At 36.9% G+C, this 72,089-nt stretch overlaps 1 pseudogene; it reads left to right on the forward strand.

Annotated features, from left to right (window-relative positions):
• Positions 1 to 19,226: 19,226 nt before the first annotated feature.
• On the forward strand, positions 19,227 to 48,869 carry LOC121677020 (annotated as a pseudogene).
• The last annotated feature ends 23,220 nt before the right edge of the window (positions 48,870 to 72,089 follow it).

Raw genomic sequence — 72,089 nt, forward strand, 5'->3', positions numbered from 1 at the left:
GACTAAGGCCATATATAGCCAATATTGCAATAAATTTATGGGGCCGTGACATGCTACAGCAATGGAATACCCAGATTAACATTCCTGTAGTTCCAGGAACTCATAATTCGGGAAAGGATATGATGAGGTATTATGGGAAAAGGTCCCCAGCCATTCAGGCTGTACAAGAACATATAGCAAATAGCAAACCTATAGAGGTAGTAACAGCCCTACCTTTAAAATGGTTAACTGAGAAACCAATATGGATCAAATAGTGGCCGCTAGCTGAGGATAAATTAAAGACTTTGGAACAGCTGGTACAAGAGCAACTAGATGCTCACCATATTGAAGAATCAACCAGCCCTTGGAATTCTCCTGTGTTTGTTGTAAAATAGAAATCTGGTAAATGGAGAATGGTGACAGATCTAAGAGCTGTCAACAAGGTAATTCAACCTATGGGCCCACTACAATCTGGAATTCCTTTGCCTTCTCTATTACCAAAAGGATGGCCTCTTAAAGTTATTGATTTGAAAGATTGTTTTTTCACTATACCTTTACAAGAAAAGGATAGAGAAAAAATTGTCTTCACAGTGCCTACTTATAATAATTCTCAGCCTACTGGGAGATATCAATGGACTATCCTCCCACATGGGGATGCTCAATAGTCCCACATTGTGCCACTATTTTGTAAGTAAGCCATTGGAAATAATTCATAAGCAATTTCCCAAGTCTATAATTTATCTTTACATGGATAACATTTTGTTATCTGATTCAAATAAAGATACTTTAGAAAGGATGTTTGAAGAAGTAAAGAAAGTCTTGCCTAAATGGGGATTACAAATTGTCCCTGAAAAAATCCAAAGAGGAAATTCTATTAATTACCTAAGTTACAGAATAGGGTTAGAGAAAATTAAAAAGCAAAAGGCACAAATTAGGAGAGACCTATTACAGACTCTTAATGACTTCCAAAGATTGTTAGGAGACTTTTCCAGTCTATGACCAGCTTTTAGGATAACACCTGATCTAATAGTTCATTTAAACAAAACCTTAGATGGTGATAAAGATTCAAATAGTCCCAGAAAACTGACAGCTGAAGCAGAAAAGGAACTGACAATGATTGAGGAAAAATTACAGGAGGCACATGTGTATAGGGTAAACACAAATCTTAGGTGCATCCTAGTCATATTGCCTTCCAGAATTTCTCCTACAGGGATTTTAATGCAGAGGGAAGATATTATTTTTGAGTGGATATTTATACCTAATAAACCAAGTAAAAAATTAAAAACTTATATGGAAAAAGTCTCTGAATTAATTATAAAAGGTAAGCTGAGACTTTGTCAACTAGCAGGTATAGATCCAGCAGAAATTATAGTGCCTTTTACTACTGAGGAAATAAAAAAGTTATGGGAAGACAATGGACCATGGCAAAGAGCTTGTGCTAATTTTTTGGGAGAAATGAATAGCAACCATCCCAAAAGTGATAGACTTAACCTCATAAAGAGAACTTCTTGAATTCTTCCTAGAATTGTACGTGATGCTCCAATAACTGGAGCTGTACGTTTTATACTGATGCAAGTAAATCAGGGAAAGCAGGTTGTAAATCGGAAGAATTGAGTAAGGTGGAACAAAGCCCTTATAATTCTATCCAGAAGGCAATATGCCATTCTTATGGTGCTAAGGGACTTTAAAGAACCTCTTAATATAGTTACAGATTCACAATATGCAGAGTTATCTTGCATATTGAAACTGCTGTATTTATTCCAGATGACACAAAGTTGACTTCATTGTTTATCCAGGTACAAGACATAATTGGGAATAGGCTTTGTCCAATGTTGTACATAACACACATCCAGTCCCATATGGGTCTGCCTGGTCCTCTAGCACAAGGTAACTCTGAAATTGACAAATTATTGATTGGAAGCGTGTTGCAGGCCTCAGAATTTCATAAAAAAAAATCACATCAATAGTAAAGGCTTAAAGAAAGAGGTTTCCATTACATGGCAACAAGTTAAGTGCATTATAAAGAGATGTCCTACTTCTTCTTTCTATAATCAAACACTGTTGCCTGCGGGGAGTAACCCAAAGGGTACTCAAAAGAATGAAATCTGGCAGATGGATGTGTTTCACTTCATGGAATTTGGTAAATTAAATTATGTATACCAAGCTGGGCGGTGGTGGCGCACGCCTTTAATCCCAGCACTCGGGAGGCAGAGGCAGGCGGATCTCTGTGAGTTCGAGACCAGCCTGGTCTACAAGAGCTAGTTCCAGGATAGGCTTCAAAGCTACAGAGAAACCCTGTCTCGAAAAACCAAAAAAAAAAAAAAAATATGTATGCCACACCATAGACACGTATTCAGGTTTTCAGTGGGCTACTGCCCTGGGCTCAGAAAAGGCTGATTCAGTAATCACACATTTATTGGAAGTTATGGCCATCATAGGTATACCTACACAAATAAGACAGACAATGGTCCAGCATATGTATCTAGGAAAATGAAATTTTTTTTGATTATTATAATATAAAACACATTACAGGTATAGCAAATAATCATACAGGTCAGGCAGTTATAGAAAGATCAAATCGTACTATAAAGGATATGCAGAACAAACAGAAGGGGATGGAAAATACCCCCAGAAATAGATTGCATAATGCTTTATTAACCTTGAATTTTCTTAATGCTAATGAGAAAAGAACAACAGTGGCAGATAGACATTGGATAATGGAAAAGTCTGCTGAACTAAATCAACCGATTTATTTCAAAGATGTGCTGACCTCTCAATGGAAGCCAGGAGATGTGTTACATTGGGGAAGGGGTTTTGCTCTTGTTTCCACAGGAGAAGAAAAAGTGTGGATACCATCCAAATTAATAAAGGTTCGATTTGAAGAGGAGAAACCTCTTGGAAAGGTGAAATGACAGCTCATCCACAATGATGCTATTCATACAGGTGGTAAGAAAAACATATAGAATGGGGGCAGGGTTCTGTTCTTATCTCCACAGGAAAACATTCATCTTTGAAAAATTCAAGGGACCCTGGATGTTTAAATACTGACAGATGGAAAAATAACTACCCAATAGGGACTATCAAGAAAACTGAGTAGGTTCCATAAGTAAAATATACTAAATCATATTTCTAAATTTATAGAGCTGGTTTTGGAGTTGGACTCTCGCTCAGTCCCTCTCTAATTCCAAGCCTGTTGTTGAGAGAAAAACCCAGAGTTTCTGGAGTTTCTGTCTTATGTCAAGAATCATGATATGGGACAGAAAGAAATATGAGTTTAGAAAACATCTTTGCTTTTCTTCATATCTCTCATACCTTTCATTGAATATATCTATCATGCCTTTCATTGAATATATGCATGTCTGTATATGTCTATATGATTAATTTTAAGTTTTTCACAATGAACAGTGAGTTTTTCCTGCAGTGACATTTGAAGTTTCCAGGAAGAAGACAGGGCCCTATACAAACAACTCCACCTGGTTGATATGACGTTATGATACTTATAGCACTAATACACGACCTGTTTTGGGTACCAGCTGCACAAGACGGTTCCAGCTTGGTTAGCTGAAATGAAGCACATCTTGTACAACATTCTGGCCAGACATGCACAAAATACTCAAAGACTACTTGCAATTTTAAAATACATTGATCTTGAAATTTAACCATCATTTTACTTTCACAGGATCCCCCAGAAAGAACGTCGCCCCCGTGACAGATGGAAGTAATTTTAGAGATCGACATCCCCTCTACCAGTAAAGTTTATCCTTGGGTTTAGGGACATTATTTAAGGGTTGATTATAATTAGTATACGGTTGAGGGGGGTTGGGGGAGGAATTTTATAAGCTCAGAGATCTTTTTGAAAAGAAAAAAAAGAGGGATAATTGGATGATGGGATAATAGATTTGTAATTGTGAGTTACTGTTTTTAGACAAATATATTTTTTTCGATTCTTGTATATTGATACAAAGTTAAATTATATTGACTATTGTATGCATGCATGTTTAAAACATTTTTATGTATTGATATATATATATAGTATTAATATCTGTATATTTACCATATTGCAGTGTACATTTCTACCTCTGATTAAGATACTTATATATTGTTTATGCATTGCTATATATTTACCATATTGCAATGTATATTTGTACATTGTTTATATTTGGAGGTTATATTGTTCTCATTTATTGCACAGTTGTTTATTGTCTTAGTCTTTAAGTTAGATAGGTATTGAGAATTATATAGATCAATAGTCATCTATGTCATTTATAATTAGACTAATCAGGTTCGTTAGATACATAGAGATTATACTCAGTATAGATAGATAATCTTCAACCTCCTCAAAGAGCTGTAGAAAATGGCCTTTAATTTAACTCAGAGTTCCGTGGTAGTGAGATCCTGGCAACACTGATATATTCCCGAGAGAATGTTGAGCATCAAAGACACTCCATGTGGAGCCTTTCTTCTTGGCAGAAATGGTCTTTGGGCAAAGAAATGCCCATACCTCAACCATGATAGATAGAGAGTATCCATAAATGGATAAAACAGGACTGTCATATTCTGCCAAGACAGGGTAAGATAGTTTTGAAAAGTTTCTTGCCTTTGAAAATGGTATGTCAGTTACGTTAGGCCTTAGCCAAAGCTGGTTGTGTGCTTCAATGCTGCAAACATGACGTTGGGTGATTTTCCAGGTAGCTAGTTGTCTCTGTGTTTTCTTGCATGTTTTGGAAGTCGTTTGAATGCACTTCCTAATTACTCAGGTGACATTATTTCCCTTCTCAGATCTTCAATGTGGTTGAAGACTATATAAATGTAGTTACTTTCCTCTCATGACTTGGCCAAGTTATTTATTATACAAGACTTAAGCTAGTTAGAATAGGGTATTTGTACTTATTGTATATAATTTCATAGTAGGTTTAGAACTCTCTTACTTAAACAAAAGGGGGAGGTGTTGCCGGAGCTCCTTCAGCTCCTTCAGCCAATAGCTGCTGAGATACCAGCCCATTGAGGCATAGTCTCTCCTTCTTTAAAAAAGCAGCAACTGCCCTCAGCTCTCTCTGGCTTCCTGCTCTGCTTCCTGCGACTAGGCTCCTTTCTTGATTGTGCAGAGCGCTGTTGTCTGGCATGGTGATCTGTAAGTTTTTCCCCTTTTAAATAAATAACCATTCAATTAATCATAATTCCAAACTGGTGTGGGATTGTTTATGATTTACCCCATCACTTTGATTTATAGAAGTTTTCAGTTTCAGAAGGTTCCATTTATTAACTGTTTCAGTATCTATGATACTGGGGTTATATTTAGAAAGTGGTCTCCTGTGCCAATGGGTTCAAGTGTACTTCCCACTTTTTCTTCTATGAGGTTCAGTGTGGTTGGTTTTATGTTGAGGTCTTTGATCTATTTGGACTTGAGTTTTGTGCATAGTGATAGATGTAGATTTAATTTCATTATTCTACATGTTGATTTCAAAGACCCTGATATTAATCCACATACCTACAACCCCTCATTTTTGACAAAGTAGGAAAAAATATAAAATGGAAAAAAGAAAGTATATTTAACAAATGGTGCTGGCATAACTAATTCTCTATCTCTATCTCTCTCTCTCTCTCTCTACCTCTATCATCTATATCTATATCACATCTCTATCTCTATCTCTATCTCTATCTCTATCTCTATCCCTATCCCTATCCCTATCCCTATCCCTATCCCTATCTCTATCTCTATCTCTATCTCTATCTCTATCTCTATCTCTATATCTATATCTATATCTATATCTATCTATATCATCTATATCTATATCTCTCTATCTCTATCTCTATCTCTATCTCTATCTATCTCTATCTCTATCTCTATCTCTATCTCTATCTCTATCTCTATCTCTATCTCATCTCTATCTCTATCTCTATCTCTATCCCTATCCCTATCCCTATCCCTATCCCTATCTCTATCTCTATCTCTGTCTCTATATCTATATGTATATCTATATGTATATGTATATGTATATCTATACCTCTACCTCTACCTCTACCTCTATCTCTATCTCTATATCATCTATATCTATATCTGTATCTATATCTATATCTATATCTATATCTATATCTATATCTATATCTATATCTATATCATCTTTATATCTATATCTATATCTATATCTATATCTATAGCTATATCATCTTTATATCTATATCTTTATCTATATCTTTATCTATATCTTTATCTATATACTTCAAGAAGCCTTGATGAATGAAAAGAGATAAGATTCTATATCCACATTATTTGTTGATTTTATTTAGATCACTTTTATATAAGAATATATTTTAGGAAGCATCTATTACATTAGGTTGTCATAAAACTCTTCAAATGTCCTTTACTTTTACCTTATTTTTCTATGTTTCATCCCTTACTTCTATCTTCCCTTCCCCTATTCTATCCTCCCATTCTAGTCCTACCCTTCACACCCATTCATCCATAACTACCTAATTTATTTTTCCTTCTTAGGAACATAGTATATTATCATAATTTTTCTGGGACTAAAAACGATGAATTTTTAATTCAGAATAACTCTATAAATCATATAGAATTTTTGTCTCTTTGTGAAAAAATGAATTGGCTTATTTCATCCTTGATAGTTAAAACAAGACCAAAGCACAATTGAACATAAGAATTTATTGCTGTACATGCACCTTCCTGGACCTGGAGGGAGTTGGGAGGACCTTGGACTCAACATAGTGTAGAGAACCCTGATGGCTCTTTGGCCTGGAGAGGGAGGGAGTGGGGTTATGGGTGGAGGGGAGGGGAGGGAAGGGGGAGGAGGAGGGGAGGAGATGGCAATTTTTAATAAAAAATAAATAAACTGAAAAAAAAGAATTTATTGCTGAAGACACAACATACTTCTTATATTGGACACAGGAACAGGAGAAATAGAGCTGGAACTTGCCTAGAAGCCTCCTCCTCACTTAGGATAGCTCTCAAAATACCAAATCCAGCTATTCAAATTTTAATGGGGAAAATGATCAAACGTCCTACTCAATTGTAAAGTCTGTGAATCACAGCAATGGTAAGCACGCTAAGCAATCCACAATAACACAATACTGGAATTTTTGCCTTGGGGGCTAACAAATAGCTATATACTAGGATTTGAGTCTGATTAAATAGGAGAAAATTCATCCCCTGTACTAAAATAACCAGCCAACTATGAGTGACTTAAAGAGACAGATCCTACAGAAGCTATTACTGACATTTTACTAAGCCAATATTATTTCTTACTGCATCATAAATACCCTTGACCCCACAGTTCAGTAAACAAGCTTTTATTTCTAACAGATGGTGGCTCTTACAGTGGTCTTTAACAGCTAAAATTCAGAGAATAAATGACAGTGGGATGCCTAGACCTTACTGATAAGGACAGGACAACTCCTACACCCAAAGTTTAGGGAATGTCACATAAGAGAAGGGAGACATATTCTAAGAACAAAAAGACCATGAAACGTGCTGCTAACAGGGGTTTTCTAGACATAATATGGAAGTGTGACCAATGAAGTCTCAACAATATGTTTACATAAACAAGGCCTGTGTTATGAAAACACTATGTGATATATCAATGTGAATTTTGTCCACCCACCCCTTAAGAATGAGCTAGAGGTAATCAATGGGGTTAGTATAGGAAAAATGTACATCTTACCAAGAAGAAATTAAAAGATTCAATGTAACATGTGTCAAAATTCCAACACTACTCTTCAAATTTGAAAGGACAATTTTTAATTACATATTGTGCTTATTGTGCTTCTACATACACAAAACAAACAAACAACCTCAGAATAGCTATAGCACTCCTGAAAATTAAAAAAAAAAAACTTCTAAAATCAATACCATCCCAAGTCACAAATTGTACTAGAGAGTTATAATAATAAAAACTGCATGGTATTATTACAATAACAGACATGTTGGTTAATGGAATTGAAGAACCAGACACACCTGATTTTTCATAAAGAAACTGGAAATATGCACTGGAAAAAAGACAGCATCTTTCAAATGTTGCAGGTGAAACTTGGTAATAATATTTTGATGGATGGATTATTAAGGTATTTCATCCTGTGGACATTTTAGAGTGTATTAGATACATCAAGATGCAATAAAAATTTCATTTTATATTTTTTCTAATACAGTGGAAAGGTACAGAAAACACAAAACTGCTTCTTCTAGCTAAATAGTGAAGTAAGCATATTTCAGACAGGAGTACACAAATATAATAATAACAGTATAATATAAAAAGCATATAATGCAATGGCATAGAAGCTTATTATCATTATTAAGCACTATATATGTGTGTGCATGTATGTGTGTGTGTGTGTGTATGTGGGTTTATATGTGCTATACTTTTATTTCATTGGTAGGATGACAGATTTCTTCCCATTAGCTTTACCAAAACCAAGCATGCAATGTGTTATGGTGCTGCATCATTATGGTTAGTACATCAGCAGCAAATGGGGATTCTTCAGCTTCTCTTTTGGACCCATGAGGCAATTATTGTTTGTGAAGCCCACTATTAACAGAAACATAATTATGCAACATATGACTATATTCCAACAGCAGTGTTTGGAGAGATATTAAAAGTGTCTTCTTAGTTTCTTCCAGATGAAAACAGTTTTTTTGAGAATTAGGTTAAAAGTTTTCTCTTACTCTTGAGTGTTCCAACTTATTCTTAACCTATATCTTCAACTACCCATAACTTTGCATTTTACTACATCACCACAAAAATTCACATTTAAAGATGAATCCTCAGGTGTGTCTGTTTTGTCATAAAAAGAAACAAAAAATGTTTAAGACACTTACAGAGGCTATCTAAGCCTGTTCCCATGTACTGGCCTGTGACTATAAACACTTGAAATAATTTCATTTGGAAACAGGTAATGCACTCCAGAGGACTTAAAATTATTTCTACCACAATGAACAAAATTATCCACTCTTTGATCTTACACAGTACTATACTGAATGGGAAATTTGTAGCAAAGAAACATAAACACTGTTGGTAATCTAAATAATAATGTTGTCAGTGCTTGCAAAAGATGTTTGTTATCTTCATTTTGTAATGAGGTCATTGCTACATTCAGGCTCACAAAGATGAATAGTATAATTTTAAAGCATTATCTTGAAGCTCTGTATCCTGGGATTACTCAATGAGAGTTCAGATAGCTCATAAATTCTGCTTCAGGAGGTTTAGAATGTAGAATTTCATAAAGAATAAGAATCTTGCTTCAATGTTATTGGTAACAAAAATGTTCTTAATTTATGGATAATATGAACATCCCTAAAATATTTATTGATTTGTTTATCTTCTGGAAGGAGATGAAAATTATTTATTGTCCCTGAGGGAGTTTAGAATGCCAAGTGTTTCGCAGTTTTGCATGGTCTTGGGTGAATTATGGGCATATTTACTCAAGAGGTTAAGGCAGGAAGCAAGTAAGAAAGGAAGTCATTCAGATGTGTTAAAGGTATTGACTTATTATAAGATGTACCTGGCATTGAGGGACACTTGAGCTAAAAGAGTAGAAAGTGTTGTAGCGGGCATGGTCGGCCAGCAATGGGAAATAACCAAACTAGCCTTATATGAAATACTCAGCTTTAATAAAAGGAGAAAATGGGAAAAACTTACAGAGCCAGAGTTCCAGCAAAGAGTAGGGAACCAAGAAGGCAAAACAAACAAAACACAGATCTTTTAAAGGTATTTTGTACCCCGAAGGGGTCACGCCCCTCAGACAAGGGATTGGTCAGCTTCCCCATCATCTCCCCCTTTTATCTAAATAAGACAGATTCAAAACCAAATACAACTACATACAATGGGAACAGATAATAAATATAAAATTACAAGCAGCAAAAAAAGAATCTTGCTTCAAAGCTTTGCAATACTAGTTTAAAAAATAGGTATAGAAGGAAATGTAGAGTGTGGCAAGAAGGAATCCTTCAAATTGACCTGATTTGGTTAGATGCTAAGACCATAGAAGAAAATAAAACTAATAGGAGTTGAACACATGAAAGATGTTAATGCATCTAAAGGTGCCATTCCAATAAGAATACCTTCTGAGCCATGTTTCATTCCTTTTTTTTTCAATCTCCCAATAATGTGTTCCTTTTGTTCAAACCTAAGAAAGAGATGGTTTTCAATGATCTTGGAAATTTCAACTACAAGGAATCACTTTTCTATAGCAAATGAAATGGAGAATTATTTCCTACTAACATTTTCTTTGTGCCTTAAAACTTTTAGATTCCAATGTCTGCTATTCCTATGTATTTGTAACTCAAAATATTTTTTCTTGTTTATGTATTTATATTCAGATCAAGAAAACTCAAAGCCACTGACTTTCTGCATTAAAGGTTTGCTAAGAAATTGTAGTAGTGCAACAAAATTAAGTGTGAATGTGTATATTCTAAAGTTCTAATATAATGAATGAAGTAACTCCTAATCCTTATATGAAATTAAATGGAATTACTTGGAGATGGGAAAGTGCATTTGTTAACGCACTCAAAATTGATAAAATAATGTACAGTTAAAGAACTGTCTTAAGCATATATTTAAATTAGTTCTCATTTAGAATTGTTTTTGTTACTAACTTGATTTCCAATTGCCTTGGAGATCAAAAGAGATACAGTTAATACAAAAGTTTATATACAGGATACTGTTGTGTAATGGCTTGTGTGTGTGTGTGTGTGTGTGTTTACTACTTTTTTATAAGTATCTCATATACAGTGAAACTGACAAAGAAAACAAAACATCACATGCAAAATAGAGTGCTTTCTATTTTGAACTAAATTTAATTATTTGTATTCCCATTCTTCATTTTACTTTAAAGACGTAATTTATTCTAATCTACAGGAGAAAAGATATTAAAGAGGAACATTCCTGTTAATAATCCTAATGAATCTACAATATCTGCACTCATCTTTATTTCCTGTGGCTATTTTACAATAACAGAAGGCATGTGCTTCTCTTAGGTTTAGATTACATCTCCTAATTAACTTTTTAAGATAGTTATATTGGTGAAAGTTTTCATCTTCTCTATAACTTTTAGCAATTAAGTGTTCTGCGATGAAGTCTATTAAAATTACATTCAATTGTCATTGCCAATTTCAAAAAGATGGAACTAGAAAATTCTGTGCTAGATTATGTTAATTTCAATTTTATTCTTTTTTTTCTAAGAGTATAAATGTTTGGAACCCCAAATATATTTCCATTAATTAATTTACTAACACTTTCATTTGTTTTTGAGTATATTTCTGTGTGCACAACAGCACACATATGGAGTCAGAAAACAAGTTTCAGGTGTCTTTTCTCTCCTTCCACAATGTAGGTTATACACTATAACTCAGATCATAGATTTTTTTGCAGCAATTTTTCTTACACAATAAGTCATCTTGCTATCCCAGATTTGTTTAAAAAATATGAGTCAAGCATTACAGACATACCCAATTTTTCATGTAATTAAGGTGAGATTTTTGCTAACTTGCTGAAAATTAGAATTTTGTTTTTCCAATTACATACTCGTCAATATTGAGAGTAACCTTCAGAGGATAACCATGTTGTATCATTGGAAGCAGTAATTTGAAAATTTAATCTTAATTCTAATAAATGCATGAAAAACTACAGCTAATTTAAAACAGAAATTTGTATTGATGTTTTTTCTATCTTCTGTCACTATGTTATCCCTCCTCTGATTTCTGTCATCCAAACACTATCAAGCATGGGCTCCCTATCCTGGCCTGGGTCTCAAATTAGACTAGTCATTGGTTGCTCAGTTTAAAGGTTCTTCAACTCCATTTCTCCAGCACAATTTGCAGGAAAGAAAGATTTTTGAATAAAAATAATAATAATAAGATTCCTAATGATATTCTGCTATACTAAAGATCAGTGCCTAGCCAAATTCTCATCAAAGAGACTCTGACAGCTGATGAGAGCAGATACACAGACACATAGCCAAACATTAGAAAACAGAGAGAGAGAGAGAGAGAGAGAGAGAGAGAGAGAGAGAGAGAGAGAGAGAGAGAGACAGAGACTAAATTGGAGAGCCTGGGGTATTCCCCAGAAGAGGGAGCCAAGACATGTTGGAGCCTGAGGGGTTGAAGACATCCTGACAATAGGGCCCTCAGAATCAAGTAAGCAAGGCTTATAGGAACTTGTAGAGTCTGAAGCAGCAATCACAGAGCCTGCATGGGTCTGTGCTAGGTCCGCTGCATACCCACTGCAGTTGTTTAGCTTGGAGTTTGGGGGACCTCCTAACAGTGGGAATGGGACTGTCTCTGACTCATTTGCCTACTATTGGGACCCTTGTATTCCTACTAGTTTTCCTCATTCTGCCTTGATGTCATAGTTTGTGACTAGTTTTCTTCTAACTTATTAAGCAGTTTTCAGTTTGATATTACTGGAGCCTGTTGTTTTCTGAAGGGGAACAGAGGAGACATAGATTTGAAGAGAGTAAAGGTGGGTCAAGGCTAAGAGGAGTGGAGGAAGAGGAAACTGTGTTTGGAATGTAATGTATGAAAGAATAATGAAAAAAAAGAAAGAAATCATTCCCCCCAAAAGAAGGTTGTAGCAGGTAATCCTTTAAAATTTTTCATTTAAATTCTGAATACTTCTTGAAATATTATAATGTGGTATTTTTAATTAAGTTCTTTAGTAGATAAACAATGAATGGAGGAAACAGACCAAAGCTACCACTTAAGCAAATATTTTCATGAGCACAATAAGCAGATTCCTGATCACTATTATATATTTCTCTGAACCATTTTCCTTTGGCAAAGAAGTTGGATTGTGAAATTCAACAGACTAGACACTTCTGCCCTCCAGTTGCATATTACTTTACAAAGAGAATTGAATTTCATTGAAGTTTAGGGAAAATAATATCTTATTCATGGTTCATGTCTATTTAAAAATTGCATAACCTAAATACATGAAAATTGCTGTTAACAATGTAGGTAAATGTCTTTCCTCCCTGTTTAATTATTTTGTCCTATTAGCTCCTTTATCATAAGTAAGAGAAAAATCAGGATACAAGATATACTTACTTCAATATTTTAGAGATATGCAACTCTTCCATTATATATGTCCAAATTTACTTTTAAGTGTCAGAGAGATAAAGTAACTATTAAGCTGAAGTGATAGTTCTTCATCTCCCAGACAGGTATAATTGTAAAAAGTATCATTGGAAGTTTGATGGTGACAGTTAATCATTAGAATCTTAGAGAAAGTATTTCTAATATGTGTAATCCATCAAATGGAGCTTCACCTTGAAGCAATGAATTGATGAATTTTCTTCATTTATTGGTTTTACTAAAGCCACATCTCTCTAAGAACAGTATTTGAGTTTAACTTGTAATTCTCATTTCTCACTTTTTCAAATTTCTATTTAAGTAAAATACAGTTCCAATTAACTATTGATAGGTTTCTAGCATTTTTTTCTGCTGTTGCCCCAATTTTACTCTTCTAAGATAATCGTCCTACTGTATCCTTCACTTTAGTCAGTACCTATGATGGTTCTAATGCTTCCCCAGTTTATTTAAACTTTAACCTTCCTTCTCACTGAGAACATTCCTCAATTCCTTTAAAATATTTTTTATTTTGGAAAATAGCCAACTATAAACTCAGCTTCTTAAAACATAAATCTTCTGGAAGCCTCTTATCACTTTTACTTTTATTTTTCACATCTATTTGTGTGTGCCTATTTTTGTGTTTGTTTGCATCCACAATGGTGAATATGTGGGTGCTTGTGGACACCAGGAGAAGAAAACTCATATCCTCTGGTACTCTGTTTTGTGCTGGTAAATGCTGCACCACAAATCTAGATGTTTTCAAAATATATTAAAATTATAGTCAGTATTGTTGATTATTTACTTTCTTTTGCTCCATGTCATATTATGCTTACCGCTAACACTGTGGTTCCTCTTTTTCTTCTACTATCTTCTATTTGGTGTTTTTCTTTCCTGTTGATAGTCATTTTGCATCTCTAGGTTCCATTTTTTGCTAATTTCTCTGATTTCCATGTACCAACTAAAATGGAAACAATAGAAGTTTGCTGAGTGTCTATGGCAAAATCTTGTTAAATGTTCAAAAACCCGTTTACAAAATTCATATAGTCTCAGCTCTCTTATATCTAGCTGCCATAATGAGCACCAACGAATGCTATTTAAAATAAAATGAAAATTTGTTCTGAAGACTATGTTTGGAAAGGTATAGATCTGGGAAGAGTTGGGGAAAGGAGATGAATATGACCCAAATTTAAAACTCTCAAATAAATAATAAAAAGATACAGACATATACAGAAAGATTATATATGCATACATATAGCATAATAATACTCAGATGGAATGATTATGAAAAATGATACTAAAATAATTTGCAAGGACAAGGTGAAGTCAAGTGTCAGAGTACATGAAATTTATTTCTTGGATTGAAATCAGTAACTTGTCTTTGCAATTGTAGTAAGGCAAAGTAGTGGGAATGTGTGAGACAGAAAGTACTATTTGGTTCTTGATACAGATGGGTTTCTCTTGCATGTTGTCTATTAGCTATTAATTGAATTTTAACATATTTCTGTACTTAATAGAATTCATGAGGTTGTGAGAGGAGTTAAAAATATTTAAGTACATATTGGATGTTTTTAATATTTTTATTTCGAATGATGTTTTAGTATGTAAAATGCATCATTTTGCAAAATACATAAGATTATTGTTATGATGATGATAATACTTTTTTTGAAATAGGGTTTCTCTGTGTAGCCCTGGACATCCTGGAACTCACACTATAGACCATGCTGGCCTCAAACTGAGAGATTTGCTTGTCTCCGTCTTCTGAGTACTGGGATTAAAGGTGTGTGCCACCACTGTCTAGCATAAAAATATCATTGTGTAAGAAATGAAACTATTTTTCATGGTAATTTGGGGAAAGTATGCAGATGAATATCATTGTTTTGAAAGGAAATTTTTCATCACTCTAATTAAAATTATCATACTACTTATTTCCATATTAACTTATCGAAAAAAAGAATGAAGATAATCAAAGGTAAATACAGAAAATTACTTAAAATTAGACGTAGTGGTCCATATATATTATCCCAGAATTCAGGGCATGAAGCAAGAAAATTATGTATTTGAGGTCCAGTGAAGCTACATAGTTAGGTTCAAGGTCAGTTCAGTGAGAAAAAAAATAAAGATAGAGACACTCAACAATACTACATACTAAAATTCCTAAAAGACTTATTGCAGTGTTCAAAATTTGCTTGTTTATTTGTTTGCTTGCATAACACCTTGAATATCAGGCTAAATCATTGGAAGTTTTAATAATATCAAAGATTAGCCGGGCGGTGGTGGCGCACGCCTTTAATCCCAGCACTCGGGAGGCAGAGGCAGGTGGGTCTCTGTGAGTTCGAGGCCAGCCTTGTCTACAAGAGCTAGTTCCAGGACAGGCTCTTAAAAAAAAAAAAAGCTGCAGAGAAACCCTGTCTCAAAAAACCAAAAAAAAAAAAAATAGTATCAAAGATTAAGCAATTCTAGGGATATTCTTTATCAGTAATACATCCAATTCTGACTTTGAAGTAATTTTTTTTTTGTATGGGTACTAATGAAACTAGGTGTAGAAACCAAAAATGTTTTTTCTTTTTCCTAATATTTATAACATATTATTTAGATGTTAAACCTCCATATTTTTCAGTTAAACATCAGATTTTGTGAATATTTTGAGACAATGTCTTTCTGTTGTATTTCTTTGGCTGGTTTTGATTACATAATTTAAAATGACTTCAACATTTTTGGAGTCTTACTGACTCAGACTTCTGTATGTTTGAATTAAAGACATAAACCAGCATGCATGACTCACTTCTTTTGTAGCTATATGAACTAAACTGTATAATTATAAACATTACTTATATAAAATTTTCACACAATTGGTACTGAAATGAGTTTTATATTTGAAAATAACTCTTCCTTGATCAGTAACTTTTCTATTTGGAAAGATGAAAAATGCCCATCCCTCTCCCAGTATCCTAATGTATTTATGGTATTTTCTCATAGACGAGTTTACATTCTCAGATTTCTGTTTATTGAAAGTATGACTCTTCCATTGCTGATTCTTATGAGTTCATAATATAATGCAGTAATTTTCTAGCACTTACTTTTTGTGTCCCTTCTGATTATTGAGTCAGATAGGAATGACGTAGTAGAAAGGAGATGTAAAAATGTAGAAGTATTTAACCACATAGAAAAGAAAAGAAACACTTGAAAGTTGGTGAGGTTGGTTATGAAAGTGCTTGTGAATAAAAAGTTGTGCTGGGATCCACAGCATTATATAGTGGGAGTAGCTCGACAAAATCTCTAGGATGACTCACAGGAATCATGCATTCCATTGGAGGAATCCCACCTTACAAGGATTTGGGGTTACCAGCCTTTTGAATAGTCACTGTCATTTCTGTAAAACCCTTATGAAGCAATAGTACTCCTTATGGGACTTGCTCACAAAAAAAGGAGTATATCAATCAATTATTGGACATAAATCTCTAATGTACTACTATACTAGATGACTTTTCATTTGACTATATAATCTTGAATATATATCGGGTGCCTTGAATTCTAGAAAAGGTCCCAAATAAAAAAAAAATGTCACTCAGGAGTCAGCGGGAACAAAGCTGCCACTTGGCCTGTGGCTTGAAATACTAGGCTCTGAATTTTACACTACCACAGCTTTTCCCTTGATCTTACTTTAAATGTTATCTCTAGAGCTAAGAGATTCCCTTTAGTCATCTGGCATTTGACAGAAATACCAATGTGAATCAAGTACCATCCATTTTTCTCCTGCAGCTTACGTTGGTAGTCATGTCTACCATAAACGCTGTGTTCCCATCAACTGCAAGAGTAGAAGTACTTAAAGGAAACACAACACTGCTGTGTTTTCTTCCCTTTTTTCTACATTTATAAATTACAAACTTCTATATTAACTAATTGCATAAGTGTACGGAACACATGTGCTCCATTTACCCCCTCTTAGAAATCATAGCCCTTTCCTCTAGTTACCCCTTTCAGATATTCCTCAGGAGCATCACAGCCATGTCCCCTCTGAGACATAAGTCACCTCACAGGAACCAACCTTTCCAAACTTATCTGTAATTTTGTCCCTAAAAAATGCATAGCTGAATCGTGGTATTGTCAGAGAATTGCTATTTGTGTCTATGTGGGTATATAAATTGGAAACCTTGTGGAATGAGAGAGAACAGAGAGAGAGAACAGAGAGAGAGAGAGAGAGAGAGAGAGAGAGAGAGAGAGAGAGAGAGAGAGAGAGAGAGAGATCGATCACTGGAAGAGAGAATATTGAAAGATAATTTTTTTCCAGTTTATTTATTTTTTATTAAAAATTGCCATTTCCTCCCCTCCTCCTCCCCCTTCCCTCCCCTCCCCTCCACCCATACCCCCACTCCCTCCCTCTCCAGGCCAAAGAGCCATCAGGGTTCTCTACACTATGTTGAGTCCAAGGTCCTCCCAACTCCCTCCAGGTCCAGGAAGGTGAGCAACCAAACTGACAAGGCTCACACAGAGCCCGTCCATGAAGAATAAAGAGACATGAGAAGGAGATGTGTATGAGCTGATTTGTTAACCTTTAGACATCATTTTGTTTGCTATAAGCATCCAGAATGAATCCTGATGGAACACTGTGACTGCCACTTGGAGACCTCTGATAAGGCTGAGTAAAGATATTACATTATTGAAGGGTATGTGATCATGAAGACAAATGAAAAAAGTTTGATACCATGCTATTAAATATTGTGTAAACCAAGAAAAAACACAAATGTATAAATGTGTTGTATCAATTATAATAAACACCAGATATTTTTGGCTTGAGAATTATTAGGTCATATAATTTTGGTGAATATTGTGTAAATACAATTGACATTTGTCACTTCTTTAGTAGAATAATTAAAACACTAGATATTTCAAAGTTCTTCTTTCATTGTAAAGCCAAAATTATCTCAGGGCCTGTACCTTGAGGCCACTAGGACAAAGAAAAGCCTGGCTCAAGTTTGAAGGACAGTCTCAAAGCTACCAAGTGAGGGTGAAATAGCAAAATCTAGATAGATGCCCCTACAGCCAGAGGGAGGGTTTGGCCGTCTCTCATTGGCTGGAGGTACCCCTGCATCACTTCAGCCCCTATGATGTCACTTAACCTATATAAGCATACCCTCACAGTAATAAACTGAATTCCTGCTTTGACTTGATTTCCTAATGCGTCTGAATGTTTTACTTTGTGGGGTTGCTTTTATAATGGGTGGAGTGTGCAATCACCTTGCCCTAAGGAATAAGGCTAAAGAGGCCTGTCAACTGGCATCTGAACAGGGGCATGCCTGGTCTCAGGGATAAGTGGTTGGTCAAGGTGAGTGGGACCCCATAATTGGTAACACAATTTTACACAAAAATAACCCAGTGCTTAAGGCTCTCAGATATATGCTACTCTCCTGAGACCTTGGATTGTAAAGAGCACAATGTGATCCAGACATGGGAGGATATAATTACCCTGTTTCCCCTGAGTACCCACTGGGAATCATTTGTCATGGGACACATGGAATTCTGTCCAGAAAAAAAAGCAAAACACTTTAATATACCCCTACCATTGGGATTCTATCCAACTATTATAGCTTTTAAGGTATGTTTTCACCTCGCTGCTCTGCCTCCCCCAACAACGGTTAAGGAAAAGGCCAGAGACAAGGAGAAGTCTAAAGAATCTGAAAATAAACAACTGGCTAGAAGAGCAGGTGGGGGGGTGGGGAGGTGAGGGGGGAGGAGCAGGAAAAGGCCAAAATTGGGAGTGGTCTGAAGAATCCAAAGTAACCACCTAACCTAAAGCATAGGAGAAAAGGAGACAGCTGAGGAGGAAGATCACAAATAGGTGCAAATTACTGAGGAGTGTTCCCAGGGGGAAGGAATAAGGCCAGCAGAGGCAAATACAAGAGTGAAAGTAGATATTGTCTATGACAAAAGCCCCCTCTTATGCCCCAGCCACCCTGAAAAGAATAAAATGGAGAATGGAATGGGACAAATAAGGGAGCTCCATTCTTGCTAGGAGGAAATGAATATACCAGCCTCTGGGAGAAACTGCAAAGGTGGGACTCTCACATGGGGCACAGCCTCCTGGGGATCCTAACCCTACTTATGCCGAGGCTTGTAGGACTAAGGTTTACTGAAAACGCCTTCCCAGTCAATGTTATCCCCCGCTAATATTAGAATGATCCTCCTAGCCTGGTATTCTTGGGAATCTAAGGACCTGAAAGAATTGAGGAAGGCAGTGCCCAAAGATGGCACCAACTACCCTGGAGCCATGAACCTCCTTCAGGAGGTAGTTCTACCATCCTTGTGTCCCTAAGGACAGGTATTGATCTGGCTAAGGCTACCCTGGGGAGATCCCAATATGTTAACTGGACAGCCTTCTTTAAAGAGACCTGTTAAACTAGGGCAGAGTACAATAGAGCAGTAGAACCACCCCCCCAGTTCCCATCATTTATCCAATGCCAACTAGTATGAGGGAAGGCTTTTCCACTGTGGTCAAACAAGCTGCAACTGTGGCTCTATATTGGGACCAAGTTAGACAAGCAGTCCTGGAGACCTGGGCCAGAATAAAGAAGGGACCCACTGAATAACCTATATCTGGCATAATGCAAAAAACAGGGGAAATGCTTCTGGACGTTATTGTCCATGTGCAGATCAGCCTCAAGAGGAAATTGCCCCCAATAGGCTTAGAGACCAGTCTTCTAAGCTCCTAGTCTGGGAAGATATGAACCAAGACACTAGGATGACTTGTTCTGGCCCTAAGGAAGGGTTCATGAGTCAATGGGTTGTAGCATCACAGATGTGAAGATCCAATTACATACCACCTGAATCTTGTGGCGGTCCTTCAGGCCCAAACCCAAACTCTAGCCTCTTCTATTACTCAAGACCTGGCAGTGGGACAGCAATAGCAAACACCCAGGAAATGTTTCTTATGTTGTCAACTGAGACATTTTAAGAGTGAGTTCTCACAAAAAGGCAATAAGACACAGTTATGTCTCTGATGGTGGAGAGATTGGACACTTAAATCCCACACTAGCTCAGAACTGAGAGATAAATATTTATTTAGGGGAAATCTTACAAATCAGGATTCTATGCTTTAACGGGGATGGAAATGGGATCCAAACAATCCGAATGAGCAAACAGGAACCAAGCAGGGAGGAGAGAGAAGGGGCATACTCTGCAGAAGCGTACAGGGTATATAGTGTAAGAGGCGGTTAGTTGTAAATCTTCTGCAAACCTCCCCCTCTTGTTTAAATAAGGGAGTTCTAAACCCTAATATAAAATTATATACAATAAGAACAAAATACTTTTCTAACTTTCTTATGTCTTGTATAACAAATAACTGGCCAAGTCATGAGAGGAAAGTAACTACACTTACCTGATCTTCAACTCCATTGAAGATCCAATAAAGGGAAAAATGTTACCTGAGTGAGTAGGAAGTGCAATTAAACAACTTCCAAATCATGCAACAAATCACAGAGACGACTGGCTACCTGGACAATCACCCAAAGTCACATTTGAAACACTGAAGCAACCAACTTTGGCTAAGACCTAGAATAACTGACAGACTATTTTCAAAGGCAATTTTTTTTTCAAAACCATCTTACGGGGCTGGAGAGATTGCTCAGCGGTTAAGAGCATTTCCTGCTCTTCCAAAGATCCTGAGTTCAATTCCCAGCAACCACATGGTGGCTCACAACCATCTGTAATGAGGTTTGGTACCCTCTTCTGGCCTGCAGGCATGCACACAGACAGAATATTGCACACATAATAAATAAATAAATAAATAAATAAATAAATAAATAAATAAATAAATAACCATCTTACCCTGTCTTGGCAAGATTCGACAGTCCTGCTTATCCATTTCTGGATACTATGTATTTTGTCAGTGGTTGAGGTATGGGCAGTTCCTTGCCTAAAGGCCAGTTTTGCCAAGAATATAAGCTCCAAGAATGTCTTCGGTGCTCAACATTATCTTGGGAATAGATCAGTGCTTCTTGGAGCAATTGTGTCTCACTTCAACAGAACTCTAAGTTATTTAAATGCCATTTTCCACATCTCTTTGAAGTGGTTGAAGATTATCTATACAGAATATAATTTCTATGTATCTAAAGAAGCTGATTAGTCTAACTATAAGTATGACAAACATAGATGACTATAATTCTTAATACCTATATAACTTAAAGACAATAAACAACTGTGCAATAAATGAGGACAATGACCTCCAAATGTAAACAATGTATAAGCATCTTGATCAGAGGTAGAAATCTACACTGCAATATAAGTATATATCAATATATAAAAATGTTTTAAATAGAGGTAGAAGCATGCATGCATACAATATTCAATATAATTTAACTTTGTACCCATATACAAGAATCTATACCAATGTGATTGTCTATAAATAATAACTCACAAACCAATCTATTATCCCAGACAGTTCCCCCCCCCTTGTTTTTACAAAAAGATCCCTGAGCTTATAAAATTTCCCCCAACCCTCAATCATATACCAATTATTATCAACTCTTAAATGATGTCCCTAACCCTGAGGACAAACTTTGCTGGGAGAGGGTACATCGTCTTTTAGAATTACTTCCAGCTGTCATGGGAGTCACCTTCATTGCATGGGATCCCGTGAAAGTAAGATAATAGTTAAGTTTCAAAGTTAATGTCTGATATGATTGCAAATAGTATTTTGTGGAGGTCTGGCCAGAACGTTGTAAAAGATGTGCACCATTTCAGCTAACCAAACTGGAACCATTTTGTGCAGCTGGTACCCAAAACAGGTCTTGTAGTAGCACTATCAATATCATGATGTCATATCAACCAGGTGGAGTTGTTGTTGTGGGGCTCCATCTTCTTCCTGGAAACTTCAACGATTGCTGCAGGAAAATTCATTGTTCATTGTGGAAAACTTAAGCATTATTTATATAGACATATACATACACATATATATTCAATGAAGGGTATGATAAAGACAAAAATAGATATGAGGAAAGGTAATTTTTTTTAAAAAAAATTCTTTTTTCTTTCTGTCCCATATCATGGCTCCTGACATGAGAAACTCTGGGCTTTTCTCTTAACAAAAGACTTGAATGAGAGAGGGGCTGAGACAGTGTCCAACTCCAAAACCAGCTCTCTCTATGTATAAACGTATATTCTCAACATTTATACTTATGGAATATATTCAGTTTTCTTCATGATCCTTATTGGGTAGTTATTATTCCAACTGTCAGTATTCAAATATCCAGGGTCTCTTGAATTTTTTGAAGATGAATATTTTCCTACAAAGACAAGAACAAAACTCTACCCTCATCCTATATGAATTTCTTACCACATGTATGGTTATCATCATTGTGGATAAGCTGTCATTTCTCCTTTCCAAGAGGTTTATCTTCTTCAAACAAAACCTTTATTAATTTTGATAGTATCCATAATTTTTCTTCTCCTGTGAAAACATAGGCAAAACCCCTTCCCCACCGCATCATATCTCCTGGCTTCCACTGTGAGGTCAGCACATCCTTGAAGTAAACCACTTGATTTAATTTTGGAGACTTTTCCATTATCCAATGTCTTTCTGCTGCTGCTGTCCCTGTCTCATTAGCGTTAAGAAAAATTCAAGGTTAAAAAAGCACTATGCAATCTATTTCTGGTGGCATTTTCCATTCCTTTCTGTTTGTTTAACATATCCTTTATAGTTCAATTTGATCTTTCTATAACTGCTTGACCTGAATGATTGTGTGATATACCTGTTACATGCTTAATATTATAATAAGCAAAAAACTGTTTCATTTTCCTAGTACCTTGGATATGGAGTCAATTTTGCCTATCATAGTATCCACTTGTTTAGATAACCTCTGATTTTCGATTATATTAATCCTGTCAACTTCTGATTTTCGATTATATTAATCCTGTCAACTAGTGCCATATTCTTCCTTAATGATAGAATACGGAGTTGAAAACTGAAACCTAGTAACCAATAAATTGAGGTATTCACATAGTCATATAAGCTTCCCATAATGCCATCCATAGCAATGGCAAAAAAGGAAGTAAATGTAGCAATTGAAATGAAATCTGTGATTATTATAAACCTGTTACCTGATTATGTGATTTGGTTAACAGCAATTTATCATCCAGAAGATGGCCATGTTTTAAAGTTGTGACTAGAAGCAATGCAACCATGTCTGGGACTGGCCCTGTGCTGTTATAGTTTCTACCTTGGTACTTGTTTAAAAAAAAATAGGAAATATGAGCTGCTCAACAAAGTAAATGTAATTAAATTAATTTCATACATGGAGCAAGAAAACCCAGTGTCCATGCACAGAGAACAGAAACCCAGAGGCTGCAGACTCTGTCACACAACAAAGACTCTCCCAGGGGGGATTGCAGCAGTTGGTAAACAACACTTCTACTTGCACTCCACCTGCCTCACTGCAGACTCCGTTTTGACGGGGATTTTATTTTTTTAAAAAAACTACTCAGGCAAAAGAAAATCTGTCCAGGCTGTGGAAGGATTAAGTCCACAGCCTGGAGGATGTGTAGTTTAAACCAATGTGGCTCCAAGTGATGGTGGAGAGTTCAGACACTTAAAAGAAATCCCACACTAGCTCAGAACTGAGAGATAGTTTTTTATTTAGGGGGAAAACTTACAAATCAGGATTCTTTGCTTGAACAGTGGATGGAGATGCGATCCAAACAATCCAAATGAGCAAATGGGAACCAGGGAGAAGGAGAGAAGGGGCAGACTCCACAGCAGCATCCAAGTATATAGTGTAAAAGGCCATGTCCCAGTAGGTGGGTAATTACTAGCTGCAAACCTTCCTGGAGCATGTTTCTCTACCTGCGATGCCACACGGGGTACCATTGGGGCTCAGAATGCCACTCCAAATTTGATATAAAAGGGAAAACCATTGCAAATCAACCTTTAAACTAGATAGGGGGTGCTTTCCAGCCTTAACCAAAGGAAGGGAAGATGACCCTTCAGTTAACTGAACCATTCCAATGAGGGGTTCTGACCCAGTGTGACTATGATATTTGGGGGGCAACAATTCTAATGCTTGATAGATACAGGAGCTGACATAAAGTACAGTCCTCATAAAGGAAAAAGTCACAACCAGCTGGAATCTCATAACTGGTCCACTAATCATGGGAGAAGGTCTATGTCCCAAGAAATGGCCAGCCCCATAACTTGGGTGGACCCTGATGGAGATAAAGGAAATTTCAGGCCTCTGTTTCTCCTGGGGTTGTCTGCAAATCTCCTGGGACAAGATGTGTTAGGAAAAATGGATGCCATTATTGCCACTGACCATTTAGACTTTTATGATAATACACTGAGCAAGGTGTTATCAGACATACCCCCAATACCTGGATTCACCCCAAAAGGCAGAGGCCACTGCCCCCAGAGTTCCCCTCATTAGGTATGTACCTTGTAAGCCAGTATGAGTGGAGGAGTGGCCATTAACTGAACTTAAATTTAAGATTCTCAAAGAAATCACCAGAAATCTGCTTAAAGGAGGACATATAAGGCCCTTGATAAGTCCCTGGAACAGCCCTGTGTTTGTGATACATAAGCCTGATGGGACCTAGAGAATTTACAGGACCTACGAGCAATTAGTGCCTGTATGGAACTAGTAGGGGCCCCTTTAAAGGGATTACCTTGGGTCTCAGCAATCCCCTCCCAGTTTTACCTCACTGTAATAGATCTAAAAGATTGCTCCTTCTCAATTCTTCTTCTTGAGGACGATTGCAAAAAATTTACCTTTTCCATTTCCACAGTTAACCCCTTTCGAATGGACTGTTCTACAGAGATTAGCAAATAGTCTGCCTTTTGCCAGCAATATTTGTATAGTATCCTTTTTTCTTATTTTGACAAAGATAATACTCTCCTATATAATTATATGGATGATCTAATCATTGAGCATAGGAAGGAATCAAGACTAGCTCTCTGGAAACTACTATTGCTGATATCCTCCAATAATATGGGTTTAAATAGCCCCAAGAAAATACAAAAGGTACCCCCCTTTTCATATACTGGGATCCCAGTTAACACTCACTCAAGCCAAAGTGAAAGGATGCCGAATAATTCTGCTTGAGGCTCTTGCTTTATCAACATTACAAAACATACTGGGAGAAATGAACTGGGTAAGACCCTGGTTGACTGTAGAGACTGGGAGCCTAGATGTGTTATATGATATCCTAAAAGCAGGACAACCTTATGGTATCATTTCCTTACCCTCTGATGGCCATCAGGCACTCACTGAATTTGCCAATGAGCTCCATCAGGCTTCTTTGGTGAGATATTATCCTAACATTCCAATCCAAGCCTTGTTGACTGAGGTTTCTGTCCCAACAGTCCTGCAGTCATTCACTTCCAAAGAAATACAGAGGTCTACAATAATTATAAACTAATGGGCCTAGTATCTCAGGCTTCTTATTAACTCTTATAACTTATATTAGCCCATAATTTTTGTATGTGTTAGCCATGTGGTTTGATACTATTTTCGGTAAGGCAGTCATGTCTTGCTTCCTCTGAGGCTAAGACATGATAGCAGACTGAAACTTCCCTCTTACCAGAATTCTCATTGCCCTGCCTCTACTTCTTGTCTGGTTGCCCCACCTATACTTCCTGCCTGGCTACTGGCCAATCAGTGTTTTATTAAAAATAATACAAGTGACAGGGTAAAAGACTTTTGTCCCACAGCACTCCCCCTTTAAAAAAACAGGAACTCTGAATCTAATATTTTTTATTTAGCTTTTCTCCTGACCATTATCCATATCAACTTGTAACAAATATTCTAAACTGAAGAAAATATTCATAGTCCATTTTTTTGGGAGTGTGGGCATAGTTTTCCAGGCTACTTCCTGCTGACTGGAAGTGCTGGTAATCTTACAGGGACATAAGGAAAATTTAGAATTTTCATCCGGTCCTTACTGGAGTATCCTGTGAGGCTTGATCATCTCAGAGAACTCAAATATCTGGGCCATCTGCTCTTATCAGAGATTTTTCAGGGGGTTCTTCCTTGATCAACCTGATTTTTCTTAATCTGGAATGAATTCACAGACTCTCATTTCCTGTGAAACTTCTTCTCCAAAGTAACATACATTTTGTCTTTAAATTTTGAAGTCAAGACATTTTCAAAATCTATATGTTGGATTAATCCAGAAGCATTTGTAAACAAATGTCTTCTGGCAGCTTTTACTCCTTCCTCAGTCATCAAACAACTCAAAGAGTACATAATAACATACAGTATCCAAACTCTCTGTGTATTTTTCATCTTTACATGGTTTTATTTTAACCTCTATTTCTTTTATTTTTATTTTTAATTTTTGGCATTTTGAGACAGAGTAATTTTTGAGTATCTTAGGCAGTCCTGAAACTCCCTCTGTATAACATGCTGTCCTTGAACTCACAGAGATCTGCCTACCTCTGCCTCCCAAATCCTGGGATTAATGTTGTGGACCACCACATCTTGAACTCACAGAGATCTCTCTGCCTCTGATTCCCAAGTACTGGAATTAAAGATGTGTGCTACTACAATTTGAACTCACAGAGGTCTGCCTGCTTCTTTCTCCCAAGTTCTGGGATTAAAGGTGTATGCCACCACACCCAACTACACTCTTTCTTTTTTTATTTTAAGGACTTTATTCTTTTTTTCTCCCAGCCTACATATTTTTTAGCACACTGTAAACCATTTAGAGGTTTTCTTTGTATTTGAATCTCTCTTTTCTGTATATTTCTCTTTTCTGACCTCCTGAGATTTTAATTTGCTAGTGATATGGCTAGGATTAGAGACATGACTTTGACGACCGGATCCACCACATTTCTTAGCTTTTCTGACTTTCTAGCCTCATGGCAGAGGTACTGGCCAGAGCCATGTTTATTGCCCCAATTTCATGGCATTGTAAACTCCCTGCCCCCACTAAAATGCATGGAGTTAGCTTTTCATCAACAGCATTTAAGCGTTTCATGGCAGAACCTCTTAAAATAGCTGCAAGGTTTTGCAGCTAAAGCTGAGTCAGGAAGCCTCTCTTAAATGAGAGCATTTGCCTCTAGCAAGCAGAGCCCACCTGAGAAAGTGCTGCTATCAACACGCCATGCTTAACTCTATTATTTTATGTCTAAAATTACTTCCCAAGCACTCTCAGGCTTTATGTAGATGCAGTTGTTCACACATTGGGCACCATTTTTTAACAGAAGGTTTCTGTCCTACCCAGTCCTGCAGTTGTTTAATCCCAAAGAATTAACAGAGGTCTATATTAATTATAAAATGATTGGCCTAGTATCTCAGGCTTCTTATTAACTCTTATAACTTAAATTAGCCCATAATTTTTGTTTGTGTTAGCCACATGGTTTGATACCTTTTTTGTCAAGGCAGTCACATCTTGCTTCCTCTGAGGCTGAGTCATGATAACAGACTGAAACTTCCCTCTTACCAGAATTCTCATTGCCCCATGTCTACTTCCTGCCTGATTGATTGTCCCACCTATACTTCCTGCATCTCTACTGGCCAATCAATGTTTTATTAAAAATAATAAAAGTGAAAGGATAAAAGACCATTGTCCCACAACAAAAGCATGATATAATTAGGAAAAAAACAGACTTGGCTGCCATCGTTCAGCAGTCACAACCACTATAATGGATACACCCCTCAGGATATACTCTCTAGTCAATCAAATAGCTGATATGATCATAAAAGTCTGGGACACATTCCTCTAACACTGTGGAAAAGATCCCTCTAAATTAATAATTCCATTCAAAATTAAAGATGTAAAATGGTTGGCCAGAACATTGTTCTCAATTAAGACTCTCCTAGAGGGATTTCTGGGACCTTGAACACCCACTTTGCGGAGTCCCAGTTAGTGCAGCCACATGAAGAACTACACTAGAGAGTTCCCTTAGTCTTTGTTTCTAGGCCCCTGCTCTAAAGCATTCCCTGTTTGTTCAGAATGGCAGGAAAATTGGGGCCGCCTTTTGTAGTTTTCTTCCAGGTAGGACAAAGACAAAGATTACCAAAATTATCCCCTTGTGGGAGAATCTGCTCAATATAAGTAAATGATTTCTTGCATTAATTGCCACACATGAGTTCCCAGAAACCCTGTAACCTCTATTCAGACAGCTCTTATATGGGTGAACCTGCTGCCCACACTTACCCTATGCGTATATCAGATTAGAAGATAATCTTATTTCCACCTTGATGATATACTTGGATCACTCTTAGAGGTAAAACAAACCCTATGTGTATTCAGTATCTCAGAGGACACCAACTTCCCTGGCCTCATTTCCCCAAGGGCATGCTGCTGTACATGCTATAGTTTTATGGGCCTCTCTCATAGAGTTCTCAACTCTGCCCATACAAAATGCTACCCAAATGCATGACTTAACTCATGTTAACTGGAGAGGACTCAAATACCTATACCCCCAGATCCCCATACCAGAATTAAAGAGGATTATTCATACAAATAAGACTTGCCAACCATTTTTCCATACCTTCCCCCCTTTACAAGGGCTGGAGAGGGGTGAACTCAAAGAGGGTTAGGACCCAATATCATCTGGCCAAACATGTAACATGTTACCCTCTGTTTCGCAAATTAAAATATATGTTTTCACCATAAACATGCACTCTAAGACATGTTAGTTTACTGCCCATTCAGGAGAAAAGGCCAGCCTTGCCAAAAGACGTCTTACAATATTTTGCTATGATAGGACTACCACAACAGGTCAAGATTGACAACGATCCCTGTTTTATAAGTAAAACATTAAATAACTCTTCCAGAGATGAAATATATCCAGTACCACTGGGATCCCATACAACCCTCAGGACAGGAAATTATCAAAAGATATCCCCATATCTCAAAGAGGGTCTTATAAGCAAAAGGGGGAGAAGACTCCCCATCTACAACTGCAAAAAGGTGTTATTAACCATCAACATTTTAAATTTTCAAAAATTAGATTAACAATATAGATTCCAGAAACATTGGGGATCCCTACCAATGAGGTCCTGCCTAAAGGTTAGGTGGAAGGATCCTCTCACTAACCAATGGAGGGGCCCAGATTATTTGTTGTCACGGGGCTAAGGATATGGATATGGCTTCACAAACAGAGGGGAAATGCCTATATGGCTACCCGTTCTGAACTTAAAATTTCTCCCCTCCCCTCAGGACAATGGGAAAGACAAAGACAATCAATAAAGAAAGAAAGAAATTATGATGGACACCTTTATATTCAAAACACAAGAAAAGAAAAAATCCGTATTGCCCAAGGGGAGACTTACCTTTGAGGAAAGTGTTACCTGTTTATCTATTTAGATGGCCCTCCTGGTGGTAATCATATTAATTCTTCTCACAGGGATCGAGGTCTAGGCAGTAAGCCCCCACCAATCACAGAAGGTGATGTGATGTGGATCTTGTTGAGCACTGGCAATGGAGGGATCCTTAGGAGACATGCCCTCTTCCTGGCTGGTGAAATAAACAAAAAACCTGGTACATTTTGGATGTTTCAATATGAGGCATGATTTCATCTAGGTCCTGAGGAAGCTAACAATGGATATGGCTTCTTTAAGAGTATCTGCCACAGGTGAACCAATCTCCTGGGATCTTAAAAACTCTATACCTATAGCTGTGGAGTCTGCATAGGACCCAACTAGCTGTCTGCATATGAAAGACATTTGTCTAGCCTGGTCTATTTGAATGGCTCCTGGCAGTGGTATCAGTATCTATCCTGGTACACAAGCTAGCTTTTTGGAGCCCATTCCCTATGGTGGGATTCTTTGCTCAGCCTTGATGCAGGGGGAGGAAGTTTTGTTCTGCCTCAACGTGATACGCTAGGCTTTGTTGACTCCCCATGGAAGACCTTACCTTTTTTGAAGGAGTGGATAAGGGGGTAGGTTAGGGGGAGTTGAGTAAGTTGGAAGGAAGCATAGGAGGAAGTACTGCAGTTGGCATGTAAAATGAATAAAAAAAATGTCTCTGCCATTCAACAGAGAACTTAGACAGCATTTTTTCAGGATAAATAGAAATAAAAAGCTAGGTGAAAATGCTTTCTGCAGTGCAAGCACTAACATCCTAGAGGTAGGGAATTGAATGAATGAAGTATCTAGATTGTTATAGCTGTGGTTTTCCTTAGTTGTTGGAGAAAGTAAATTAGGTGCAAAACTTTGAACTCACCAAGATAGGATATATAATAGAGTATTTTATTTGAAGCTGCCAAATAAAAAAGGACTGGAAATTGTGAATGTGATCCTTATTTGACATTTGTTTTTTGTCTATTGTTAACTATGTTAAAATTAACTTTAACTATATTAAAGTTAAAAATTTTTCTGTTAGACAAAAAGGGGGAAATGTTTGGAATCCTTTTTTAACTAGGCAAATTTGTTAGATTTTTTTGTGCTGCAGAATATAATGTTAATTGTGTAAATGTATGTTACTTTTTCTTATGCTGCTTTTGTTTAATTATGTAAAGATGCATTGCATTTGTTTCATCTCACCTCCCTAAAACACATGATAGGTCTAATAAAGAGCTAGTGTTTATAGCCAGGCAGGAGAAGGAAAAGCTGGAGCTAGTAGGAAAAGAGATTAAATAGAAGGACAAACCTAAATTTGAAAGAAGAAGGAAGGTACAATAAAGAAGAATGAGGAGAAACTAAAGGGCGTGTCCTGGCCAAGAAGCCAATCAAACACCAGCCAACAAGATACAGAGAAGCAGTTAAACTAAGCTATATTGAAGAAGTTACCAAGCCCTGAAAAATTGTTCACATGATCTTGATTTAATTTTGGTATGTGTAGAAGGAGCGGCGGGGCTGCATCCCGCCACCCAGCTAGCTTTATCCAAAATAATTACACGGAAACTGTATTCTTTTAAAACACTGCCTGGCCCATAGTTTCAGCTTCTTATTGGCTAATTCTCACATCTTCCTTTAACCCATATTTAGTAATCTGTGTAGCACCACAAGGTGTGGCTTACCAGGAGAGATCTTAACCTGCATCCATCTTGGAGAGGAGAAGCATGGCGACTCACTATGGTGACTGCCTGAAGTGTCTCCCCCCTGCCTTCTATACCCAGCATTCTGTTCTGTTTACTTACCTCTCCGCCTACCTAATTTTTCTGCCTCTTAAAGGGCCAAGGCAGTTTCTTATTAATTAAACCAATGAAAGTAACATAGACAGATAACTCTTCTCCATCAGGGATGTGGTAACTATCCAGAAAACTGTTCTTTTTTTTTTAACATTTTCAATTTTGTGGAGTACAGTTTTTTTTTGTAGTATGATATAATAAATCTCTGGATTCCCTCAGCATCTGTTATTATGTTCCTTTTTTCATTTCTGATTTTGTTAATTTCGATATTCTCTCTCTGCCTTTTGATTAGTTTGGATAAGTGTTGCCTATCTTGCTGATTTTCTCAAAGAACCAGCTTATTGTTTCCTTGATTATTTTTACTATTTCCTTTGTTTCTATTTTATTGATTTCAGCCCTCTATTTGATTATTACCTGTCATCTTTGCATCCTAGGTGAATCTGCTTCTTATTGTTCTAAAGTTTTCAGTTATGCTGTTATGTCACTAGTGTGAGATTTCTCCACTTTCTTTATGCAGGCACTTAATGCTATGAACTTTCCTCTTAGTGATGCTTTCATAGTATCCCATAGATTTGGGTATGTTGTGTCTTCATTTTCTTTGAATTCTATGAAGTCTTTAGTTTCTTTATTTCTTCCTTGACCTAGGGGTAGTACAGATGAGCACAGTACCATTCAATTTCTATAATTTTGTAGGCTTTCTGCAAGTAGTGTTTAATTCTAACTTTAATCTTTGGTGATCCTGTAAAATACAAAGGGTTACTCCATTTTTTTATATATCTGTTGAGGTTTGCTTTGTTACTGAGTATGTAGTCAATTTTAGATTAGGTTTCATGAGGTTGCTGAGAAGAGGTATATTCTTTTCTGTTTGGGTGGAGTTTTCTGTATATATCTGTTAAGACCATTTGAGTCATGACATTGGTAAGTTGTCTTATTTCTCTGTTAAGTTTCTGTTTGGTCCATTGTGGAGAGTGGGAAGTTGAAGTCTACTACTATTTGTGTTTATGGTTTGATGTACAATTTATGCTTTAGTAATGTTTCATTTGCATATGTGTGTGTGCTTGTATTTGGGGCATAGATGTTCATTTAGGATTAAGACTTCATCTTGATAGATTGTTCCTATGATGAGTATAAAATGTCTTTCTCCATTTTATCTGATTTATTTTACCTTGAAGTCTATTTTGTTCGATATTAGAATAGTTACATCCACTTGTTTCTTAGGTCCATTTGATTGGAAAATATTTTCCCAACTCTTTGCTCTGAGGTAATGTCTGTCTTTGAGATTGAGGTGTGTTTTTTGCATACAGCAGATGAGTGGATCCTGCTTTTGTATCCATTCTCGTAGCCTGTTTCTTTTTATAGGTGATTTGAGTCTGTTGATAAGAATAGGTATTAATGAGCAGTGATTTTTTTTATATCTGTTATTTTCAATGGTAGTGTTTTTGTGTTTCCTTTCTTTGGGGTTTGTACATGTGAAGTTGTCTGTTGCCTTTGGTTTTGTGGGTGTAGTTAGCTTCCTTGCATTGGATTTTTCCTTCTAGTACTTTCTGTAGGGCTGGATTTGTGAATAGGTATTATTTTAAATCTGTTTCTTTTTCATGTAACATCTTTTTTTCTTCATTGATGGTAATTAAGAGTTTGTTGGGTATAGTAATCTAGACTTGCATCCATGGTCTCTTAGTGTCTACAGAACTTCTGTACAGGACCTTCTGGCTTTCATTGTTTCTACTGAAAAGTCTGGCAAAATTCTCATAGGTCTGCCTTTATATGTTACTTGACCCTTTTTCTTTGCAGTTCTTAATGGCCTTTCTTTATTCTGTATGTTTCACATTTTGATTCTTATATGGTGAGGGGAATTTCTTTTCTGGTCCAGTCTATTTGGTGTTCTGTAAGCTTCTTGTACCTTCATAGGGATATCCTTCTTTAGTTTGAGTTTTCTTCTATGATTTTGTTGAATATATTTTCTGTTCCTTTGAGCTGGAGTTCTTCTCCTACTTTTATCCATATTATTCTTAGGCTTTTTATCATAACTCAGATTTCCTGGATGTTTTGTGCTAAGAATTTGCTGTATTTAATGTTTTCTTTGACCAATGAATCTGTTTCTTCTATACTATTTTAAACACCTTAGATTCTCTCTTCTATCTCTTATATTCTCTTGGTTATGCTTGCCTCTGTAGTTCCTACTCATTTATCTAGAATTTTCATATCCAAAATTTCCTCAGTTGGTGTTTTTTGTTGTTGTTGCCTCTGAGTCACCCTTGAAGTTTTGAACTGTTTGATCTGTTTGCTTCACATGTTTGATTGCTTTTTCTTGGGTTTTTTTTTTTTTTTGAGAGACATATTGAGTTCTTAAAATCTTTTGTGTGTCTTTTCCATAAGATTATCAAATTTTAACCTGTCCTTCTTAATGTGCTTGATGTATCCCATAAACTTATCATACATGAATAAAGATTTGATGTGGAAGTAATTCTGACTGATATATAATTCCAAATGACCTCTCTATTTTCCAAATTTCCAGAAGGATGGTGAGCATTCGATTTTCTATATGTACCTACTAGACTCTTGTCACTTAATGCATGAGCATTTCTTCTAATTTTTGAATTTTAGGATTTTAGGGATACCCTTTCATCAAATATCCCCAGTTTATCTACACTGATTCTAGTATATCTTAATGAGATATGAAATTCATTCAACTAATACAGAGTTACTCTTTGCAGCATTTTAAGACCTTACTATGGAATGCATAAGGTGTTCTAAATGTTTAGAAAATAGAGGAAAGGTATCAGAGGAAAAATATTCTCTTTTTATCCTTTTTTAATCCAGTAATAAGGTAAAATCTACTCTTTGCAGCTTACTGCTTTTACTATTAGCAGACTAAATAATGCATTGTATATTAGAAGGGAACACATTTATGCATAAAAAGAATATATCCATGTACACCAAATATCTATTAGAAGAGGCTAGGATTTGATAATATCATAACATCAAAATCTAAATGTGTCTTTAATAATAAAGATTTATATTTCTCAGTCTTTTAAGTGAAGTGAGATGGTTCACAAAACAGTAGGAAAGGAAAGCAGAAAATTAAGTGTTGACTCCTGTAGGTTTACAGCCAGAAGTGTCACATGTCTTTTATGGTCACATTAAATTATCTAAGGCAAATCAGGTGGACAACCTGAGCTTATCAATGTGATAGGTTTCATTCTACTATGGTCCGGAAAATATGCTTGAAATTTTATTAATTATTTTAATGGTGCTTTAAGTGTAACATGCTGAGGTCCTTGATGCAGAAACATTGAAAGTTAAAGAGTGAGGTTAGGGCTTCTGAAAAGTATTATCTATTAAACCTTTATAGGAAGCTGTGAAAAATTCAAGCACTTGGGACACAAAGAAAAGAGAGAAGAAACTTGACACCAACCTGGCCTACAGAGTAGGACCCTATTCAATCTTACCACACAAAGAAATCACTTAAGGTGTGTTGATCAAGGAATACAAATGAGAGAGGAATTCCCCCAGTTGTTTTTCAAAATACTTTTCTTGGTGCAATGATAACAAAGCAAATGTGGTTAGCATAGAAGGAACAAGGTGAGGTCAGTGAGAGAGTAGATTCTATAAAAGAAATAGGAAATATTATCTACAGGTCCATGATATACCTGGAATGTACTCTAAGTGAAAGAGATAATCACTGAGAAATTTTGATTTTCTTTAAGCTTAGCCATTGCCAACATGCATATCTTCACTATGTTGTTTATGAAAGCATTTTCTGTTTTTCCTTTCCTGACTACTCTGATGAACTAGATACTTGAACATATCATTGATTGTCATGTTTGCATTCCCCAGAATTTACTACACTATTTAGTAATAATTAATTATTTGTACCCCCTTGTCTTTTTTGTTTTATCTGCCACAATGTTTACTGCCATACACTTTCCAAAGCTTTGGGGCTCAGTGATATTTCTCTAAAGTATCAGTCATGTTTGAAATGACACAAAGGCATTTTCATATTTTTGCTGTGTAGTTTCCCTACATTTTCTCTATTGGTACATAGTTCTTATCATGGAAGGATAAATAGGATCTTTAAAATTACAAATATTTTGCAATCTTTTTCCTTAGAAGTGGACATGGAGTAATGGGCACTAATTGAGTTTAGAGTAAAAGAAATTATTTGCCTTTCATAGCGTACCACTTCTCTGTGGCAAGAGGCCCTATTTAAGGTTCATAGAGGAGATTGTGATTTCCACACCTGGAGCATTCATCTTAAAAACAGAAATCTTTTTTACACACTCTCTGGAGGTAACAGAAAATAATGTAATCATGTAAGCAGAGTTTCAGGAGGAAGAAAATATCAAAGTTCCAATTCTGTATTTAATACTTACTAGATTTTTTATCTTGAATTTTTTCCTCAGGTTCTCTGCCTCTTAATATTAATAGAGTCCACCCTATGTATAACCCACTGTCACATATTAAGTGCTCCATAAAGTTAAGTTGTTTTTATTATTCATCCTCCTTGAAAGTCAGTGCTCATACTATGGCTTTAGGCTATCTGTGATTTAATGGGATGATCTGAAACCTACTGAGCTCCCTTTGGAAATAAACTGTCTTTTGCTTTTCCCAGAAAGATTTTATTCTGCCATTTCTCATAGACCAGCCCCATAATAACTTACTAACTGCTGTAGAATTCTTGGCAGCATCATTTTTCTTTTTTAGTATTTTGAGCAAAGCCTGAATGAAATGGTTAGCACATTCCTGTTTCCAGAACCTTAACAAGCAATGTTACTACTGAATAAAAAGTAATGTATGTATTATGCTTTGTCCACTATGAAAGTCAGAGCTGTTCACCTGTCAAGTATAACAGTGAGTAAGAAACCACTATTTAATAACAACCAACAATAAAAATTATGGATTTTTTCTCATTGGTAACCTTACATATGCTTATTTTGTGTTCATTGTAAAAATTTTATTTAGAAATGCAGAAGTCATCCATCCAAGTTCAGAAATGAGAATTTATAAATAGCAAAACATCAATGGTTTAAAGGACAATTCTTTTACTGTCTGATTATAAGACAATGTCTTTCTTATTATAAAGCAAAAATATAGTTCTGAGCAAATATTTAATACTTCAATTGAATGTGGAAAAAAATTAATTTTCTCAAGAAATCTCCAAAACCAAACATTTATTGTAGTTATAAAATTAAAGATGATAATTTTCACACTGTTTGTTATATAGGAAGTTACAACACACCATCAGTCCCATTCCAACTGGTCTTGTGATCTCCCGTTAGATCTGTCCCACCGTCTCAGTGGGTGAACACACCCCTCACGGTCCTGCCTTTCTTGCTCATGTTCTCCCTCCTTCCGCTCCTCATCAGGACCTTGGGAGCTCAGTCCAATGCTCCAATGTGGGTCTCTGTCTCTATCTCCATCCATCACCAGATGAAGGTTCTATGGTAATATTCAAGATAATCATCAGTTCTTTCTAACAAAAAACATTTATTCAAAATTCAAAACATATCAAAAATATTATCTCACCAAAACATCTTTTTAAATATCTTTTTGCAATTGTCTTTTCAAGAAAGTCTGTTAGTCTATTGTCTGTTATTACTATATGGTATGTATAACGTCCTTGTACAATTATACCTTTGCTTTACAGCTATTTGGCTTTAATTACCTATAAAGAAATTTGGGGGACTTTATGATATTTCATTTTGTAGGGTGTCATAGGCTTTGATAACATGTAGCTCTTTTGCTTCTTCTTTGGAAAGCATGTATGTGTAGTAGTTTTGCTTTCTTTTTCTTTCCTTTTTCCTTTTTTTTGAGACAGAAGGAAGAATCTGGGAAATCAGTGCCATCTAGCTTAAATCCTAAGACAATTCTTGCTTATGGACTATAAGAATTTAATTATATACTCACCATTTTCTTTCCTCCAGGGAACAAATCTGAGATTCAGTTATTGTCCAGATCTTCCCAGTGCTGTCAGGCTCTGCCTACTATGAAGTGTGACTTATTAGAAATCATATCTTTATTCATTTTCTTCTTTTCCCCATTCTGTCATCATTACTTTTTTTTCTCCAGATTACTGTATAAAGCCTGTTCTGGGTTAGTCTCCTATGTAGAAACTTCTATTTCAGGATCTGATGTTTAAGGATCTTAACTAAGGGTATATGAACCTTATTTTAAATGCTAGATTTCTTTTCTACTTCTTATAATACTCAGCATATGTCCAGAGTTTAGATATTTTCAAATGTCAGCAGAATAAAGAATTTACTTCTATTTCAGAGATAAGTATACAATGATGCCAGAGAAGAGAAGAGAAAATATGTGCTATTGGTTTCTGGTCTTACAACCTTCCCACCCATGTCTTCAGAATTTAAAGAATATAGAAAATTATCAAACAATAAGTATTTGGATTTTAAATACAGTATCTTGAATTTATCATTCATCCACACAATGTATTTGTATACACTTAGGTCTTCACATAATCTTTTAGATAATTTTTTGTGGTTCTGGAGGTTGAACCTAGAAACTCATTGATGCTTAGATAAATACTGTACCACTGAACTAAAGACCAGATGAAATTTCTTTAAGGCAATTTACTTTGTTGATTTAAAATGTAAGGTTTCCCTTTACAATCACGAATACCAGGAAAATTGAGGTGTTTTCATTAAAGCCATTTATATGTGGTATTATCTTCCTTTTATTAAATAGTTGTTCATCTAAAATATATGAATTGAGACAAGAATTACTGCTGAATATTTCAGAGTTTACACTTTCAAAAGTGACTTTAATTATAATTTTTTTAAAAAAATATGAGTAAAAATTGGTTAATTTCTCAAATAGGGTCCATAGGCTTTATTCAGTTAATAAGCACAGGAAGGCTTGGTAACTCCCTGAACAGAAGCAGAGCAAGAGCTTTATGGATTTACAAAAGATTGGGGTGTGAGACAAGATGCAATTTTCCTTTACAATTACTTTAAAACTAGAATTAAAATGCATTTTGATATTTTTAAAGAAGGTTATTGTTTGATTTACCACTTATTCATAATTGCCACAATATTTCCATATCTTCTTTTGCAAATTATAGAAATTTGAGGTGGTACTGGATTACATTAAGTTTAGTTGTTGGCCAAAGTATTCCTGTGGATATCCTGAAACAATCCAGGCTGCTGCTATAATAGAAAGTCACTCTCTAAAAACTTACAGTGGAAACCCCCTTGCTGAGGACAAAATCCACAGAGATTATTGAATGTAGAGAGCTGGTGCAGACATGGAGTCTTCAACCAATACTTTTTACTTCAGCCCAAGACTATACCCTGCAGGCTACAGAAAGAGAAATGTGGACACCAACTCAGTCACAAAGCACTCTAAATACAATCTCTCCTAATTGCAAGATGTGCTGGTGCGAAGATTTCACAGAACTTATGGGAGTGACCAAGAAATGTTTGGAGACCCAGGCCATGAGCTTCAGCCCATGTTCTATACTGCCTACATTGCCAGGAAAGAGACTGGATAATCCAGAGACCTAGGGTCAGAACAAAAACAATGATAAAAAATTAAAGAAAAAGCACAATGAAATGATTCCTAATGATATTCTGCTGTACAGATCAATGCTTTGTCTAATTGTCATCAAAGAGACTTCCTGCAGGAGTATATGGGAGCAGTTGCAGAGATGCACAGTCAAACATTAAGCAGAGAGAGTGTCTAAACTGGAATCTCTAACATGTCCTTCTCTTTGGAATTCAGAGAAATCCTAAGAACAGGGGGAGGACAGATTACAAGGTAGGTGCCAGAGGGATCAAGGACAGCAGGAGAACAAGGGCCATTGAATCAAATAAGCAGGTTATATGGGCTCATAGAGATGGAAGCAGAAAACATAAGGACTGAATGTATCTTTACTAGGTTCTCTGCATTTGTTATGACTGTTAGCTTGGTGGTTTTGTGGGACTCATAACAATGATAGCTGTTATTTCTCTGAATCTCTTGCCTGTTCTTGACACATTTTTGTCTGATTGTGCTGACTTTTTAGCCTTAATAGGAGGATTTTTGCCTTTTTTATTACATCTTGTTTTGCCCCATTTGACTGTTTTCTCTTGGAGGCCTGATCTTTTCTAAAAAGGAAATAGGGAGTGGGTGGATATAGGGGAAAAGAATAGGATTGGAGGAGCTGGAAGAGAGAGGAAACAGTTGTAGGAATGAATTTTATGACAGAAGAATCTATTTTAAATAAAAATAAAAGAAAAAAAGGAAAGGACAAACTAATAGAGACAAAATGGGAGGAAGTGGAAATTAGAAACCACTGAAAAAGTCAGTGATCAAATCAAGTGATATTAGGATTTATTAAATCATTTTCAGCTTGATTTTCGAGAAAACACCAACTGGTAAAATCTGGCCCAGCAGTGGGAGGGAAGAAGGGCTGGGAGGACCCAGGGGCCCAGGATTTAGAAGCCAAGGTAGCTTCGAAGGAAGATAATACAGCTACCAAAAGCTCTAGCCCTGATCGAGGCTTCCAGGCTTATGGAGATAAGGCAAAACATAAGGAATGAATTCCAGTCGCCATGTTTGGCCTCTTTGTTAAGGTCATAAAGATCATGAGATCTACCTATTCTCCCTTCCCATTGGGGAATCTGAGATTATTGATATTTTTCATGGATGCATACTTAAAGAATGAGTTAGTAAAGATTATACCTCTGCAGACGCTGACTCTGGCTGACCAGCAGACCCACTTCAAGATTTTTTGCATTATTAGAGAATACAATGATCATGTTGGTCTTCCTGTTAAGTGCTCCAACGTGGTAGTCACTCTCATTTGAGGGGCCAACATCTTGGCTAAGCTTTCTGTTGTCCTTGTGAGGAGAAGCTACTGGGGAAACAAGATTGGCAAGCCACACAGTATTCTGTACAAAGTGACTGGCAATTTTGACTCTGTGTTGGTACATTTTATTGCTGTAGGAAATTATACAGCCAATAGATAGCCTTTAAGTTAACAACCCACTGGAGAATGGCCTCTTATACTTTTTATGGTGATGTAAAGCACGTGTCTGGTCTCTTTGTTCCAGCTGCGGGATTCAGTTTCTCTTCTCCGTTCCAGCAGAGGATTCTGATTTCTGAGTCTACCCTTAAATAAACAACTGCCTATTATTCTCAATTCTTAGCTACTGTGGGATTTCTTTTAAGCATCCTTTTTATATGGAGCCTATGTGGATTCGGACTCCACACCTACTGGGTAGACGGCCTAAAGGCCTAGCCAGTCCATGGCACAGAAATTCTCCCAATCACACCTGCTTGACTGCTTTACCTAAGCAGTTTTTTGTAGAATTCCCCTCCACAGCTGATCTTGTGCATGCGGTAACTTGGAAGTTTCCCAAGCACACACAGGAATGCCACATTTCCTGACATGGTTCCCTGGCATGGTTCCTTGCCACATAGCAACCTCTGCAGTTTTCAGTTTGTGCTCTATGCCCATGAGTTCTGGGTTTCTTGCTCCATATATAGAATTGATTTAATTGCTTTTAATTTGTCAAACAAAGCATATTTCTCAGTATTTAACCTGTACTAAGGCAGGAAAATAAAGCAGCTCAGAACCATTCATGTCACCACCGTCACTACCATGACTCTGCAACCAGGACATCTGATAGAAATAAAGATTATTACATCTAAAACAATTTACCATATCTCATAATAGGCAATTAATAAATCAATATGACAGACTACAGGAGTATTAAAACTTTTAGTAACTTTTTTGCTAACAGTATGGATAATAGTCTGTGAGGCTTATATGGTTATGGTGATACTTAAATTTATTGGGAATTGGGGCTCAGTTTTTTCTTCATATTCTATCATGAAGAAAGAATGTGGTAATTTTAGGAATTGTAGAAGGAAACGGCGGGCTGTGTCCCGCCACCCGGCTAGCTTTGCCCAAAATAATTACACAGAAACTGTATTCTTTTAAAACACTGCCTGGCCCATAGTTTCAGCCGCTTATTGGCTAATTCTCATATCTTGCTTTAACCCATATTTAGTAATTTATATAGCACCACGAGGGGTGCCTTACCAGGAGAGATCTTAACCTGCGTCCATCTTGGAGAGCAGCATGATGACTGCCTGAAGCGTCTCCCCAACTCTCCCAGAATTCTGTTCTATCTATTCCGCCTACCTAATTTTCTGTTCTCTTAAAGGGCCAAGGCAGTTTTCTTTATTAATAATGAAAGTAACTCATAGATACTCCTCCATCAAGGAATGATACAGTCTTTACAAACTAATAATGAACAGCTCGTTGGCAGGATTAATACCATTAAAAATCAAAAGTTACCTGAAAGAAATAATACTATTGAAAAGGATAACATTAATTTGATAGACAAAATTGAATCCATATCTATGGGTACTAATAAATTACCTGAAAGAATTCATACTGTTGAATTTAACAATCAAAATTTGTTAAAAAGTTATAATAAGTTAGCAGATATAGTATCTCTTCAGGATGGCAATCTGAATGCTATCCAAGTAATGTCCAAGGATGAGGTGTTATCTTTAAAGGAGAAACTTCAGACCTTGGAATCACATGTGCAGAATGAGGACCAGAGGCTAGGTGCCTCAATAAAATCACTAGAAATATATACAGGTCAGGAGATTCCAGCTTTACCAAAGACAATGGTAAAAAGATTTGAAATAATTGAGGAAATTATTGGAGCTGATGAACAGGGAAAGAAGGCATGAAGACAGGATTCAACATCGCCGAGAGCTGTCTGAGATGTTTTATCCATGGTTTTAGCTTCCTACCCTGTAATCTACTCTGACAAAGCATCAAGTTCTAAAGTCATAAAACAATCTGAAGAAGGTAGATGTATACCTATAGGAATGAATAATGTAAAAAAAAAATAAGCAAACTGTTGTTACATATGGCTTACATTCCACATTTGTTAGGGAGATGATAAAGACATGGTCTTCTAGCCTCAAAGAAACATCACATAATTGGATACAGTTAGTTTCAGCAGTCCTAGATGATGGGCCCCAGTTGATGTTTAAACATTATTTCAGAGAAGAAGCAAAAAATTTGAAACTACAGAGAAAAGCAAAAGGCCTTGAGATTTCCCAAGATCAAATTCTTGGTGAAGGCACATATCCTGACCCACAGGTTCAAGCTCTTTACAATGAATAAATCTTGTCCCTATGCCACAAAGTAGCCTTAAATGCGTGTCACAGGATTCAAGAACAAGGACATTTTATTGAATTATATACAAGGATAAACAGGACCAGAGAGAACTGTTTAGTGTCTTTTTACAAAGATTAACTAAGGCTTTAAAAACAGAAGTAACAGACCCAGGTGTTAGACAAGTACATATTAAATCTCTGCCTTTTGAAAAATGCCAACTTAGAAAGCAAAAGGATACTTGAATCCTGCAGAGACTCACACATTGAAGTTTTAATTTTCATTGTAGCAACATTTAGAGGTTATATATTGAAAGGAAATTGAGTAAACTTGACATGACCCTCATCTATGGATTAATTAATGATTATATCTGAGCTTATACCTCCATCATTGTAGAATCAGAATTAAGATCCCTAGTGCTTGAACTATTTATAATCTGTCTAAGTTGTTGGATTTTAGGTTTAGTGAGAGACACTGACTCAAAATCAAGAGTAGAAAGTGGTTAATATAGCCTGTATCCCACAAATAAATAAATCTCTGAACACACATGAAGATATATATGCATATAAAAACACTGCTTAAAACCATCACTTTAGTTCACGTGAAAATATTATTGCTATTTCTTATTTTTCATGTTAAAACTGTTTCAATATTCATAAAAATATCTAGGTCAGGAGAAGTAGACAAGATTTTAACTGTATTCTAGACAAAAGTAAATTATTAGAAAATTAATTTTGGAATTTTGTAGATATGAACTAAATATGAAAATTACTGACTTTTCTACTGAATAAAGGCTTTCTTTTCAAAAACTCAATATACACATTTAATGTTTACTTTTAGAATATTCATATTTTCTAATTTTATCTATTCTTATTGATACACTAAGCTATGAAGAAGGTCTTTTTTGTTATTGGTGTTCATATATATGTCGGATTGGCAATAAATTGGAATTCCTGCCTCTTTATTTATTTTTTCAATATCTCATTGTAAGAAGAAAGAAATTTAAGTCCAGGATGATTTCAAATAATAATATTTCTCTGTGTTAGAACTATTATATAATTTTGCATTTATTATTCTATTTAAAATTTTTGTGGGTAGGAGGGAGAATTGGTGATTCCATACTAGGATAACTGGATTTTGCTTTCAGGTTGCTAAAGAAGTTAAGAAGAAGTATTACTATGTCACTGAATTATGACTGAAAAATCTGTAATTTTCCATGATTTCGATATAACTAAATGTATAGTCAATTAAATGGTAAAATAGATAACAATGAGAAGATCATTGGAAAATTGTGTCTTTATGCTAGAAAACTATAAGTGGTTAATATGTTATTCTTTCCGAAGATTACTATCTCCTAATTTTTGATACCTCATCATAGGTGTAGAAATGAATGTTAAGACTCCTAAGATAGAAAGAGCCAGAAGAAACAAGCTCCACCAGGAGCAGAAGCCAGGAACAAATCCAGCCCTGGGAGCCAACCCAGTCCTGGACCCTGGCAGATCAGAATTGAGCCAATGACCTGACTCAGATTCTGTGATTTCCACTGGAACTGGAATGGGACTGAACCAGCTACCTGAGACACAGAGAGAACAAGCTCCACCAGAAGCTGAAGCCAGTAGAAAACCTAGTTTTGGGACATGGGCAGATCAGGATTGAGCCAGCTACTAGATCCAGTGTCAACAATCTTCACTGGAACAGGTACAGGGGAGTAGCCATTGAGTGAGTGAGCCAGAACCAGAGACTGTTGAGGGTCCAGATGTGAATCTGGGACCTTCAGGGGAGTAGACCTAAGCCAACACTTCAGTGGGTCTGGGTGAGAGTCTAGGACCTCCCAGGAACTATGACAGAGCCACGACCTCTGTTAGCCTGGGTGTGGGTAAATCTGGGTCCTCTGAGGGAATAGGCAGGAACAAGGGATCTCAGCAGGGCCAGATGCAAGTCTGAGACCTCAGAGAGAATAGTACTGAGCCAGGTCCTCTGTGGGTTTGGGCATTGGTCTGGGACATCAAAGAGAATAGGCAGGATTCTGGAACCCCTGCATGTCCGAGCACGAGTCTGGGACCTCTGAGGTAGTGAGCAGGAACTCTGCAGGTTCGGGTGTACCCGATCCTGGGACCTCTGAGGCAGTAGACCAGAACCAGAAACCTTTTCAGGTCCAACTCCAACCCAGGGACTTCTGCAGGAGGGAATTCAGACCTGCATTTACAGAAACACAGGAGTGTTAATGAACAAGACTCCCAGGACATTGAAAGCCTGAGGAAACAAGCTCCACCTGGAGCAGAATCCAGGAGCAAATTCAGCCCTGGGAGCCAGTCCAGTTCTAGAACATTGGCAGATCAGGACTGAGCCAGCGACCAAAGTCAGTGATCTCCATAAGAACAGGTCCAACTCCAAGCCAGGGATTTCTGCAGGAGGAGATCCAGACCAAGATTTACAGAAACAGATTAAAGCCAGCAGTCTAGGCCAAAGTAAGTCTCAGACAGCAAATTCTAGTGGAACAGACCAAAGCACAGGAGCACTGAGCTATTTCCAGGAATAGGAATAACCAACTGGGTAACTAGAACTCTGACACTGACTGTACCATGAGGAACAACCATTTGAGCTTTGGATTCACTGGCACCTAGAAGATTATTTAACAGAATCTCAAACAGCCCCAACTTCAATTATTAGAGGAAAAGATGAGTAGAAAAGGTAAGATCACACACTATACCACAAAGAGCAATACAAGACCAGTAAAACCTAAAGACCCTACAAAAGCAAGACCTGAGCAACAAAATATGGATGAACCAGAAGAAAATGATCTAAAAAATAACCTCAAGAGAATGTTTGAAATTCTTAAAGATAAAATGAGAAATTCCCCTAAAGAAATTGAGGAAAAAAAAAAAAACAAAAAATGGAAGATATCAGCAAATCACTCAAAGAAAACTAAGAAAAAGAAATCAAACATATAAAAGAAACTATTCAGGATCTGAAAACTGAGATAGAATCAATATAGAAATCACAAGCTGAAGGAATTATAGAAACAGAAATCATGAGAAACAGACCAGAAACCAATGTGTTCAAGTGTACTTCCTACTTTCTCTTCTGTAAGGTTCAGTGTGGTTGGCTTTATGTTGAGGTCTTTGATCCATTTGGACTTGAGTTTTGTGTGTGGTGATAGATATGGATCTATTTTCATTTTTCTACATGTTTATATCCAGGAAAATGGATGGAACTAGAAAACATTATTTTGAGTGCGGTAACCCAGATACAGGAAGACAATTACTCACTCATGGGAGGATTGAAGGGAGGGGGGAAGAGTCAGGGAGCAGAGAAAAATGTAGAGCTCAATAAATATCAATAAAAAAGAAATTAATGTTAGAGAGTTTGAACAAATAAAATATGAAAAAAATAGGAGACCAAGTCAAAAGAAACTTTCCAAATTCTAAGAGACAGAGGCTGAAAATGATTGGGGGTTTTGAGATGTTCTCATGTATTGATGTTGGCATCATTTTGGAAATACTGCATTTATCCTATATACAGTTTCTAGGGCAAAGCCTAAGCATAAAGTAGAAGATTGAAGGAGTAAAAATGAAGACTAATTGAATGTTATTGTGGGGGCCAGCCATGATAATCTAAGTTTGATCAGGTCACCTAAAGGAAGTTGTTTATTTCCAACCATTATCACCTGGGACTCTGGCCATGGATGGATGTAAATGATGTCCAGAGTTTCCATAGTTTACCTAGAGACAATGCCTGGCAGGCCGAGATTGCTTGCCTCCCACCCCAGGGCAGACCATTCAAAGGAAATGCCTGACATTCCAACTGCTGTAGATAGGATCACCTCACCAGAAAACCCCTAGACAAAAGTCAGTCAGTCAGGGGTCCTGAACCTCAGAGACCCCTCTCCCCCACCTTTACTATTATAAAAAACCAATTCTAATTGAGCTCGGGGCTCTTCAGATATTCCAATATGTTTGACCTGCAGAGAGACGGAGTTTGCAAACTTGATTAAATTAAAGGCTCTTTTACTTTTACATATGGGACTCAATCTCTTATATTGGCTTTTGTGGAGACCCCATGGATTTGGGCATAACAGTTATATTTCTTATCCTTCCAGCAACTGATTCAGACATTTATTTTCATTATTTACATTAATGCCTTGCCAGGTAAATTACAATTAATGCTTTTTCCCCAGTCAAAATATCCAAATGATTTAGTTAATTTTCATTAGATTTTTATTGTCTTTTTTTCTTTTTTAGAATTTCGTACAATTGTCCCACACACTGAAAGACCTGGATAAATCCAGTCCCCTCTAGCAGAAAGAATAGAGCCAAAAAAAATCTATCAGGGAGAGAAGAACCAAAAATCTAGGTTAACCAGTTTAGTGACTCTGTTCCAGGAACTAGCTGACCATAAAGATAGATTATAATCTTGAAAAATGGGGAGTTACCCCCTCGTAATAATCACTGGTATTTTTGGGAATTTCCAATGATGCCCTCCCTACTCCCTTTGCATTGCGATTTCTTCTCCTAAATACCCCCTCTTCCAGTGACTCAGGGTCGAACTCCTCTACCCCTGCATGGGAAATTAGTTTCGGCCCCAGCTGGTTCCTATCAATAAACTACGTGTGATTGCAGCAAGGACCATCTCCTGGGAGGTCGCGTTATCCCATAACTTGAGTGAGAGTCTCCCTGCTCAGGGGGTCGTTCATTTGGAGGCCCGTCTGGGATTGGTGACCACCCTCATCTCTGGAGACCCACTTGGAGGTGAGACATTGTCTGTGTCTTTGTTCTGTGTCTTTGTGTTTCTGTGCCGGCTGAATTCAGATTCTGTACTTTCAGTTTTGGAAGGAGATGGACGGAATGATCAGCAGATGTGCTAGGAGATCACCGACTGCTGCCCTCTGGGACATCCCGGGAGGTCAGGAGGGACGCCAGTTATACCTGAGAGATTCCCATCTGGGTGCTGGTGAGGATATGGAAGTTCTCCTGGATTGGAGGAACTATATGCCCTCTCGGCTGTCTGTATTTCTGGAATGATTTTGTCTGTCTAGGTTTTGTTAGACTTTGTTTGTGTGTCTTCTGTCTTTGTTTTGTCTTACTTGTGCTCTTGACAATGGGGCAGACTATGACAACCCCTCTGAGTTTGACTCTGGATCATTGGACTGAGTTAGGACTAAAGTACACAACTTGTCAGTTGAGATTAAAAAAGGGCAATAAAAGACTTTTTGCTCCTCAGAGTGGCCTGCGCTTGATGTCGGCTGGCCTCCAGGGGGCACTTTTGATTTAATCATTATTCTTATAATTAAAGCTATTGTTTTTCAGGAAGGACTGGGATCCCATCCCTATCAACAACCATACATTACTGTGTGGCAAGATTTGGTCCAGGATTTCCCACCTTGGGTTAAGCCCTGCATACGCGGACGGAAGCCAGGCTCCCAAACTTTTGCTCTCCCAGAGCCGGAGAGCCACCTGAATGGCTGAGCCCTCCACCACCCCCTTACCTGCTGCCCCAGATGCCTGATCCTGGTGCTAGCGGTGAAGTGGGGAGGGGGCTGCGATGGGCACATGAAGTTGGCATGCTCAGAGTCCTGCACAGGGTCCTGGAAGACCAGATTCAACCCACCCCACCTCTATCCCCTCTAGTATTGGAACCGACCTGATAGGGACTTCAGTACAGCAGCAGGTAGGGAATGGCTGATGGTCTATCGCTGGGATCCCGCTGCAGGTCTCTGAGGAGCCGCAAGATGTCCCACTAATTTGGCCAAGGTAAGGGAGGTTCTTCAATGGCCAGTTGAACCACCATCTGTGTTTCTTGAACATTTAATGGAGGCTTACAGGCATTATACTCCCCTTGACCAAACCTCTGAAGGTCAGCAAGCAGTGGTAGCTATGGCCTTCATAGGACAGTCAGAATCAGATATTAAGAAAAAGTTACAGCAGTTAGAATGGTTGCAGGATTACACCTTGCAGGATTTGGTTAAGAAAGCAGAGAAAGTGTTTCATAAGCTGGAGATGGAGGAAGAGAAGTGAGAGAGAGGCTGGAGGCAGAGGAAAGAGAGGACCGGAGGGATTGTAGACAAGAGAGAAATTTGATTAGAATTTTGGCCACAGTGGTAGGAGAGAAAGGGAAGACAGGTCTTAGACAGATAGGGAACCTGGGCAACAGAAGACCAAAGATGAGTGAAGACAGACAGGGGTACCCCTTGGAAAGACAAAACGACATTGGGCAAGAGAATGTCCAAAGAAGACAGGAAGGGCCTCTAAGGTACTGGCCATACAAGAAGATGACTAGAGGGGATGGGGCCAGGACCCCCTCCCCGAGCCTAGAGTAACCCTGACTATGGAGGGGACCCCTATGGATTTTCTATTGGACACAGGGGCTGAACACTCTGTGCTGAAACAACCATCGGGGAAGCTAAAGAATACAAAGACTATATTAATTGGTGCAACTAAATATTTGTGGACCACCCTATGAACTGTAGATTTAGGGTGAGGACAAGTGACTCATTCCTTCCTGGTTATCCCTGAGTGTTCCACACCTTATTAGAAAGAGACTTGTTAACAAATTTGAAGGCCAAGATCAGGTTTACTCGAACTGGGACAGAGGTGATCAAAATCTTTTGTTGACCCAATGAGTGACCATCACTCCCGCACTATCCACAATCCCACTACCCTACTGCCCAAGACTGATGACTCCTCACCTACCCATCACTGTGATGACATTTTGGCAGAAGAGGCTGGCATGTGAAATGATCTGAAAAATCAGTCTTGGCCTGGAAATTCAAGCTTGTAGAAGGAGTGGCGGGGCTGCGTCCCACCACCCGGCTAGCTTTACACCCGAAATAATTACACAGAAACTGTATTCATTTAAATACTGCCTGGCCCATTAGTTTCATCCTCTTATTAGTTAATTCTCACATCTTCCTTTAACCCATATTTAGTAATCTGTGTAGCACCATGAGGTGGTCGCTTACCAGGAGAGATCTTAACCTGCATCTGTCTTGGAGAGGAGAAGCATGGCAACTGACTATGGCAACTGACTGAAGCGTCTGCCTTCTCTCTCCAGGCATCCTGTTCTGTCTACTCCACCCACCTATGTTCTGACCTATTGGGCCAAGAAGTTTCTTTATTAATTAACCAATGAAATTCCTCCATCACAAGCTGTTATATGGACAGCACCAGTTTCATGGTTGAAGATAAGCAGAAGGCAGGGGCAGCAGTGGTGGATAGGAAGCAAGTAATCTAGGCCAATGGCCTCCCTGAAGGGACATAATCCCAGAAAACATAACTTGTGGCTTTGATACAAGCTCTATGAATGGCAGAGGGGAAGTCTATCAACATCTGCACTGACAGCATGTGTGCTTTTGCCACTGCCCACATACATGGAGCAATATACAGACAAAGAGGACTGTTGACATCTGCAGGAAAAGACATAAAAAATAAAAAAGAAATTTTGAACCTCCTTGAAGCCATACATTTGCCAAAGAAGGTAGCTATCATATATTGTCCAGAACACCAAAAAGCTCGAGATGCTGTGGCTAAAGGAAATCAGATGGCAGACCTAACTGCTAAACAGGTGGCCCAAGGAGCAATGATCCTGGCAGTCAAAGAGCATAAAGATTATCATGGCCGGGCGGTGGTGGCGCACGCCTTTAATCCCAGCACTCGGGAGGCAGAGGCAGGCGGATCTCTGTGAGTTCGAGACCAGCCTGGTCTACAAGAGCTAGTTCCAGGACAGGCTCCAAAGCCACAGAGAAACCCTGTCTCAAAAAACCAAAAAAAAAAAAAAAAAAAAAAGATTATCATGATATCAGTGAAACCAACTATAGATATATCCCTGAGGACCATCAAGTTATGGGAAAATTAGGAGTGGTAAAGAAAACCCCATATGGGGCAGTAGAGACAGAAGGAGGAAAACTAATCCTCCCATGAAAAGAAGGACACAAGTATATTACCAACTTACATTACCTGACCCACTTGGGTGCCTAGAAACTAAAAGATGTGGTTAGGCCCTCTGACTATTATATTATAGGACTCTCTGACTTGGCAGAAGAAGTAGTCAAAAGCTGCAAGTCCTGTGCTATGACTAATGCAGGACACTCCATATATACTCCTGGGAAGAGGCTCAGGGCGACCAGCCTGGGGCCTACTGGGAGGTAGATTTTACAGAAATTAAGCCAGCCACATATGATAACAAGTACTTATTAGTTTTTATAGATACTTTTTTCAGGCTGGGTAGAAGCTTTTCCTACCAGGACTGAGACAGCCAATGTGGTAGCTAAGAAGATCATAGAAAAAAATCTTCCCGAGGTTTTAGGTTTGGATACCCAGGTAATTGGGTCTGATAATGGACCTGCCTTGTTGCCCTGGTAAGTCAGGGACTGGCCACCCAACTGGGGATCAATGGAAATTATATTGTGTTTACTGATCCAGAGTTCAGGTCAGTAGAAAGGATGATAGAACCCTAAAAGAGATTCTGACAAAATTGGCCCTAGAGATCGCCAAATGACTGGACAGCCTTCTTTCCCTTTGCCCTATTCTGGGTTTGTAATACCCCCAGGTGATTTACACTTTTATGACATTATATGTGGGGGGACCGCCCACCACCCACTTGCGTTGGGTGGAGTATATAATCCTGAATGCTATTCTTTCTAGTTTTTACTTGCCTGCCTAAAGGCTCCTGAAGTAGTCAGAAGCCAGATCTGGGAAACAATTGAAAGGAGTGATGCATCTCTGCCTGGATCCTATGCCTCCCATGTGAAGTGAGCTCCTGAACTAGCCAAATTGCAGTATCTGTGGTTTTAACAAGACCCACCAGTTAGGATGCTTGTGTTGGGGGACTAATCATAAGCTGACTCTTACTAGGTTATGTAATGAGATTCTTAAGAGCCTCCTAAGACTCCTGACCCCAGGGTACTTGATTCCGAGTTTAATAAATGATGTGCTTATAGGTACCAGGCCTGATACCTTGGCATATTGACATCAGATTCTAATGACGCCAAAGATTACTGTATGCTTGTACAACTGGTACCTAGGGTCTTTTATCATCCAGCTAGCATGCTTGAAAATGATTTTGACAAGCACTCACTCACTTTCAATGAGAACTTATTTCTCTGACACTAGCAGTAATCCTGGGTAGCTGTTGGTGTTGGCACAGGTACTGCTGCCACTAATACAGATCCCTCAAGTACTTGAATGAATTAAGAATAACCATGGATGAAGATTTGAGGGCTCTAAGAAGGAGATTATCCCGAGACTTGAGTGAGAGTTTTCCCTGCTCTGGGGGATCTTTCAACCCATTGTTCCAAGATTCACCTTACTTTTCCCTACTTACTCACTGTATGTACTATTTTCATTTTTGTTTATTTTCAAAAATGCCAACTTGTGATATCCATACATTATTGTATGTGTAGCCTTCCACTGATAGTGTGGTTAACTTACAGAGTTAACTCTTAAAGACAACTGAGCTCTGTTCTAGAAGTTACCAATTGTCAATACAATATCAGCTAGGGGTGGAGGCTAGTGCCCAACTCCCATTTCCAAGCTGGATTTAGTTTAGTTGAGGATATGTGTGGCTTGTGCATGTATTCATACCCACTATATGTTCATATGTGCCAATTTTCTGTGTTAGCCAGAGGGTATTGCTTCTTTGTAGTCATCAATTATGAAAAAGTTGAAGAGAGTACAACAGACGCAGAAAAGGTGCATTATAGGAAGGCAAGGTAGTGAAGAAAGTACAGAAAAATCTAAATAACACAAAAGCTCTGTAAAAAAATATGAAAATAAGACCATATATATAATTCATATAAGAATGGAGATGGAAATTTTTAAATATAAAAAAAATAAACCATGAGAATAAAAACAAGATATTTTTAAAACATTGATTATCCCATGATAGGATGACATTTTCCTACTAGACACTTCAGGCTAGTAAAATGGCCATTTAGGAATGGGTTAAATCTTTTAGAACTACCAGTGTGGTCCTAGAAACCCTTCAAATATTACAATCACTCTGAATTCGGTCTAAATACTCTCTGCAACTTTATGGTAAATACTGTGGTGCTGAGAATATACTTATTTAACTTCATTAGGACATGAGAAATCAAATTGATATTAACCTGGAAGTTTTATTCCCATTGGTTATCTTTATAGTGCTGGAAAATTCTATGCATGCCATCAGACGGGGAAAAATCATCATTGTTGCTTAGCTGAAGATCCTGTGAGATAAGTGATTTTTAATAATTGATTATATGATTACAATTATGGAAGTCACCAATCTGATTACAAGAGCATATCAGTTCAAGCACCCTCTCTACTTTTGCTAGGCGTCCTCATGGGTTCATCCTTGTAGATTCATAGGAGTTTCCCTGGAACCAGGTTTCTCCCTAATGCTGTAAGGCCCCTTCTATCAAGATACCTCTTACAATGCTCTCCCTCTCTACATCCATTCCCAAACTCGGCTGTTTTGATCCTTCACGTTGCCATCCCCCTACCCTAATTGTCATCATAGAACCTTTATCCAGTAACTGATGAAAGCAGATGTAGTGATCCAGAGCCAAGTACAGGGCCAAGCTCCAGGAATCCAGTCAGAAAGAGAGAGAAGAAATTATATGTGCAAGGGAGGAGGTCAAGAGCATGATGGGGAAACCCACAAAGACAGCTGAACTGAGGTTATGGGGTATCATAGACTCTAGACTGGCAGCTAGGGAATCTGTGTGGGACCAACCCCAAGCACTCTGCATATAGGTGACAGCTGTTACATGATGTGTTTGTGGAACCCTTAGCAGTGGGACCAGGATCTGTCCCTGGCACATAAAACTGGCTTTCTGCAACACATTCCATATGATGGGATGCCTGCTGCTCAGACTTGATACAGGGGCAAATGACCTTGGTTTTTGCCTCTACTTGATATGCCAGGCTTTGTTGCCTTTTTATGGGAGGCTTTAAGAGTTCTGAGGAGTTGATGCTAGGGGGGTAGAAAAAAGGTAAGTGAAGGGAATGGAAGAAGAGGATGGAGAGTAAACTGTAGTTGGTCTGTAAAATAAATTTAAAAATTAACATAAAAATAAATAAAATTTTAAGTGAAAAAAATGAGAATATAACCAAAATTTGACAAATATGTTTACTTTCTTTTATATAGGAGGCAATGTTTAATATTTTATGGACAGAACCCATTAACATAATCTAAATGTGAAACTATATTTGTTTTACATGGGAAAAATGTTTCAGACAAGCAACTCTTTCTCCACTCTGTGAGAGGCTTATTCAGCTTCTGAAGAACAGATGAAAATAGAATTAGTTGACCCATTTGAAAGTTTCTTTACCCCATAAGCATCTCTGCCAATGCAATAAACCAAATTAGAACAAATCAAAGCAAAAACCTAGGTTTAATGTATACAAATGCTCCCTGATGGCCTTCTATTACCCCAGAGAGAAGAGAGGGGAGTAAGACCAGAAAACCACATTTTTGAGGGGGGGTTAAATACCTTGTGGGAGTGTTCTTGAGCATCTCTGAGGCTTTCTTGGGGGTAGAGTCTGGACTTTTGACAACTTCATGGAGGGGGTTTGGGGTGGAACTTCCAACCGAACACTTTTCAATTGTTTAAACACAATAAAAATATTTTAAAATGGTCAAATTAGGCAATATATGTGACAAATGTATTTTTCAGATTTTCAGAGGAAACTTGCTTAAATCATAACACTTATGCATACATGCATGCACTATGCACACACAATCATATATATATATATATGCATGCCAGGGAAGTACTATACATAATTCTGCAAAGAAAAATCATAGGCTTTAACAATAACTTTTCAAGGTACTTCTGACTAGTGTAATTCTTAGATAGCTTTAAAATTAATTGATTTACCTGCGTATTTTACATTGTTTAAGGAATCCACATTTCTCGCTTTTTTTCATAATAATCCTATTCTGATCTTTTGAAATCCCTTTTTCAGCATTTTCCTTCTAACAAATAATAGTGAGTAGGAGACTCCATGAAGCTTTTCCGCTTGTAGTATGATTTTTTCCTTGGCTAAGTTAGAGAGGAGAAGATCGTGATAGTGTTTCCTTTTGTAGCTTCAGTGATGGAAAATCAAAGCTTAAAATTCACACTTGGGTGTCCCTTAGCTCTGTACTTGTGCTCATCCCACTCTTGTTCCTCTGAGTCTTCCCTATAAATGTAGCTGGAATGGCTGCACATTTGGCCTTTACAGTCTGTACAAAGAAAAGACAGAGAGAACTCAACTCTTCAGTATGTGCAGATGCTGCACCTCCTAAACCCACCTGCAGTGGCCACAGGAAAAAGGCATTGTGGAGTCTTTGCCTGGAAAACAATTTAACTTGTCTCCTACCATACCCAGAAAGGCAGGCAGTAGTTGAGGCAGAGTAACAGCAACAACATAAAGCAAGGAGTAGGGGTGGAAATAGCAACTATTCATTTCGTAAAACAGGAAAGCAAATTCTAGTAACAGTTGCCCTGAAGACAAATAAACCTCAAACATTTGTTCAGTTCTCTGTTATAAAACCATTTTTTTCACCCCAGAAGATGTCAAAAAAAATCACCAAAAAAAAAAAAAAAAACCCACTGAGCAATCGGAGTGAGAAAATTATGCCTCTGCAACCAGAATAATCATCTGATGTTCAGAAATAAGATTTTTATCAGTCCCATTTGGCCTTTCAGTTGTCTTATTAAGAGTAAATAGGCCAGCTGAAACAAGATTACTCATCCCTGATAGGCAGGAAAATAAAGACAAGTAGGCTGTTACATTCTTTACCCTGCCTACTATACTCCCCTATAAAATTCCTAAATGAGAACTTAACACAACGGGGACCTTCATCAGCTCATTTTCTTGTTTAAATCTTAATGCTGATATATACTTTGAGTTAAAATGTGGTACATGAAACCATTTACTATGTGTGTAGGATTTAGAAGGTAGTACAGTTAAAGATACTATAGAACATTTCTCTTTCATCCCATATCCAAAGCTCACCAACACTTTAAGTTGCATTTTGCAAAACATCACCAGCATGCAAAAAATGGATATATGTGTTTCTAAAAGATGTAGGGAGACTGAATCTGCTCAGCTGGACTTAAGGTCCAGATCATAGGGTAATTTTTCATAGATGAATCCTGGAGAATGTATGCCCTATGACATCATTTTCCCTCTTTGTAAAGTTAGAAACATTAGCAGATGAGACCTGAGGCAAATTATTACAACTTTCGTGGCCTCTGTATTTTATCTTTTGCCTTTGTTGAAAAATCTGTTTCCCTTCACTATGTCTATGTACTTTTTATTCATTTGTCCTTCCTAAGACAATTTAGTATGTGCTATGGGAAAATATATAATTTTAATGAATGTATGCCTTAAGCTTCATTCTTAATTGTGGAATAAACTATCCTATCAAAAACATTTCAATCTCCACCTAGTAGAAAGGATAATGCTCTTTAATGGAAACTAAGAAATCACAGCATGTAGTCCTTAACTTTACTGCTTTTCTGGGCCACTTTGCTATTGAGGGATTTTCCTGCAATTTGCTGAGAAGTCTCAAGGGTGAAAATAACACCTAATTTGCATGAGTATGTGGTCTGAATACTATGTGCAATTTAACTGTGGTCAAGCTACTTATTTCAGAATAACATTCCCATTGATCATTTTTTCTGCTGCAGTTTTTAATTGCGGTCTAGCATGACTAAAGAGCATTGTGCTGCAATTCAGTGCAAAATCTTTGGTGAACAGGTTCAGAAAGTAAGAGATTTTGAGTAACTAAGGAAGACTACCAGGTTGGATAATATATATCAGAATCATGAAAAATATGACATAAAATAGAAAAATAAAAAGAAACACATGGAGACGGCTCAGTACAAGTCCACAAACAATATTTTAAAGGGTTATGTTGTCCCTATATGATGCTACAGTTTGGGTAGGCATTCAAAGGAAAGATGTGGTGGATTATGAAGGTGGTATGAAGAGGAATTAGATTGCTGATGTTACAAATGAAGACATTCCAGGACTAGGAAATAAGGCAAGGATGAAAGAATTGCATGTGATAAAAGTAGGTGTTCTGGGGAGTAGAGAATAAGGAGAGAGGTAATTTGCAAAAGCAGGAATGAAATAGATTATAAATATATCAGAAATTATATGCAGGAAATTAATTTATATATGGTTTGGCATAGGGAATCAAATGTTAGATTGAGCAAATGGTGAAATAATTTGGAAACGCACTTTTGGTTTGACTCTTACTTTGTAACAGTCACTGTGTTAGATGGTCATTTTCATTCTCAGTTTTCTTATGTATAAGGTGACTTGCATTGTCATGTGGATATATGAGGGCCAATGAAAATTGCACCATCATATTCTTCTTTCCTTTTCCTCTTTGCATTTTACTCATCTTCATCATAAAATATATTCATTATTTTATTATTGTCAAACAAGGCCATTATTACCATTTATCATTTCTAGGTTTTGCCACAACTTGTGTAACTTCAGGATTGACTTGATTGAAGTAACTGTAGATAAAGAATAACAGATACATATGATGAAAAGCTGTCTTTATGTGGGCTATGTGCTCTCATGGAATTACTTCAGCAGCCAGAAACCTCAGTGCATTTACTTTATCTAGTTGAAGGAGGTAGGTCAGTCAACAATCATGGTAGGGGGTTTTTGTATGCGAACAGTTGCATGTTACACTTATCTTTTTTGATAGTTTCTGCATACAAAAATTTTAGCTATAGTCAGTTATTTGCATCATTCATACTTGGAACAAAAGAAGGCATTGAAATTCCTCTTACATGAAATGCTTTGCTATTCAAGTAGATCTGAGGCACTGTGGAAGTAGATATGAGGCACTGCAGTCCTTGATATGCCATGATCATGTCAATAAACAAATAAAAACAAAACAGAACATTCAATCAGGATTTTAAATATCTGCCATAATATTTTCCTAAATTCTCTCATACAAGAGTTTGTATTCATATTATCTACACTTGAACTGAGTTGTTACAGATTGGTTTGAGTAGCACAGTACTACAAAAGTTATGGCATCTCAAATTCTAGACTCAGACATTTTTTGCCCTCTGTCACTTGGAATTCTTGCTATGGGTATAATTTCTCAAAGAATCCAAACACAAATATTTCAAAGACGGAGCCTCAAGTAAATGTCAGATGCACATAGAGGTGTCAAACCTATCAGCAATACTCTTAGCTATCAGTGAGATACATCTCTTGGTTATAGTGAGTAAAACATCAAGCTTCTTAAACTGTCAGATAACTTCAGCTACAGTGTGATATGAGACTCCCTTCTGTATGCTGTGAATATGTTTTACCATTGGTTAATAAACAAGTTGTTTGTGCCAATGGCTTAGCAGAGTAAAGAAAGCCAGGTGGGAAATCAGAACAGAGATAGAGAGAGTGAAAGAGTAGCTGGACTCAGAGAGACACCATGTAGCTGCCAAAGGGGTAAGACACCCCAGAACCATACCAGTAGGACACAACTTCATGATGATACACAGATCAATAAAAATGGGTTAATTTAAGATGTAAGTGTTAGTTAATAATAACCCTGAGTTAAAAGGCTAAACAGTGTTATAGTTAATACAATTTCTGTGTGACTTTTTTGGGTCTTGATAGCTGAGAAATGCAGGATCAGTCTTCATTTACAATAGTGTTTGTCTAGAAAATGCAGGTAAGGTCTCATGCAAAGCTGAAACAATTACACTAATTTAGTTTTCAGAGTCTTGAGGAAAAGGAGTCCAGGGGTCTCACCATAACTATAGTTATGTTCAATATGTTCTAAGGTACTTAGCACTAACTACAGTCTACAATAAAATGAGACATTTTGAAAGAGACTAGACCTCCAATTTTTTTATTAGATCATTATTTTCTATGACATTATTAATCATTAATTTTATATTTTATTTATTATGTGACATTTTCTTATAGGCATATGTTAAAGCAAAATCATCCTGTATTGTGTAGGGCTCCAGTGGCAGTTTTGAAAATTTCCCACATTGACAAGGTAGATTATTTCACATTCGTTTTTAAGATCTGTGTTCCAAGAAGTTTTTAGACCATTTATTACTCAAAACTAGATAAATGGACCATTGAATTTTTTATTCATTTCTAAGATAAAAGTGTTAAGATGTATTTGTGGGTTATATATAAAGTACTACATTCCAGGTGTGGAGGGAAAAAGGCCCTGATTAGGGAATCAATACTAAAAAAGAATAATACTTTTCATTAAATACTTTCATTCATCCACCCCACTTACTCAATGAATAGTTATTATGCCAAACATTCATAGCTTCAGTGTAAGTTTTTTTATTCTTATTTATTTAACTTTTGCTTTTCTATTCCAGTCACAGTTTCCCCCACTCCTCTCCTCCAAGTCCACCCCACTTCCCCTCTTAGGCACTCCCCAATCCTCTCATCCTTCTTTTCTCTTCATAAAAGGGTGGGACTCCCATGGATATCAATCATCCATGATATATCAAGTTGCAATAAGACTAGGCTTCTTCTCACCTATTAAGGCTGGACTAGGCAACCCTGTAGGAGGAAAGGGTCCCAAAAACAGACAACAGAGTAAGACAGTCCCTGATCCCATTGTTAGGCATCCCACAAGAAGACCAAGCTACACAACTGCAACATATGTGCAGAGAGCATAGGTCAGTTCCATGCAGGCTCCCTGGTAGTCAGATCAGTCTATGTGGGTCCCTATGGGCCCAGTTTAATTGTTTCTATGGGTTGTTTTGTGGTATAGTCAGTCCTGCTGATTACTACAGTCCTTCCTTTCACTCTTCTGCAGGATTCCCTAGCTCTACCTAATGTTTGGCTGTAGGACTTTTCATCAGTTTTCATCAATTGCTGGGTGAAGTTTCTTTGATGACATTTGAACTAGCTACCAGTCAATGAATATAAAAGAATATTAGAAATAATTTCATTGACTTTTCTACAGTTATGTTTGCTCAATCCTAGTTCTTTTGTTTATCTCTCTTCTGTGTATTGGCCCTCCAGGCAGTGTCAGGTGGTAAGCTCCTTCTCATGGTATGGGTCTCAATCTGAACCAGTTATTGCTTGGTAAGTCCCCCAATTTCTGTGCCACCTTTATCCCAGCACATCTTATATGCAGAACAAATTATAGGTTGAAGTTTTGTGTCCTGGTTGGTGTCCCAATCCCTCCACTGGAAGTCTTTCCTGTTACAGGAGGAAGCCTGTTCATGCTCTGTATCCCCCATTTCAAGGAGTCACAGCTAGTGTCATTCTAATAGATTCCTGGGAGTTTCCATTGCCTTAGGTTTGTAACTCATTCCAAAGATGTACACCCCTATTCCAGAGTACTTGGAGAGAAAACAGTGTAAGTTTTCTAGTAGATGACTATAAGAATATGAAAATTGGCAGGATTATATATGAATGGGAAACACTTAAGTGTAAGAGTGGACTCCTCATTAATTTCCTGGCCTCCCAGACCCCGGATACTCACACAGAAAGTATGTTTAATTACAGCACTGTATTGCAAATAGCCTAGGTGGATTTCTAATTCACTCTTACATCTTAAATTAAGCCATTTCTATTATTTTATACTTTACTGTGAGGCTCATGGTTTACCGGTAATGTTCTGCAGTGTCCTTCTACTTTGGCAGTTACATGGTGTCTCCTGACTCTGCCTATTCTCTCACTATATCTCTTCCAGCCTGGCTGTATTCTGCCCTGCCATAGGCCAAAGAAGCTCCTTTATTAGCCAATGCCAATAAAATATATGCACAGAATACTGAGAAGAATCCCAAATCATCTCCCTTTTTCTATCTGAATAAAAAGAAAGGTTTTAAGTTAAACATAGTAAAATTACATATAACAAAACAGGTGTCAAGTAAGAATTACAGTTGCAATATTTCTTTGTGTGTCAAAAGCTTTACATCTAATTTATCTTTTATTATAATTAAGGAAAACTATAACTATCTATCTTCAACTTTTCAAAGACCCCAGAAGGATATATTACCTAAGCAAACAATAAGTGCGTGGCCAGCAACTTCCAAAACTCTAGAATTGACAGAGACATCTTGCTACCTGAACAGTCACCCAACATTCTTCTGTAGCATTAGGGTACCAATCTTGAGCCTACAGGTCCATAGTATTGGGCAGATATTTCTATGAAGCAGGAAATTAGAAAGACTGTTTTGTGTATATTGGCAGTTTGTTAGTCACTTTCTTCTGTGTTCTACAGAATGTTTGGCAGTTTCTTCTGTGAAGTAGGAACAATAAAGTACCATTCCATGTTTTGGAAAGTTGAGCAATCACATTTTTGGGGTCCTGTATGTCCAATTTATACAGCATAGCATCAAGTAGTTTAGGCAAGGCAAATGGCTAGTCTTGTCACATTGAAGGAAAATTCCATAATGAGTTGCTTCAATGTTCATCAACCTCTCTGAAGTAATTGGTGAGGCCAGAAACAGACATGCCTCACTGTCAAGAAAAGTCTAAGTTCTTAAAACATATTAAATGCCATATTCTATAGGTCTTTGAAGTGTTGAAGATTATCTATCTAACTGAAATGTATCTCTGTATATCTTGAAAATCTAACTAATATATTTAAAAGCTTGATTATTACAGATGATTATTAACCTGTATTTCTTAACTATAAATTACAGTTTTAATTGAGCTATGCAAGTAAAATACCTTAAACAAGAGCAGAAATACATATACACAATACAACAAAGTCAACTTTAAATATGTGTCACTAGACCAAGATCCATACCAATGGAAAGTATTCATCTCTATAACATACCCCTCTTATTTTTTAAATTAACTATTAATCACATATAATCAAATAATAAAATATTTTAAATAAAAACAAAACACTTATAAACAATCATTTGGGGATTGGGGCATTGTTTTATTCAATTTCTTCCTAATGTTTGTTGGATAAAGTATTTTTGAGGATGTACAGGAACCTTTTAGGTTATCTCCTTTGATCAAACCATATTATCCTGGATGTAATTCACAGGTTCTCATCCTATATAAAACAAAAGCAGAAGCTTTTTTCTCAGAGTAACATATTCTTAGACTCAATTTTGAAGTCAAGACACTTTAAAATATATATGTTGTTTTATCTTAGGAAACCCCCAGAATCAAATGTCTCTCTGCAGTAAAAAATTCAAGGAAAACACAATAATATGAATAATCCAGACCTCTGTGTATATTCCATATTTGATTTTCTTATTTTTTATTCTATTTCTTTTTAATATTTATCTTTACTTTTTAAATATATGAGTATGTGTATTCTTCTCTATATTCTTTTCCCTCTCTCCCAAACCTATGCACATTTTTCCAAACATATTGTGTCCTGTTCAGAGGTTTTTTTTTTTTGTCTGAATATGTCTTTATTGACATATCTGTAATCATTTCTAACCAGGGTGCCCTTTCTTAAAATGCTAAGTGGGCTTGGCTAGGAACAGATCCTTTTTCTGACTGTTGACCACACCTTGTCCAACAAGGCATAGGTATGTTCACCTCCTTTGTTAGCCATGCTCACTGCCCCAGCTCCAAGGATGCAGCAGGTCTATGTCACCATTAAGCAATAGCAGCACACTGCTAACAAACCCCATTTAAGTGCAGGACCTCCCAAAAGAGCCAGAGCTGTTCATGTGCCAGCATGAACAAAAAACCAGCTTTTAAAGAAGCCAAGAATCTTTGCTGCTAATGCAGAGCAAGTATGCCTTCTCTTAACAGAGCTATACCTCTGTTCACCAACATCAAACAGAACATATCTGAAAAAAATTCAGTTATTAAGAAGCTGTGCTTGGCTCCATTTTTATGGGTCTAGAAGTGCTTTTGTAAGGTTTTTTTTTAGGTCCTTGTGTTGATCCAAGTCCCAGACAGTGGGCACCATTTTGTAAGCAGAGACAATTAATTTGTTTTTCCATATGCCCATTCTCAATATTCAACACAGAATCTATAGTAATTATAAAAATGTATGGCCTATTAGCTCAGGCTTTCTATTAACTAAGTCATTACATCTTAAATCAATCTATTTCTATTATTTTATATTTTATACAAGGCTTGTGGTTTACCAATAAGGTTTTGCAGTACCCTTCCTTTTTGGCAGCTACATTGTGTCTCCTGACTCCACTTACTCTCTCACTATATCTCATTCAGCGTGGCTATATTCTGCCCTCCACAAGCCAAAGAAGCTTCTTTATTAACCAATGATAATAAAACTTATTCACAGCACAGAGGGGAATCTCACACTTAAGTCTTTTAATATGGAACAGGAAATGATTTAAAACTGAATTGCTCACTAGAGTAGAATGAAAGATTGGAAAATTCAATACCACTAGAGTATAATTTAAAAACGATATGCTCCATGTGTTTAGAAAAGAAAATGCAAAGCAAATACCCCATACACCAAACAAATGTTGGCATTATGGGCAAAAAATATGGTTTACATATGGAAATTTGTATCATAATAGATTGTTTCGATCTCAGTAGCAATAATAGACTAGTAAAATTTTGGACAAGTTTTAAATCTATAAGATGGGCATAATAAGAGAAATTATAATATGATACTGTGCATTATGTAAACTCATGCATATGTGTATATATTTATCCCCTGTATTCTGTATAAATTTTACTATTTTAAGTAGAATTTAATGACATTTAGCTCTCTGAATTTCCTGTTTCATCATTACAAGCTTTATTGCTTTATTTTTTGGGAAGGGTGATTCTATAGGATAGCAAATATCCTATAAAAGCAGAAAGATAGAAAGTAGTAAGAAGAAATGTTTTTGCAAACACTGTTACTTTTGATGCATGTGTTGCTTTTCTTGGACATGGTACCTTGATCTTTTATTAGATATTCTGATTCTTATCATCATCCTTTCACCATGATATTTTACTGTTGTTCTAGAGTAGAAACTTTAATGTCCAACTTGATTCCTGTATTTTGTATCCCACCATAGTTATGGAAAACATTGTAACACGTTTGTAGATGACAGCATTATGTTGTCATGTCAAAATTTAAGCTTATCCCTTGCTTTTCTGCTGAATTTATTAACATTTTTTTAAGAAAGAAAATCCTTAATTTCTTTGCTTTCCTTCCAGATAGAGAAGAGACAATGAAAGGTTACACTTTAAATTATTAATATATGGACAATACTTATTAGCCATAGTAGAATCATAAACCTTTGAAAGTCTGAAACATATTATTTTTAGACCTATATGCAGCAATTGCAGAAATTATATGAAAAATTTAAAAGTCTCTTTGTTATTTTATTTTTTATTAATACTAGAAATTGAACCCAGGGCTTTTTTCCTATAAAGCAAGTACACTACCATTTATTTTATTTTCTTCTGTAAGATATTCCAATATGAAATATTGAACATGATATATGTAATTAATGCAATGCCTAGAACACTCAGGAAAATGAGAGATTTTGAAAGCTTGGAGGTAATTCTCCAAAGGATGACAGAACACTGACTTACTGATCTAAACTCATTATAAGTACACTTTTTTTTTTACTTTATATCACTAGGGTGGCATGAGAGATACATATAATTTAAATTAAAACCACTTTGCTACAGATTTTTAAAATTGTTTTCTTAATGCTTCAGTTAGAATAAGCATTATTAAAAACAACAGAGTACCCCAGTGGCTCTACTTTTAGATGCCAATAGTCTGTGAAAGCGTACTTGACTCTGCTGTCTATTGCCTATAGCACAGGAAAGCAAAATACAAAGTGTATATATTCCCTAATACTATAAATTCAAAGGTGATGATAATAATATATTCAAGTTTTATACTCATACAAAATATTTATATTTGCATTTTAAATATATTGATATACACATTTATGTGATATTAATAAAATGTCCATATTTCAGAATGCAAATTGATCAGCCTTATGTTAATTCATGTAGATTATACTTTTTCTCTCAGATAGTATTGTGATAAAAAATTAGAGGGTTATATACTGTCTATTGATACATTCTTTCTTCTTTTTACTTATTATTTTATTACTTTAAAAAATACCAATCCAAATTCCCACTCCCTCCCTTCCTCCAACTCCCCTCCACATAATCCTCCCACTCTTCCCACCCTCCAATCCTAAGAGAGGGCAAGGCACCCTGCCCTGTGGCAAGTCCAAGGCCCTCCATACTACATCTAGGTTAACCAAGGTATACAACCAAAGAGAATAGGATCCCCAAAAAGTCAGTACATGTAGTAGAGACAAATCCCAGTGCCACTATCAATGGCCCTTCAGTCTGCCCCAACTGTCAACCACATTCAGAGGGACTAGTTTGATTCCATGCTCGTTCACTCTCCATCCAGTTGGAGTTGGTGAGCTCCCATTCCTTCAGTCAAACTGTCTCAGTGGGTGAACCCCTCATAATCTTGACCTCCTTGCTTATATTCTCACTCTTTCCACTCTTCGACTGGACCTTGGGAGCTCAGTCTATAGGGCAAGACCAATTCAGACACCTTCTCATCTAATGCTTAGGGTCTTAGCTGAAGTCATCCTTGTGGATTCCTGGGAATTTTTCTAGAGCCAGGTTTCTTTCTGACCCCATACTGGCTCCCTCAATCAAGATATTGCTTTCCTTCTATCATATCTGTTCTTTCTCCATCTAATGATATTCTTACAAAATTAAATGAAAAGCATTTAGGATAGGAAAAAGTAATAATAAATATAAACGTTAATTTAAAATACATGACAGAATCCACCCTTTATTAGGGAAAGTAAATTGAGTACTCACATGTGACTTTTGAAAATTTGTAGAATAAAATATTTTACTTCTTCAGTTATTTTATTAGCTCCTCTTTGGTTCAGTTTGGTTGAAGTTCTAGATAGTTATGAAAGAACATTGATATGGAAATCAGAGATCTTAGGAGACAAAGACAGCAGAGGTAAAAATAAAAGATAGCTGAATGTTTTATTAGTTTTCCTTTGGTTCAATTTGGGTGAAGTTCTAGATAGTTATGAAATAACATAGACATGGAGACCAGGGAAGTTAGGAGACAAAGTCAGCAGAGGTATAAGTGGGAGAGCACTGACACTTCAGAGAGATATTGATGATGAAGAATTTCTTAGAAATGTTTAGGGATTCATCAGGAAAAGTGCAGGTAGCAGAGATAGAGGAAATAATATACACGTCTTTGGTCATTTGCAATGTCAGAGAAAGAGATACAAGCCTTCAGAGAATCATATAGATTCCTAGAAATACACCAATGAAATAAAGTTTTACATAGATTAGAGCAGTAAAAGTAGGAATTGATCATAAGATCTGAAATGAGCACTGATTTTTTATTACTATGAATACAATGCCTCAAAACTGATGGAAGCTAAATCTTTTCAAATAACTTAGAAATATTTTAAAATTATTCTTTACTATTGATAATTTCATGAATATATACAATGAATTGTAATCATATCTACTGCCTTGCATTTCAGTACATGTATATACTATTATCACATCTTATTGTTCTAGAGGATACAAACACAAAATAACTGACAGAGAATGAATGGTAATTCATAAATGGCTTGCTTTTTTTCAGGCTCTAACTGGTTGGAATCTTTTATAAGATCCAGTAGAAGCTGGGCGAAGGTGGACCACACCTTTAATCCCAGCACTCGGGAAGCAGAGGCAGGGGGATCTCTGTGATCTTGAGGCCAGCCTGGTCTACAAGAGCTAGTCCAAGACTGGCTTCAAAGCTACAAGGAAGCCCTGTCTCAAAAAAAAAAAAAAAAAAGAAAAAAAGATCAAGTAAAGGTGCCCATTATAACCCAGTATGTCAGGTCTAGCTTTTCAAAAAGGGATGTCTAGGCTTATCATAGACAAGTAATACAAATTGGGCAAGCAAATAGGAGAACACATATTCTGACTAACAATAGGATAAATTTATTGCAGGGTAAACTTTAGGAAGCATGTTTTAGGAGACATAGGAAAGAATGATAAATGAGAATGATAAAGTGGGAAGGGAACTGATATGGGATTCCCCTCTGTATGTTATAAATATGCTTCATTAACATTGGTTAATAAAGAAGCTGCTTTGCCTTATGGCATAAGAGACTATAGGTTGGCAGGAAAACAAAAGTGAATGCAGAGAAAAAGAAAGCAGAATCAGGAAGGCACCATAGATCTGCTGAAAGTGAAAGATGTCAGAACATAACTGGTAAACCACAGACTCAAGGCAATATACAGATTAATAGAAATGGGTTAATTTAAGATGTAAGCGCTAGCTAGCTAGGAATATGCCTGAGCCATTGGCCAGACAGTTTTGCAATTAATATAGTTTCTGTGTGATTATTCTTGTCTGGTTGGCTAGGAAATGGAAGTGCAGTTGCCATTTCTATAATTACACCCAAATGTTTTGCAAGAATTTTCACGTGAAGCCTGTGAAAGCTTAAATAATAGGATTCTAGAGAGAAAAGAACAAAGTCAAACATAGCTTCTTGGAAGCAGCATTGTCTCAGGTGACTTCTGCTTGCTAGAGGAAAGTAGAGGAACACCCTCTTTAATAGAGGCTTCTTGACTCAGCATTAGCAGCAAAAACCTTGCATTCATTTAAGAGGCTATGCCAACAAATTCTTAAATGGTGTTTATGAGCAGCTGGCATAAGGTTTCTCAATGATGGAATGGGCCTAGAAACTCAACAGAGTTGTGGCAATTAATGTGACTCCTGTCATTATCTCTGCCCTGAAGCTAGACTCTCAAAAGGCTAAGGAATGAGGTGAAACCAGTTTCCAAAGCTGCAGCTTTACTCCTAGACATATTGCTTAGAACATTAAGAACTCCCCTGATCATAAAATGATTGCAGATACACAATAAAAACAGACTCCAATGGAAAAGAAGAACCTCTAAATGGTTTACAGTGTGTTTGAAATTATATGTAAGCATGGGAGACAAAAGAAAAGGGATAGAAAATGTCCTTTATAAAATAATTAGCATATACAGGTATGGTGGTACACACCTTTAATCCAAGTACTTGGAAGGCAGAGGCAGGCAGATCTCTGTGAGATTAAGGACAGCCTTGTCTACAGAGTAAGCAATAGGACAGCCAAAAATACTTGAAGAATCCCAGTCTCAAAAAAATCAATAATTAAAAAATAAAAGTAAAAGAGAGTAAAAAAGCCATTTGAAGATGGAAAATAAACAGTCTGATTTGTTTATATTATTGTATATTTTTGAATTTTTAGCAATGAATGAGTTAACTATAGAGAGACATTTCATTGTACAGGCTGCTAAGTTAAGCAAATATGTTTTAAAGGTATCTTGACTTCAAAATTTAAGTCTAATGACATGTTACAGAAATGTAGCCTAAAATGTCATCAGAAAGTAATCCAAAAAACTATACCCAAATTCCCAAATATTGCTTATAAATGTTTGTTTTCATTAAAGGGTATTGATTATAAATGCTTCGTAGTCATAGTCAAGGTCTTTCTAAAGAATAAATGAGGATATGACATAGAAATGAACACTTTACATTGGTATGGACTTTGTTTGGTATTTGGATATGAATTTAAGGTCAATTTTGTTATATGTATATTTCTACTCTTGTTTATTATGTTTACACAGCTCAATTAAAATGTAATGTGTAACTAAAAACACAGATTGATAGATAGTTATCTATAATAATCAAACTTTTAGTCATGTTAGGTTTTTTAGATATACAGAGATATATTTCCTTTAGATAGATAATCTTCAGGAAGGCCTACAGTTTATGGAATTTAAAATGTTTCAAGAATGTAGACTATTTTGAACAGTGAAACATATCTACTTCTAGCAGCACTAATCCATTTCAAGAGTATGATAGGCATTCAATAGCTTCCTTATGGAGTCTGCTAGCCATTTCAGCAAGGAACTAATCTTCTCTAGATTAACTGATGGTATGCTTAATGAACTGGACATGTAGGACTCACAAAAAAGTGACTGCTGAACTTTACAAAAGATAGGATGGTCCTTCATTGTTTGAACATCACAGAAGAAACTGTCAGACATTCTGCATAACAGAGAAGAAAGCAACTGAAGAATTTTGAGAGTACAAAGCAGAACATATCTTCAAATTTCTTGCTTCACTGAAAAGTTTGCCAGTTATTATGGGCCAATAGGATAAATATGGATGCTTCACGAAAACTTTGAATGACTGTTCAGGCAGCAGGATTTCTATAATTTTGGAAATTGTTTAAAATGTACTTCATGTTTACTTAGGTAATACTATATTTCTGGGGTCTTTGATGGTATTGAAGAAGTCTGGGCAAAAGGGTTTCATGTAGCAGCTGATACAATGCAAAGTCTCTCTGTACTTAGGTCTTTCACAGTCAAATAATTCAGAAAAGAATACAATAATATACACAATCCAGATTCTCTGTGTGTATTCAATCTTTATGTGGCTTATTTTTCTTACTCTATTGCTTTTTCTACCAGTTCAATATTTATTTTATTGTCTTTACAGCTTTAATCTATGCCTGTCTGCATTTTTATATTACATTTACTTTCTCTTTATTCTTTGTCTTATCTCTCCCAAGACTACATACATTTTTAAAACACACTGTCTCTCCTTTAGAGGATTTTATGTTTGAATCTGTCCTATTACATATCTGAAATCCTTTTCTGTCCAGAATCACTTCTTCAAATGCTAAGCTGCTGCATGAATAAGACTAAGACTGCTTTGCCTTTTGACTCTACCCAACATGGCAGAGGCATGCTCACTCCCTCTGTAAGCCATGCACACTGCCCTAGTTCCAAGTATGCAGAGGGTCTCTGTCATGCCATTAAGCAGTTTATAACACCTTGCTCATAAACCCCATTTAAATGTAGGGTATCATGAAAGAGTCAGAGTTCATATTGGCAGCATGGCCAAGGAAGCCACTGTTTTGAAACCATGGGTTTTTTTGTTTGTTTGTTTTTGCTTTTTTTCTGTTACTGAATCAGGAAGACCTTTCTTATGGAAGCTGCTACATGCCATTAGCTAAAAAAAAAAAAAAAAAAATGTGCCTAAACTTTGATTTTGTTTGTTTGTTTTGTGTGTGTCTAGAATTCCTTTTCAAGATTTCTTAGGTTTTGTGTACATGTAGTCACTCCCACGTTGGTATGCCAATTTGTTAGAGGAGGATGCTCATTTGTTTCCTAACTACCTAAAATCATTTCCTAGCTGCCCTCACTTGAAAGAATTACACAAAACTATACTATTTAAATTACTGCTTGGCCAATCACTTAAATGTATTGCTAGCTCACTATTATATCTTTGCATAACCAATTTCTTTTAATCTGTATTACCACACGGCTATAGCTTATCAGCATGTTTTCATCTGGTGTCTGTTTCTGGTGTGAATACATGGCTTCTCTTTGACTCTGCCTACTCTCTCTCTGTATATAGTGCTATATTCTGTTAAGCTATTGTCTGAAAGCAACTTCTTTATTCATTAACCAATAAAAGCAACACATATACAGAAAGACTTTCCACCGAATACTACCTAAGAGAAATTGAATATCTTTGGTAGAAGATGCATGTCTTTAAAATAATTTTGCCTTTCCACTGAATCCTTCCAAGTTCATATTTATAACAATAGTGCAACTGTGAAATAATGTAACTTGGCACTTGGGTAAAAATCTGATTCGGCTATATTGAATGTTATCATTCTTCATGACAGTATAAGTTAGCTTCACACTTTGGTGTTATTCCATCCTTCTAATATCATCCCACATCAATAACATATTTCTAGCAAAATGACATGTCAGTACAATTTCTAGTTCTTTCCATATCAAATTCTTCTTGCTGATGGGAACCGAAAGTCAGGGAGAATAAACATGCATTTACTTAAGCATGCCCGAGTTCTCAAACTTATTCAGTCTCACTAATCCAATAGTAAATGAGAAATCATTTATTTCAAGTGCTCTGTTTGAGATAAGCCCAGTGGCACAATGCCTATCTTTATGCTTTATTCATCCAGCAGAATCCAACTTATTCATTTCAAAATGCATAAGTTAGAAATTATATATTTGATATTTTTCAAGTGCTAATCTATTTATTATAAACTTTTTGTTGGTATAGAATCATTGATAATCGTTTAAAACTTATCCAGTGATTTTCAAGTCATTTTCTCCATGATAGTACAAAAATATCCTCATGAAACCAGAAATAGTTAGAAATAATGTAGGTTAATTTCTTCATATTATACTACCAAATGTTATCAATATGCTAGAGATTAAGCTTATAACATGATATTTATCATAGATCAACATGCTAATATAATAACTATAATTTTGATTTGCATCTAAGTTTAATAAAAATGTTTTGAATATCACTATAGTTAAGAAGATGATGACTATGGGATTGCTGTAAATTGCTTTATTAAGTTGAATTAAGTCTGTTGTTTTTCTACTATATCCTAGACATTCACCATGAAGGGATACTGGGGTTTTGTCAAAGGCCCTTTCTATATTTTTTTTTGCATTTCAACAGATCACTAGATATTTCTCAAAAACAAAACATAAACATATACATAAAGAGTTGTCCATGATTGTTCACAGCATCATAATTCATATCAACCAAAAATTTTTAAAAAAAATCATTAGCAGAGAAACTGAACAGATCACCATGTGTCCATAGGAAAAAATACTCATCTACTTTTTTATTTTTATATTGTTATTATTAAAAATTTCCGCCTCCTCCCCACCTCCCATTTCCCTTCCCCTCCCCCCTCCTGCCCCCTCCCTTTCCAGTCCAAGGAGCAGTCAGGGTTTCCTGCCCTGCGGGAAGTTCAAGGTCCTCCCCACTCCATCCAGGTCCAGGAAGGTGTGCATCTAAGCAGACTAGGCTCCCTCAAAGCCAGTTCATGCGGTGGGATCAAAACCCAATGCCATTGTTCTTGGCTTCTCAGTCAGCCCTCATTGTCTACCATGTTCAGAGAGTCCAGTTTGATTCCATGCTTTGTCAGTCCCATTTGAGCTGGCATTGGTGAGCTCCCATTAGACCAGCCCCACCGTCTCAGTGGGTGGGTGCACTCCTCGCGGTCCTGACTTCTTTGCTCATGTTCTCCCTCCTTCAGCTCCTCAATTGGGCCTTGGGAGCTCTTTCCTGCACTCCAATGTGGGTCTCTGTCTCTATGTCCATCCATCTCCAGATGAAGCTTCTGTGGTGATATGCAAGATATTCATCAGTATGGCTATAGGAAAGGGCCATTTCAGGCTCCCTCTCCTCAGCTGCCCAAGGACCTAGCTGTGGATATCTCCATGGATACCTGGGAATCCCTCTAGAGTGAAGTCTCTTGCTAACCCTAAAATAGCTCCCTTAATTAAGATATCTTCTTCCCTGCACCCCTAACCACCCTTCCTTCATCCCAAACATCCCATTCCCCCAGGGTCTCCCCATCTTCCCCTCCTCACTTTTCTCTCCACATCTCCCTATCACCCTTACAGCCACGCCACCCCCACCCCCAAGATCCCAATTTTTGCCTGGCAATCTAGTCTACTTTCAATATCCAGGAGGATAACTATGTGTTTTTCTTTGGGTTCAGCTTCTTATTTAGCTTCTCTAGGATCAGGAACCTTTATTTATGTCTAGAATCCACTTATGAGTGAGGACATACCAAATTCATCTTTTGGGGTCTGGGTTAACTCACTCAGAATAGCGTTTTCTATTTCCATACATCGCACTCATGAACATCGATGCAAAAATTCTCAATAAAATACTGGAAAACAGAATCCAAGAACACATTAGACAAATTATCCTTTATGATCAAGTAGGCTTCATCCCAGAAATGCAGGGCTGGTTCAACTTACAAAAATCTATCAATGTAATCCATCATATAAATAAACTGAAAGAAAAAAATATGATTATTTCATTAGATG

This window comes from Arvicola amphibius, chromosome X, assembly GCF_903992535.2.
Source record: "Arvicola amphibius chromosome X, mArvAmp1.2, whole genome shotgun sequence".
NCBI classification, from domain to species: domain Eukaryota; kingdom Metazoa; phylum Chordata; class Mammalia; order Rodentia; family Cricetidae; genus Arvicola; species Arvicola amphibius.